Source organism: Miscanthus floridulus, chromosome 4, assembly GCF_019320115.1.
Source record: "Miscanthus floridulus cultivar M001 chromosome 4, ASM1932011v1, whole genome shotgun sequence".
Classification (NCBI taxonomy): Eukaryota; Viridiplantae; Streptophyta; class Magnoliopsida; order Poales; family Poaceae; genus Miscanthus; species Miscanthus floridulus.
Genome location: NC_089583.1, coordinates 27,259,623 through 27,331,349, shown reverse-complemented (window position 1 = coordinate 27,331,349; position 71,727 = coordinate 27,259,623). Strand labels below are relative to the sequence as shown.

Below are 71,727 nucleotides of genomic sequence, written 5' to 3'. Positions count from 1 at the left end.
ACCAAGCAAGCAAGCTCTCACAACTAGCTACACTAAAGAGCTTGTTAACTAGTTTGCGGTAAAGTAAAGAGAGTGATTAGGATAGTTATACCGCCGTGTAGATGAAGAACCAATCAATCACAAAGATGAATAACAATGAAAACCAATCACCTCGGAATCAATGATGAACACAATGATTTTTACCGAGGTTCACTTGCTTGCCGGCAAGCTAGTCCTCGTTGTGGCGATTCACTCACTTGGAGGTTCACACGCTAATTGGCTTCACACGCCAAACCCTCAATAGGGTGCCACACAACCAACACAAGATGAGGATCACACAAGCCACGAGCAATCCACTAGAGTACCTTTTGGCGCTCCACCGGGGAAAGGTCAAGAACCCCTCACAATCACCACGATCGGAGCCGGAGACAATCACCACCTCCGCTCGACGATCCTCGCTGCTCCAAGCCGTCTAGGTGGTGGCAACCACCAAGAGTAACAAGAGAAATCCGCAGCGAAACATGAACACCAAGTGCCTCTAGATGCAATCACTCAAGCAATGCACTTGGATCACTCCCAATCTCACTATGATGATGAATCAATGATGTAGATGAGTGGGAGTCCTTTGGCTAGGCTCACAAGGTTGCTATGTCAATGAAAATGTGCAAGAGAGCTCCCTTGAGCCGGCCATGGGGCTATAAATAGAGCCCCCATCAAATAGAGCCGTTATACCCCTTCACTGGGCAAAACGCGCTCTGACCGGACGCTCCGGTCATACTGACCGGACGCTGGCCCTCAGCGTCCGGTCCACAGATGGACGCCACGTGTCATCGCCTTCAAACGCTGTTCGTCAGATTCCAACGGCTACAAAGCTGACCGGATGCTCTGGTTAAAACTGACCGGACGCTGAAGCCCCAGCGTCCGGTCGTTTCCAGTAAGCTCCCCGAGGCATGTTTTTCTGACCGGACGCGTCCGGTCCACCTTGACCGGACGTAGCCAGCGTCCGGTGCTCAACCCTAGCCTACTGTGCCGTCTGACAGCTCGACCGGATGCAGCCTTTTAGCGTCCGGTCGCTGAGTGACCCAGCGTCCGGTTAGTAGACCGACGCCAGCATCATTTCGACCAACTCCATTTCAACTCTAACTTCTTCACCCTTGCTCAAATGTGCCAAACACCAAGAATTTTGCATCCAGCGCAATAGAAAATAGACACTTCATTTTCCCGAGAGAGGGACCCAAACCCATCTCAACCCTACAACCACCTTGTGCACATGTGTTAGCATATTTTCACAAATATTATCAAGGGTGTTAGCACTCCACTAGATCCTAAATGCATATGCAATAAGTTAGAGCATCTAGTGGCACTTTGATAACCGCATTCTGACACGAGTTTCACCCCTCTTAATAGTACGGCTATCAAACCTAAATGTGATCACACTCTCTAAGTGTCTTGATCACCAAAACAAAATAGCTCCTATGGTTTATACCTTTGCCTTGAGCTTTTTGTTTTTCTCTTTCTTCATTTCAAGTTTAAGCCCATGATCATCGCCATGCCATCATCATTGTCATGCTATGATCTTCATTAGCTTCTCTACTTGAAGTGTGCTACCTATGTCATGATCACTTGATAAACTAGGTTAGCACTTAGGGTTTCATCAATTCACCAAAACCAAACTAGAGCTTTCAGGAGGTTATCCAACGTAGATGAGATGGTGTGTGCTGCCCTTGCTGAGGAGTCGCTGCTGCCAAAGGAGAAGAGGCGCCGGTGGGCGTCGTACGTCGTCGACTGCGCCATCGTCCGCTATGCTCCTCCTTTGGCGGGAGGCGTTTCCTGCCCATACACCGTTGTCAGGGTTATGGCTGGGGATGATGGCGTAGTCCCCAAACGCCCTGGCAGTGGCATCACTGTCGAGGTTGCGGCTGACAACGATGGCGTAGTCCCCGGACGCTCCGGCGGAGGCGTCGCAGATGGTGGCACCTTCGAGGATCTAGTGAAGCGGTGGGATATCGGGATGTCGCTGATGGAGAGCGTGGCACGGCAACCACAGTAGACGAGCTAGCCCGTGTACATGCCCCGGGCGTCGCCGATGGAGAGCATGGCGCGGCGACCACAGTAGATGAGCTGGCCCATGTATATGCCCCGGGCATCACCGATGGAGAGCGTGGCGCGGCGACCGCAGCAGATGAGCTGGCCCATGCACATGCCTCGGGCATCGCCGATGGAGAGTGTGGCGCGGCGACCGCAGTAGTACTTGTAGTAGAGCTAAGCAGAGACTGTAATGAAATACCTTTGTGGGGAAGCCCTCGAGTAAACAGTCCTCTGAATTTATAAGTATATTGTTCCTTTTTGTAATGAAATAGCTTTGTAAGTGACGAATTTGTGCAAAAAATGAACAAAATTACATCCTTTGCTTATGGCAAGTAATTTTTTATCTTTCTCCTTTCTGTAGGAATGATTTTAGTGCTTTTCGACCCTTCTCATGGTCTAAGTCATAAGAAGCTAGGAACATGGGTGAACTAATTCTGATTGAACTAGTGAGCAAAGAGGTTGCAGCCGCTGGGGCGTGGGTGTCTCGCAGTCCTACCAGTTGTATTCAGAATTGGTTCCCAAAATCTTAGCCCTTGGGACTTGTTTATGAGGCGAATGGAAAACTTAGAGAATGTTTGTAAATATAACATAGGAGGTTTTTTTTGCAAGCGTAATACTTGTATTACATATGTCATATGTTATGATCACATGCCAGCCCCCGAGTGAGGTCTAACCCCTCACGATTTGCAGGGGTCAGAAGTCACTAAGGATCGGGGTTTTGTTATGACAAAATCTGATAAGGAAGAAGTGTAAGCTTATTTTAAGGATAGAAACGACGTAGCTGCTCAATGTTCCAGGCGTTGGTGAAGACCTCACCGTTGATGGTTTTCAACCGGTAGGCGCCTGGGTGAAGTACTTTCGTGACGACGTAGGGCCCTTCCCAGGGTGGGGAGAGTTTGTGGCGGTCCTTGTTGCTCTGCACAAGACGGAGGACGAGGTCTCCGACATTGAAGGCTCGACCCCACACCCGTCGGCTATGGTACCGTCGCAACGCTTGTTGGTACTTAGCCGAACGGAGGAGGGCGATGTCGTGGGCTTCATCTAGCTGATCCATGGAATCTTGGTGAGATGCTTTGGCCCCCTGTTCATCGTATGCTCTGACTCTTGGTGCTCCGTAGTCGAGGTCCGTGGGGAGAACGGCCTTGGAACCATAGACCATGAAGAAAGGTGTGTAGCCAGTGGCCCGGCTAGGAGTTGTCCTTAGGCTCCAGATCCTCCCGGGCTCCAAGCCAGTGAAACAACGCCTGCGCCGCTTCGACGAGGAGAAACGTAGGGCCATCGGTGAGGAGATAGCCAAACTACTGGCCACAGGATTCATTAAGGAAGTATACCACCCAGAGTGGTTAGCAAATCCTGTTCTTGTCCGAAAAAGAACGGGAAATGGAGAACCTTAACAAAGTGTGTCCAAAGGATCCGTTTCCTTTGCCACGAATAGACCAAATAGTCGATTCCACCTCGGGGTGTGAAACCCTCTACTTCCTTGATGCATACTCTGGCAATCATCAAATCGCGATGAAAGAGTCCGACCAGCTCGCGACATCTTTTATCACCAGATCTAGAGAGTATGCTCGGCGACCTCCCTCGGGATGCCCGGCATATCCGAGGGTTTCCATGCAAAGATGTCTTTGTTGGCGCGGAGGAAGTCGACGAGCGCGCTTTCCTATTCGAAGGAGAGCATGGTCCTGATACAGACTTTTTTGCCCTTGGAGCTGCTGGGATCCAAGAGGACCTCCCTGGAGCCTTCTGCTGATTCGAACGACCCAATTGATTTCTTTGCGTCGGGTGCCTCTTCGACGACCTTCTCCCTGAGGGTGGCGAGCTCTTTGGAGGCGATGACTATGGATGCGTGTCCGCAGCATTCGACCTCGCACTCGTAAGCGCGCTAGAAGGAGGTGCCGATGGTGATGACCCCATGGGGGCCCGGTATCTTCAGCTTTAGGTACGTATAATTGGGAACGGCCATGAACTTCACGTAACATGGTCGCCCTAGGATGGTGTGGAAAGTCCCCGGGAACCCCACTACATTGAAGGTGAGGGTCTCAGTTCGGTAATTGGACCAATCCCCAAAAGTGACGGGCAGGTCGATCTGCCCTAGTGGTACGGCTTGCCTACCAGGCACGATGCCATGGAAAGGTGCTCGGATGGGATGGAGGTTCGTTCGGTCAACGCCCATCTCATCGAGCGTTTTGGCGTACATGATGTTGAGGCCTCTACCCCCATCCTTCAGTACTTTGGTGAGCCACTTTGGACCGACGATCGGATCGACGACAAGCGGATACCTTCCCAGGTGTGGGACGGCATCCAGATGGTTGGTCCGATCGAAGGTTATGGTGGATTCCAACCACCGAAGGAAGGCTGGCGTGGCTGGTCCGGCGGTATAGACCTCGCGACGCATGACCTTCTGGCAGTGTCTGGAGTCGTAGGCCATTGATCCTCCGAAGATCATGAGGGCGCTGGTCGGTGTTGGGAAGGCGTCGTCCTTCTCCTCTGCGTCATCTGTGACGGGAATAGGCTCCTTCCCCTGCTCCCCTTTGTTGAGGCCCCCGGCCAAGTATTTGCGCATGAGGCCGCAATCCTTGTATAGATGCTTGGCCGGGAAGGCGTGGTTTGGGCATGGCCCCTTGAGCATTTTCTTGAAGTGGTTCGGAGTGCCTTCCGTGGGCTTCCGACCACCTTTGCGGTCGGCAGCGGCCACGAGCGAGTTGTCGCGCCGTTGCTTCTTATTTTTCTTTTTGGCAGGACGGTTGGAGGCGCCTTTGCCGGCGTCCTCGTCCCGCCTCATCTTTCCGTCGGAGCGATCAAAGATAGCTCCGACCACCTCCTCTCCAGAGGCGTGACTGGTGGCGATGTCCAGGAGTTCCTTGGTAGTTTGTGGGCCCCTGCGTCCTAACTTGTGGACTAGGGATTCGTAGGTTGTTCCGGACAGAAAGGCTCCTGTCACGTCGGCATTGGCGACGTTAGGGAGCTCGTTGCACTATCGAGAGAAGTGCCGAATGTACCCGCGAAGGGTTTCATCGGCCTTCTGGCGGTAGTTTTTGAGGTCCCATGGGTTTCCAGGGCGTTTGTACGTGCCCTAGAAGTTGCCCACGAAGATCTCCATCAGATCCGCCCAACTCTGAATAGCATTGGATGGTAGGTGCTCTAGCCATGCTCGCGCCGAGTCGGCCAAGAACAGTGGGAGATTGCGAATAATGAAATTGTCATCACTCGCACCACCGGCCTGACATGCAAGCCGATAGTCTTCGAGCCAAAGCCCAGGATTTGTTTCGCTAGAATATTTAGGGATGTTGGTAGGCGGTCGATACCTTAGGGGGAACGTAGTGTTGAGGATGTGTCGGCCGAAGGCCTGAGGGCCTGGCAGGCCAAGGCTCGGGCTTCGGTCCTCATTGCTATCGTAGCGTCCACCACGTTGGGGATGATAGCCATGGCGTGCTGCTTCTCCATCGTCATCGTGGGCACATCTCTAAGCGTCGATGATGCTGCGTATGTCGTGGCCATGGCCGAGGCATTGATGTACTGGGACGACAGAGGGCTGCTCGCCGGCTGGCGGTGTTTGGTGAATGGACGCGTCCTTGGTGGGACGCACTGAGGGTGTGTGCTGGCTAGTGTTGGGTTCGCGTCGTCGAGATAACAAACTTTCTACCTGCTACACCACTGCATGCTCGAGAAACGTGCGAATTTCTTGGCGAGCGCGGCGATCCTCGGACGTCGCGGCCTCCGAAAGGCCATGCAGCAAGGCGGTTGCTGCGGTGATATTCTAGCTAGCTCAGGCAAAGTGAGGAAGGGCCCCATCGTCGGTGAGGATCCTTTGATGTATGGTGCGGGCCGTGGCACGCGCGCGCCCCCCGTCTTTGCGGCGTTCAATCTCACGATTGATGTCCGCGTATTCCCGAATGAGCCCTTACCCGGCCTCATCGATCTCTTGCTGATGGGCCCTCAGCTGCTCTATCCTTAGGCGAGATGGGGCTGTCATCTCTTCCCCGGATCTACTGTCAGGGTTGTTTGCAGGGGTGACCTCTTCCCTAGAGGCGCTTTCGACATGACCTTCGGGGGTCTGCATCATGAAGCATTCCCGAGAAGGGTGGTGGCTCCCCCTACTAGAATCCGAGCTAGAGAACGATCTTGGCTCCTTGTTGAGGAGCTCGTAGAGGGTCTCCATATCATGCTCAATCGCCCCCATGAACTCGATGTCCGTGGGTGACTGAACCATATGTAGCACCTGAAGGCGGCCAGCGGTCGCCGCAGCGTTACGGAGACCGAATGGAAACACCGTCGGGACGCTCCGTATGGACCCTTTCGGACATAGGGTGGCGTTGTGAGAGGCCTCCCATGGTGTCTAGACTCCCAGGGAGTTGCCTGGCAGGCCCTCAAGCCTAAGACGGCTGAGGTTGATGGAAGGGAGAGATGGGGCGGCTGAGTGAGTCAGCGCCAGCTCTCCTCCTAGTGTGATGATGAAATCTAGGTCGCCGAAATGCACGTGTGTGCCCGGGGCCCAGGTGATTGCATGGGTGGCCATCCGAGGCTTGATTTGGAACGTGCAAGCTCCCCTACTTGGCGCACCAACTGTCGGTGTTTCATACAAGCACCGGCAAGTAAATTTATAGTAATGCGCGTTAGGCTCGGATGGTGCGCTAAAGGACACAAGATTTATACTGGCTCGGGCCAAAAGTCCCTACATCCAGTTTGTTGCTGCTCGTGTTATTAGCACCATGAACGGTTTGTAGTAAGGGGTACAAACGATTGAGAGAGGGACTGGTCCCAAGTCTCTGATGGAAGGGTTGAAGGGAGGTCAAGAGGTTCGAGACAACTTGACTATGTGTATCTGTGTGTTGTGTTGTTCGGTCTCAAGAGTCCGTCCTCCTGATGGAGGAAGCACATCCCCTTTTATAGAGGAAGGGAGTGGCTTTTACAAGGGCGAGGGTTTAGGATGTATACTCTACTTAGTCTTATGGCTCACGTCTACCTGGCTTCGTTCTTCATTTTGATGAGTACGAAGGAAGATAGGGGCCTACAATACTGTTGATGTCTCTGTAGAATGTCAGGTTGATTACAGAATGCTGTCCTGCGTAGGGTGTGGGCTGTAGTACAGTGGTTTTGACTTATTGGCCTCTCCTAGCCTTGCTCCACACGCCTTCTGGTTCCTGTGAGTCTTTGTTGGAGGGATGAGGGGTCGGGGTCTGGAGCGATGACGTGGTCAAGGCCTTCTGACTTAGCGGACCTGAGAGGTCGGGAAGCGGGTGCCGCTCCCTTGGGTCCATAGCGTGGTGATTGAATGTTCGTCGTGTGTGGAGATATTAAGTCCTTTTCTGGAGCGTAGCGGTTGTCGTATATCTTTGTTGGGTTGCATGTCCTAGGGCTGAAGGTGGCACCTACAACTCTACAGGGCGAGGAGCACGCACCTGTACAACCTTTCGAGCTCTTCGGCGCTCGGAAGGGTCTAAAGCACCTATCCTATCATCCCCTAGCAGTACTTTTCCTGCCAGGGCGTAGGGTATGGTCCTTGGAGCCATGGTTGACCCGAACATCTTGTCTTGCCCTGTACTTATCATCTTGAGGGAATGGGGAGAAGTTGTCAGGGAGGATGAATCCAATCTTTAGATATGGAGCAGGGTGAGACTCGTTCCTTGCCGTCGGGCGAAACAGAGACCAATTCCTATCTCTCGGGTGAGACCGACCTCGCCCCTCTGGGGTCGGGTGAGGCGGAATCTATCCCTCAGCCCTCGGGCGAGACCGAGCCCGCCCTCAAGGCGTCGGGCGAGATGGAGTTTATCCCTTGGCCCTCGGGCAAGACCGAGCTTGTCCCAATGGCATCGGGCGAGACGGAGATTAACCTTGAGCCCTCAGGCGAGGCAGAGTTATCTCCCAAAGGCGTCGAGTGAGGCGGAACCAAACTCCTATCACTCGAACAAGGGATGAAATGGCACCCTTATGCGTCCAGAAGTTTTTCACGTTCGGTGGTTATTGGTTCCACCTTCTGGGGTACCCCGGTATTAGGTCCCCGACACTTAGCGAGTGTGATCACATTTAGGATCAATAGCCATACTATTAAGAGGGGTGAAACTCGTATCGAAATGCGGTTGTCAAAGTACCACTAGATGCTCTAACTCATTGCATATGCATTTAGGATCTAGTGAAGTGCTAACATCCTTGAAAATGTTTGTGAAAGTATGCTAACACATGTGCACAAGGTGATACACTTGGTGGTTGGCACATTTGACCAAGGGTGAAGAAGTAAGAGTAGAAATCGAGTTAGTTGCGCTGGTCACAGAGTGATCGAACGCGTCTAGTATGGAGATCGGACATGTCCGGTATGTGACTCAGGACTGAACTGCACAGTGCGACCAGACATGTCCGGTCGCCACATCGGACGCATCTGGTATGAATCTGCATGGTCGGTGTTCGGTAGTGCAGTTGATCGGACGCGTCCGGTCGAGCGTGGATGCTTACTGTACTTGACCTGACGCTGAGGCTCAGCGTCCGGTCAATTTCTAATAGACACGTCCGATCAGCCCTGGTGGCTTACTAGACTTGACCAAACTCGGTGGCTCAGCGTCCGGTCATTTGTAGTTCTGCGTCCGATCTGAGCGTCCGATCGCATGAAAGTGTGGGCTGCAACGGCTACCTTGTCTTGAACTGGACACATGGCGGTCTAGGAGAGACCGGACATGTCCGGTTGACCTATCGGACACGTCCTATATTCACGAATGGAGCGTCCGGTGCTGCGTCCGGTCGATTGGACCGGAGTGTCCGATCACCCCGTGCTGTACCCAGTGAAGGGGTACCACGACTCTATTTTGTGGGGGCTTCTATTTAAGCCCCATAGCCGGTTTAAGCTCGTACCTTTGGCCATTTTCATTGACATAGCAACCTTGTGAGCTTAGCCAAAGCCCTCCCACCCATCTCCATCATTGATTCATCATCTTTGTGAGATTGGGAGAGAATTCAAGTGCATTGCTTGAGTGTTTGCATCTAGAGGCACTTGGTGTTCGTGTTTCGCTGCGGGATTTGCTTGTTACTCTTGGTGGTTGCCACCACCTAGATGGCTTCGAGCAGCGAGGATCGTCGAGCGGAGGGTGGTGATTGTCTTCGGCTCCGATCGTGGTGATTGTGAGGGGTTCTTGACCTTTCCCCGGCGGAGAGCCAAAAGGTACTCTAGTGGATTACTCATGCCTTGTGTGATCCTCATCTTGTGTTGGTTGTGTGGCACCCTATTAAGGGTTTGGCGTGTGAAGCCAATTAGCGCGTGAACCTCCAAGTGAGTGAATCGCCACAACGAGGACTAGCTTGCCGACAAGCAAGTGAACCTCGGTAAAAAATCATTATGTTCATCATTGATTCTGAGGTGATTGGTCTTCATTGTTATTCATCCTTGTGATTGATTGGTTTCTTCATCTACACGGCGGTATAATCTTCTTAACCACTCTCTTTATTTTACCGCAAACTAGTTGACAAGCTCTTTAGTGTAGCTAGTTGTGAGAGCTTGCTTGCTTGGTTGGTGTGGCTCTTTAGTTAGCCTTTGAGAGCACACTAACATAGGGTAGTGTCATAGTTATTGTGTGAATAGACACTATCTAAACTAGAATTGTGGTAGGTGGCTTGCATTTTGAGTAGGCTAGCGCAACACTTGCTTTACCTCATAATTGTCTAACCATTTTGTTAAGTGTTGTTGTAGAAATTTTTATTAGGCTATTCACCCCCTCCCCTCTAGCCATTAGGACCTTTCAGTGAGGTCTATGCGACTGAACCGACCTCACCTACCTTCCTCCAGTGGTTAGAATCCGCCATAACCTTTGACCGAACCGACCACCAGGAGAGCGTCCCGTAACCGAGGAGATATCCGCTCATGGTCGACCCGATCATTGGTACGAAGCACCTCACCAAGGTACTGATGGATGGAGACAGTGGCCTCAACATCCTATACGTCGCTCGATGCCATGGGCATCAACCAAGAGCGCATCTGGCCGACCAGAGTGCCTTTCCAGGGTGTCGTGCCTAGAAAGTAGGCCTTGCCACTTGGATAGCTCGATCTACCCATCACCTTTAAAGGTCCGTCCAACTATAGGACGGAGACCCTCACCTTTGAAGTGGTTGAGTTCCAAGGAACCTACCACGCCATCCTAGGGTGACCATGCTATGCGAAGTTCATGGTCGTCCCCAACTACACCTACCTCAAACTAAAGATGCTGGGCCTAGGCAAGATCATCACCGTCGGCACCTCCTTTTAGCGTGCCTACGATTACGAGGTTGAGTGCTGCGATCACGCTGTAGCAATCGTCGCCTCTATAGAGCTCGCAGCTCTCAGGAAGGAGGTCACCAAAGAAGCACCCGACCCCAAGCAGTCGACCAGGTCCTTTGAGCCAGTGGAGGGCTCCAAGGAGGTCCTTGTAGACCCTAGGAGCATCGAGGGCAAAATGGTGCGCATTGATACCATGCTTTTCTCTAAATAGGAAAGCGTGCTCATCGACTTCCACCGCGCCAAAAGAGACATCTTTGTGTGGAAATGCTTGAATATGCCAAGCATTCCGAGGGAAGTCACCAAGCATGCCTTGAAGATCTGCCTAAGCTCCAAGCCAGCGAAACAAAGCCTGCGTCGCTTTGATGAGGGAAAATGCAGGACCATCGGCGAGGAGATCACAAAGCTTCTAGCGGACGAATTCATCAAGGAAGTGTACCACCCAGAGTGGTTAGCCAATCCTATTCTTGTACAAAAGAAGAGTGAGAAATGGAGGATGTGTGTTGACTACACAGGTCTCAACAAAAGCATGCCCAAAGGATCCGTTTCCTTTGTTGTGCATAGACCAAATAGTTGACTCCACCTCGGGGTGCGAAACCCTCTGCTTCCTTGATGCATACTCTGGGTACCATCAAATCGTGATGAAAGAGTCCGACCAACTCATAACATCTTTCATCACCCCCTTCGGATCATTCTGCTATATCACAATGCCGTTTAGTTTGAAGAACACTAGGGCCACATACCAGCGTTGTATGCTCAAGTGTTTTGGGGACCTCATCGGGTGGACCGTTGAGGCCTACGTTGTTGACATCGTGGTCAAGTCCAAATGGGCTGACCATCTCGTAGCCAATCTTGAGCAAACCTTTGCAAAACTCTGAGCAAACGTCATCAAACTCAATCCCGAGAAGTGCGTCTTCGGGGTTTCGAGGGGCATGCTGCTTGGTTTCATCATCTCTGAGCGTGGCATCAAGGCCAACCTAGAGAAAATCTCAACCATCACTAGGATGGGCCCAATTCAGTACATAAAGGGAGTACAGCGAGTTATAGGGTGCCTTGCCGTACTCAGCTGCTTCATCTCACACCTCAGTGAATGAGGTCTCCCCCTTTTGTCTAATTCTGAAGAAGGTTGACCACTTCGAATGGACATCTGAGGCCCAGGAAGCACTTGACATGGTCAAGCGACTTCTGACGAAGGCCCTAATCCTGGTTCCTCCTACCAATGGAGAACCCCTCCTACTCTACATTGTGGCTACCACGCAAGTGGTCAGCGCTGCCCTAGTAGTGGAGCAGGAAGAAGAGGGGCATGCCCTCAAAGTACAGCATCCTGTGTACTTCATCATCGAGGTCCTATCTGACTCAAAGACCCGCTACCCCCAAATCTAGAAGCTTCTATACACCGTCCTCATCACTAAGAGGGAGTTACGCCCCTACTTCAAGTCACATCCGGTGACGGTCGTGACGTCCTTCCCCCTCGGTGAGGTTGTCTAAAACCAGGATGCCATGGGAAGGACCACGAAATGGGCACTCGAGCTGATGGGTCAGGTGTAACATCCCAGATGTTTAGCACTTAATAAAACTTTAATCATGGTCATTATCATGCATAATCATCAAGCATCATGGCATATAAGCATCTCATGATTCAAATTGTACCATGTATATGTTACATAGGAGTGGTGATATCATTTCTTGGAATGTTACCAAAAGACATCCATTTAAGTGTTTTGTTATTTTATGGAGCAAGAAATTCTTCAACAGTTAAAAGTTTGGTGTATGCAAATTGTCGAGTGCAAAGTATATACTTCACCATAGTACCAAAGTTGGATTGTGAAATTTAGTTAAATATGTTAAATTGTGAGTTTCAAATTTGAATCTAATATCAAGTTCTACAAATTTGATTCTATGAATTGGTACAAAACTTGTATTTTGAAATGGTGAAGTTGGTTGGATAGTTTGGAATAGGATTAATTACTAGATAATTCCTCAAAAATAGCTAAACAACTAATTTGAATTCTCAATTAAATGAATGAATAGTGCACATTTGTTTGAGTTTCAATCCATAATTTCCAAACTGTTTTGAATTTCAATTTGATCCTTAAACCAAAGTTGAAGATCTTTTTATGTTCAACAACTTTGCTTAAAGGAGCTCACCACTTTACTTAACAAATTTAAGAGAAATTTGAAAGGGGAAGCTTCTGCCTGTCTGCTATAGTAGCCCGGCAACACCAGAGCGCCACCTAGCCGTTGCCGTGCTCAAAGTCGCCACCGCCAAGCCGTTTCCAGACCCTGGGCACATCCTTGAGCGCGTTGCTGACCTCGCACAGTCGCTGGCATGCCTCAACTGGTCACCCTGCCCGTATAAAGGCCTCAGCAACGCTGTCGTCCCTTTCCTTCTCTCTGTTAGCCATCATCGTCGCCCGCTCTTGCTGGCAAAATTCGCTGCCTCTTCTCAATCCCAACTCGATTGCATGCTCTGACAGCTCCTCCATCACCTTGCGAAGCCCCTTAACTAGCTCTGTCCGCTTGAGTTCATCGGAGTCGGCCGAACGCCGTCGTCTCCTTCACTGCCGGCCGCAGCTCCGCCGAGCCTCGCTTCACCATGGCCAGCACGCTCCAGTAGCTCTCTTGCCCTTCCAAGACTGGTTCTATGTTCCTTGTACCTTGTTGATGCTTAGAAGCTTACCGGTTAAACCTTTCATGCTCATGGCATATAAGCATCTCATGATTCAAATTGTACCATGTATATGTTGCATAGGAGTGGTGATATCATTTCTTGGAATGTTACCAAAAGACATTCATTTAAGTGTTTTGTTATTTTATGGAGCAAGAAATTCTTCAATAGTTAAAAGTTTGGTGTATGCAAATTGTCGAGTGCAAAGTATATACTTCACCATAGTACCAAAGTTGGATTGTGAAATTTAGTTAAATATTTTAAATTGTGAGTTTCAAATTTGAATCTAATATCAAGTTCTACAAATTTGATTCTATGAATTAGTACAAAACTTGTATTTTGAAATGGTGAAGTTGGTTGGATAGTTTGGAATAGGATTAATTACTAGATAATTCCTCAAAAATAGCTAAACAACTAATTTGAATTCTCAATTAAATGAATGAACAGTGCACATTTGTTTGAGTTTCAATCCATAATTTCCAAACTGTTTTGAATTTCAATTTGATCCTTAAACCAAAGTTGAAGATCTTTTTATGTTCAACAACTTTGCTTAAAGGAGCTCACCACTTTACTTAACAAATTTAAGAGAAATTTGAAAGGGGAAGCTTCTGCCTGTCTGCTATAGTAGCCCGGCAACACCAGAGCACCACCTAGCCGTTGCCGTGCTCAAAGTCACCACCGCCAAGCCATTTCTAGACCCTGGGCACGTCCTTGAGTGCATTGCCGACCTCGCACAGTCGCTGGCATGCCTCAATTGGTCGCCCTACCCGTATAAAGTCCTTAGCAACGCTGCCGTCCCTTTCCTTCTCTCTGTTAGCCGTCGTCGTCGCCCGCTCTTGCCGGCAAAATTCGCTGCCTCTTCTCAATCCCAACTCGATTGCATGCTCTAACAGCTCCTCCATCACCTTGCGAAGCCCCTTGACTAGCTCTGTCCGCTTGAGTTCATTGGAGTCGGCCAAACACCGTCGTCTCCTTCACTGCCGGCTGCAGCTCCACCGAGCCTCGCTTCACCATGGCTAGCACGCTCTAGTAGCTCTCTTCCCCTTCCAAGACTAGTTCTATGTTCCTTGTACCTTGTTGATGCTTAGAAGCTTACCGGTTAAACCTTTCATGCTCTGCAGCCACCGGAATGGCCGCACCCGTCGTTCACGCCGTGACCAGCCGCCATGGCTGTCGTGCCAGTTTCCGCGGCTGCCACTAGCTCCCGTGTCTTCGCGCCTCCTTGTGCCTAGAAACCACCGTCACCAGCCTCCCTGGACCAGGCCGTACCTCTGCAACCCCACTCCGACCTCGCTTCGCCATTGAGGCGCCCTGCCGCCATGCCACTCTGCCACCGAGCCGTGGGCTCGCGTGGCCAGACCATCACGGGCCGCGACCGGCCGAGCTGCGACCACCCTCAGGCTCGCCTCGCCACCCCGTCGCTCGACCACCCCTCCAATTGCCACCGGCGAGTCTTCACCGGCCGAAATCGAGCCACCCAACTCTTGCTCTGTTCTGATTCGCAACCAGGGACTTCCGCGCAGCAATAAGAACAAAGGCAAGGGCCTAACTATGAATCTTGTGACTCAGATAAATAGTGCGCTACAGGGTTTTTCTTTTTCTTTTTATGTTTTCAACTAAAACTTGTGAATTTGATTACTATTTATTGGTGCACGCTAAAATCAAGAAACTTTTTGTGTAGCATCTTCATGATGTCCTCTATGTAGGAAAAATATGAAACCATGAAAATCAATAGTTTTTGGATGCTTAAAAATTTGCTCTTTTAATTAAGAAATGCTTGTTGTGTGATTTTTATAGGCCAAAATAAATATCCAGTGACCATGAAACTTTTATTGTATCTGTTTATTGTTAAAGCCTACCTCCACAAAAATTTGGGATTAATTTGATGATGTTTAATTATACTCTTATTTGTATGCCTTAATTATTAGTTAATAATTGTCAAAATGATAAACATAAATCATGAGATGTCCTGAATGGTTTTTGGAGTTGATTATAGATCATGAAACACCCCACCCCTGTTGTGTCATGGCCAAGTGATTACCTTCTTGATATGCTTATGTTCACCCTTTAGTTAATAATTCTAAATGACTTAATTAAGAATTTCATTAGTAAATGCATGTTAATAAACTTGATTGCTTCTTAGATGCAACCTCTTGGGTAAAAAGTAAAAGTTATACATTTCCTTGTATATTGTTTATACATGTCTTTTCATGATGAAGCTTTAGTTGGTAAGCATGTATGATAAGTGAACCTTTGACTTGTTAGAAGAACAACTAAAAATGCTTTATGATAATTACTTGTAATTATACCGTGAAGGAAAGTTGTATTCAAGTTATTAATTTTTGCATCCATCGTCAAGCATCATGTTTTATATCTCGCATCATATTAAACATGGCATTGCTACTACGTGTAGTGAACGAAAGCGAGAACGTGGTAGTCAATCAAGTTGTTGAGGAAGTTAATCCATCTGTTGAGGTCGGATTTGTTACCTGTGGAACGTCTTCGGAACCTGATTATTCCAACAACCAAGGCAAGCTCCGGATGCATTTAAACCTACCTTGTGTTTTACAAATTTATATCACTTTTGCTTTTCAATACTTCATTAAGTGATTAGGAGTTGAGTGAAAACCTAATTGGTGCATTACCAACCTTGTTTTTCAATATCAACCTTGTTACCCGTTTCGATTCGAGAATGCTTATTTATGCTTAGCCATGCTTAGAACGGTACAAGTCGGGTGATCACCGATCACCTGCAAGATATAAATGGTTTCTTGGATACGACTAGTTATTTATGTGATCATAAGATATGAGCATGTGGAGTAATAAATCTAGACCGGACGGACTCGGTGTATGGGAGCCACAAGACATGGAGGTCTTATGAGCGGGTTCTTTCCACCTGTGTCGATTAAGACACATCCGTTGTTGAATTGCATGAGGTGAGACTTTGTAGTACCGATCACATACTCCAGTAAGCCTTAACTTGGCTATTCTATTACGAGAATGGCTACTCGTGCACTAGGAGTGGAGAGATGACGAGAGTAGCGTGTATCCACGTGGCAATGGGCTGAAATGGTGGAGTACTGTATTCTCGGGTGGCGCGGACCCATTCTAGTTTTAGAGGATCTGAGGGTGGGTTGGTATATGTAGGTCAGGGACCTACATATGTCGTGTGGTTGGAAATCCCCAGCTAGGTTATAATCGGTTTGAATCGTCGTTGCTCCTCGGTTATGGAGACTCAACTCACTGTTCATCATCGTAGTTAATAACTGAAACTTGAGGAAGTTTTGAGAAAGATTTTAATACGAGGTTTGATGATCTCAGTACGTATCATGTCAGCTTTATATATGATTGATATGGAGATACAAATGTTGAAAGAAAGAATCTTGTTAGAAATCTTTTACGCAAAAGAAAGCCCGAACAGTGTTGTAGGCGCCGACATTTGTCTTACAGTATTGTGGACGCCGCCATTTACCCTTGGACGTGGATCCTAACGGAAGCATACGACAACCACTACGGTCCAGGAGAAAAACTCACATCATCTATAGTAACGGACGTGCGGTCACTGCGCCTTCTGCTCCCCGTAGGGTCACGGATCAGCACCCTGGTCCGTCACGTCGACCACCGGAGTGGGATGGGACGTGATCACTTGCTAACAAAGCCAGAACATGGCATTATCAGTGGACAGACGCCCAGTGCGGCCCTATTAGGATCAACGGACATGCACCCAGCATAGAGCTATCCCTGGCACCGTCTACCGTGTCAGCGGGGGTCGCTCAGAGGAAAAGGAAGACCCGGCATCTTTAAAGGACCTCCTTTGCCTCTGGTTTTTCTTCTTTCTCCCATCTGTAATCCCTGCTTCTCCGTGGTCAATAAAAGGGGAAGGCAGGACACTCCACTAAAGGGACCGATCGATTCAACACACCATGCATCACATGACACATATCTAAGCAGCGACCAAGCTCTCAGCACCAATTCGACCTTTCCATCGGAGACTTGGGATACTTTCTCTCTCTCGTCCGTTTGTAACCCTTACTACAAACTTTTTTTTGTACTAATAACACGAGCAGCAGTCACGAACTGGACGTAGAGACATTCTGCCTGAACCAGTATAAACCTTGTGTTTATTTAGCACAATAACACAAATTTACTCACAATAACACAAATTTACTCATTGGTGTTTACTCGAAACACCGACAATTCTCCAGGTCAGACGCACAATAACACAAATTTACTCATTAGTGTTTACTCGAAACACCGACAATTCTGATTTTGATTTTTGTTTGCCTCATATTCCAATTCGTGTTCTATTCAAAAAAAATATTGTGTCTTATTTATTTGTGTAATACTTCTTGAAAGGAAAAAAAGAGCATTTTTTTTGTCTTTGGAGAAATATTGGCCATTGTTTGCGCTCTTCTGATTTTGATTTTTGTTTGCCCCATATTCCAATTCGTGTTCGATTCCACAAAAGAAGTTTTGGATACAAATCAGATCTAGCTCCCCGTGGACCGTACCAAACCGGTTCCGTCCGCCCGTGCTCCCGTGTAGGTGGAGACACGTTGTATACGCGGATCACCAATCACCGTCCTCCTCGCCCCGCCTCCAGAGAACGCGATTTGTTCCCCAATCTCCGCACCCGCTCCACCACCCTCCGCTCCGGCCGCCGAGCCCGCCCGCACGCCCCGATCCAGATCAGGTAACCCCGCGCCGACATCCCTTCGTTTCTTCTCTCCTTCTCGCGGATCGCTCGACGCGGTGCCGGGATCCCTTCTGTCCGCGCGGATCGCTGGTCCCGTCCCGTGCGTGGTCGGTTCGCTGACGTGATCCCTGGATCCCAAATCTTTCTCGGCGGGCAGGCTACTGAGATGCGTGCTCTTGTAAATTTTAATACGTCGCGGCGGATTTGTTGGTCCCTCTGCCTGCATGCCGCAATATATCTGGATAAAATGGCATGGAAGTAGACATCTGGCATAATGTGGCGATTTAGGTTTACGCGCCTTTGTTTGATCTGAAACAGTTGAGGTCCGTCTCTGATTCTGAATTACGGTACGTTTGTTCTGCCCAGGAGCTGAGAGATGGACGCGAACAGGCGCCAGAGTGGGATTCAGCAGCTACTGGCTGTGGAGCAGGAGGCTCAGCAAATTGTGAACGCGGCTAGAGCTGGTACTGTTTCCTCATCTTTTTTTGGTACAAGTCATTGCAAATCTAGCATAGCATTAGACAGCAACAGCCTTGTGAATAAATTCGTTCCATTCACTTAGATATCATTCTCTGATCCTCAATTAATGCTTGTAGAGTGAGAGTGAAGGTAATGTATTGTTTTGTTTGTGAACTGTAAAAAAAATGGCATGATATTACTATAGAATTCCCACCAAATATACAGCACCTGTTCTGATTGTTAGGCCATGCCCTCTCAGGCCGAACTTACAATGTATAAATTTGCATATAGCTACCTGAGTTGAGATCATGATACATTTAATGTCCAACTCTGCACAAAGCAATCTTTAGTCTAAAGGGGAAAAAAGAAGTTTTAATTTTCTTTTTCCAATATGCAAAAGCATGTTTAACTATGAACTGTTTTCTGGTGAAATGTAACAGCAAAGCTAAAAGGTAATAAGGACTATGTTCTCACTGCAGTATAAACTTTAATGTTTTTGTGTGTTCTACAGCTAAGTCGCGATAAAGAAAAGTTGAAATCTTGCTTTTGTCAGTCCCATTAGCAAAAATATATTCCATTGTGAATCATGTGCTGTACAAATGTCTTTTAAACTTCTTTGCAAATTGTCAGCTAATAGGAAGATAAAAAGCCAACCCATTTTAACCCCCCTCCCTTCCTCTTAATATTCTGTCATATGAACATGAATGTTTCCTGTGTTCAATAGCTAAGTCAGCGAGGCTTAAGCAAGCGAAAGAGGAGGCTGAGCGGGAAATAGCCGAATACCGTGCCCAGATGGAGGCTGAGTTCCAGAAGAAGGTCGCAGAGGTATGCACACCTGCACACCCCCTGTTCCTTTTTCCCCCAGGATTACAGGACCTCACTTCTGTGTCTTTTTTTTACTACAGAGCAGTGGTGACTCTGGTGCGAACGTCAAGCGTCTCGAGGAAGAGACGGCGGCGAAAATCGAACAGCTCAACCAGCAGGCTGCAAGCATCTCCCCAGATGTCATTCAGATGCTTCTGAGGCATGTCACCACCGTGAAGAACTGAGGAATGCTGTGCCCAAGTTATGCTCGCAAGCTTGTATCATGGACCTATTTATTTTTGTCAGGGTGGTGAGGAATAATATGTCTCTTGTATCTGTAATTCCTTTTCTTAACTACGGAATAAGCCGCAGCAGCTTTATAGCGGTAACTGGGACTGGTACTATCAGAACTTGCCATTATTTTGGTATAAAATTGGTAAATAATATTGTTTTATTTAAATTGGATTTTCGAACAAACTATTTTGTTGATTACCTGGTGCTGCTGTTTTCCTTTCTTGTATGAGATCTGCAAATTCATCATGGAGTGAAAGCTGCTCGACATGGAAATTCATGGTGTTGCTTTCTTTTTTATCTGCAAATTCCCTCCCCAAACCACTGTTGACACTGAGTGGTTTTGGAAAAGAAAGCGAGACAAATGGTATTGTTCTTAACGAACTAGAAACTCCGAAGGAAGTTCCAGTTTTGCTGCTCAACCAGTGAAAGCTTTCGCTGGAGCTAAATCCAACGCATGGATATCATCAGACTGCAACTCGTTCCAAAAGGTAACTCCAATTATGTCCATAGCACAAGCATGCCAATATGCCACGATCTACGAGACTACGATCACACCTGTTTGGCAAGCTACACTACCATTGTGTTTCCTGTAGCACACATCCATTATCATTCAGATTTCAGAACATGACCAATGACCATTATCCCGACTGTGTGCACTGAATCAAAGTTCAGCTAGGCGCTAGGCGGAATCTAGGCGCTGACCCATCACCTAGCGCCTAGTCGGGAGTACTCGGTCCTAGGCGCTCCTAGGCGTTTTCCTAGGCGTTTTGGCAATATAGCCATAAATTATATATATATTATGTATATATATATATATATATATATATATATATATATATATATATATATATATATATATATATATGTATATAACTACTATATATCATATGAGTCACAGTAATGAGTAAGTAGAAAAAGAGGGCCAGTAGACATATCTGATTCCTAGCTGGCTTACTCTTGCTTTCTTGCATGTTCCTAGCTCCTGCCTCCTGCAACACATTTTGACAGCTAGTAGTTAGTAAATTAGTCAATAGACAGCTAGCTGGTCATAAAAAAATAGAAAACACTAAGTTGTGACTTATCTGGATGATTTCAGTAGCCTCCCATCCATGAGCACACCATATCAGCAGCTGGTAATTACAATACAAGTGGATAGGACAGTAATACAAGTGCACAACACAATTTATAAATAAAGGACAGCACAAGCACATAGTTCCCTCACTCACTGTAGTTCAATACAAGCTGCACAACACAATTTATAACTAAAGGACAGTACAATACAAGCTGCAGTTCAAATTTCTTCTTCACTGTAGTTCACATCCTCATCGTCATACTCTTCTTCTTCAGACTCAAATTCTTCTCCTTCATAGAGCTCCCTCACTCTTACACTTCTACGCAGCTCAAGTTGTTTATCTGCTCCCACTACCTCTCCAATGACAGACCAAGGTATCTCGGTACCTTCCATCTCATCTTCCTCCCCATCTCTAAAGTCAGCTAATGCACAATCATCCCCACCCTCTTGGAGAAAACCTTGAGCTTCAGTTGTATCACTAGACTGAAGTATCTCAGTGATTTTGTTTGACTTGATCTTTTCTCTCTTACTAAGCAGCTTGGAGTTGAATTGGATATACACCAGCTTGTTGAGGCGGGTTGTAGTAAGCCTATTCCTCTTCTTAGTGTGTATCTACAATTTAAAAAGAGCATTCTCAGTTCTACAATTAAATTGTAATGCTGCTGAAAGCCTGAAATAGAAATGTTCATAATAGATAGGTAGTTAGGTACTAACCCCTTCAAACCCACTCCAATTTCTTTCACAACCAGAAGAGCTTGATGTCAAAGATAGGATCCTTGTAGCCATCTTCTGTAAAGCCGGTGTTTCATATCCATACAGTCTACACCATGATGTTGAAATAAAAAAACACCTCTATTAGTTTAGAAAACAGCAAACAACAAACAGCCATGATCCATGCAAGCTTATAGGAAGTACCTCTACCTGGGTTGTAATCAAAGTTTTCAAAATTCTTAGCAAGCTTCTTGCTAAAGGGTCCTTCTCTATTCTGAAACTTCTTTAGTTCAATGTTGGCAGCATGATGCTGCATGTCCTCATCATGATAATAAAATTTCTCAACACAAGCTATAAACCCTTCTGATATTTTGGGCTAATCAAAGATTGATGGGTCACTATAGCTATAGTGAGGATTCAGCAAATAGGCTGTCAAATGCAATGGAGAATCAAGTCTTCCATTCATCTTCTTGTCAATAACAGCTATTACATCCTTGAACCGAGCCTCAACATTTTCAAAGGCCTCTTTGATCTGTCTCTTTGCCTTTAGTAGTTCTCCATAAAGGAAACCCATGGATGTCCTCACATCCCCATCAACCAAACGGAGGACTTTGACCAATGGCTCAAAAACAGTCAATGTTAGCTTCACATCCTTCCAAAAGCTTGGACTCAATATAGTTGATGTTGCCTCTTTTCCTTTCTTTGATTTCACATCCTTCAATGAGTCTCACCTACTATGAACCACCATCTTCCTTAACTGGTCCTTCTTCTCTTGCATGCTACTCAAAGTGAGAAAGTTTGAAGCAAACCTAGTCACTCCTGGCCTCACTACCTCTTTCCCCTCTATGAAGTATCTCAAGCACTCCAATGTCCTTGTGTGGCCATAGACAAATATGGTAAATGCCTTTGCTTGGTCAACCACTTTCTTGAACCGAGTCATGTTGCCAATTCCTTGGAGCATAAGGTTGATTGTGTGAGCTGCACAAGAGGTCCAAAATATGTGTGGTCTCTTCTCTTCCAATAGCCTCTTTGCTCCTATGTTGTTAGAGGCATTGTCAGTCACTACTTGCACCACATTGTCTGGACCAATCTCTTCAATTGCTTTGTCCACAAGATCAAAGATGACCTCACTGGTATGTGAGACATGTGACATCTCCTTAGAGCTGATGAAGGAGGTTCCATCAGCACAATTGGTGCACAGATTCATTATGCTTCTCCTCTTCCTATCTGACCAAGCATCAGTCATAATAGAACATCCATTTTTCATCTTCTCGGCTTCACGCTCCTGCAGCAAACTCTTGGTTCTTTCATATCCTTCTTCGAGCAACTTCCCTCGCAGTGCATCCTGAGTTGGAGGTACAAGTCCTGGACCAAACTGTCCAATTGCTTCGTACATTCGCTTGAACTCATCATTATCACATGCATTGAAAGCAATTCCTGCCAACACAACATTGAAAGAAGCATAATTAGTGTTCAGTATAGGAAAACAACATCTAATGAACTTTAAAATGTAAAAACAGCATAGTATACTAGCAATTTACCATGTGTATAGGCCCATCTTGCAATGTACTTATGCACCTCATTGCTTCTTTCTTTCCAAAGTTTCTTGTTCCGCTGTTGTTGCTTTAAAGAATCAAACTTGGTAGCTTTAGGATCAATAGCACGTGTCCATTTGTCAATGGGTCCTAATTTGTGGGGCTCTCAACTTCCAACACATGTAACTTCATCTGAATCTGTTCCAACCCTAGATACATGAACTTCCTCTCTAATTTCTAGCTCACGAACAGTCTTCTCCTCCCTCTTCCTTTTTGCATCAGCTAGTGCCTTCTTGCACTTCTCTTTAGCCTCCATAGCCTGTGGTGTTCTTGCTGTGCATTTCTTCACATTCTTTCCTTCATGAGCCAAATGCTCCTTCAACCTATGAATCCCTCCTCTCATCTCCTTGTCACAGAGCTTGCACTTCACCTTGTCCTTGTTGCTAGCATCAACAAGAACACCATAGTCCCATCCAACATCATCTGAGTTCCTTTTCAGGAGATTAGTTGCCTCAGTGCATGTTGCATCTGGTGTAGAAACACCTTGTTCTGTCGACATCCTACATTCAAATTCAAGAGTTGAATCAAGCTCAAAGAGACAGGTAAGGACTAGTATCGCTCAAATTTTAAGTTTTTAACGATAAATCATTGTAATAGAAGCTTTAATGTTAACATGTTTACAATCAACTGTGAAGAAAATGACAGAGCAGTCATCAGATGGAATACCAGGGGCAGAGCCAATTGCCTCACTTACAAAGAGCATTGATCACAATAATCTGTCAAGTTTTGCTCTCCAGGTCGGTTTTCAGTGTTGTCTGATTACTTAATGGTTACTATTACTTGTAAGTTGTAACAAGGCTGCACAAGCTGTTTAATGGTTACTATTACTTATGATTTTATGAAGCATGTGCCTCTTACCATGCCAACTTCAATCATACAGTGGAACAGCAGCATCACTATAGCAGTAGAGTTATGAAGGAACTTTGTCATTCACCAACTCACAATTGCAGCATGTTTTGTAGAATGAACACATCCTTACAAAGGTACAAGTCTTAATAGAAGCTTTTGCTTAATGACTTCAGGTGAGTAACAGTTTTTACAGTAACCTTTTGTTGATTATTCACCTTTCGCAATTACAGTAAACTTCTGTAAAGAAAGAGAGCATGCAGGGGAGATGAGCAGGGGAGGAGCTGCCGGCATGGGAGGGGAGAGGAGCATGGGAGGGAAGGGAGCTCACCTTGGGGACTTGGGGTGGTCGGCGGGGAGGGGTTCTAGTCGAGGACGAGCAGGGGAGGAGCAGGACCGGCGGGAGCAGAGGAGGAGCAGGGGAGGAGCAGAGGAGGAGCAGGGGAGGAGCAGGACCGGCGGGAGCAGAGGAGGAGCAGGGGAGGAGCAGAGGACGAGTAGGGGGACGAGCTTGGACGAGCAGAGGAGGAGCAGGACCGGCGGGAGGAGCAGGCCGCGCTCCCTTCTAATCCTCGCGCGCCTGGGTCTCGTGGCCGCGCGCGGGCCTGGCCGCGCGAGAATTCCTCCCGCGCTCCGATTTGGCGCGCCAAACTCGAGCTCGCCCTCGCCTAGCGCGCCTCCGCGCCGCGTCCGCGCCGCCTAGCGCCGCGATGCGCGCCTATGCCCCTAGTCGCGGCGACGGGCTTCGCCCAGCGACTAGGCGCCGCCTAGCCGAACTTTGCACTGAATGATGCATGTAAGGTGAACAATCTCGCATGGCCTCCCATAATTCAGGGCCCATCTTGTCCTACAGAGCTTCTGATTCTGAACATGCGATCAGTGGATTACGGTGGGTCTAATGACATGTGCAGCCCATGCGGCCATGCCTCAAAGAGGCACTAAGATCAGATCATTTTTCTAGCTCCTCCTATTTACGCCGTTGCACACATAAGAAGCTAAGAAAAGGATTCTAGAGCTGGATCAAGTTCAGGAGCCGAAGAAAGAAGACACTAAACAATTGCAGCCGAATAATAAAGAAATTACTTGCTACAATTTCTCTCCTCGGTTGGCCAACAATTGAACCAGTGGCCACTATCTTTTGTTTTATTTACTTACATAGGGTTCCACACTTAGAGTTGGAGCAAGATCAACCATCGCATCAGTGTTATCTAAGTTTATTTCTGTTTTAGGTGGCGGTAAGAGAAAATGTTAACCCCTCACTGACTGTACATGCCCTAAATTCTGTACCAAAAGCTACATGATCTCAGTATCAGAAACCATTCATTTCATACTGACTTGCTCAGCATGGTCTATAGTACCAGTACCAGCTTGCTGGACCAAATATGTTGATCACCGCCCACCAGAAGCAGCTGTTGGATCTTGGATGCAAAATCCTCTAGTGGTGGTTGAATGTCACGAAAATATCAACTGCGCCAATCTTTCAGTTATCACATCCTTCAATTCAAATACCACAAATCATAAGTTACCTGCCAGGCTGCCAACCTCCACCATACATGATCTAGTAAAATCATACACCATGATTAACTTCTATGCTATGGTACATATGGGTGAAGGTGGCATCAACCAGTTACAAATAGGCATAGGCAGTTCTGATATGTACTGCAAGACAACATATAACCTGTGGTCCAACAACATGTTATTCGTTACTTATTATTCCAGCCTACACGAAACACAATACGATATCCAGATTATACCATCGAGCAGGCTCTGCAGTTTTACAATATCTTCAGGGACAGGTAGCCTCGGAGCATTCGCACTGCAGAAAATGACGCAAGATTCATAACATGATCCTGATAGTACAACTCCTAACTTGCATAAATCAACTAAGGATTATATATAACAAATTGTACAGAACATAAGGTCATTACCTTAATAGCAATCCTGGCTTATGATTCTCTGAGTCTCTGGGCTGATATTTACTGAGCATGATATGAGCCCCTGTAACAGCAGGAGTGTTAAGAGGTTTGACCCACATGAGAATTGCATCAAAAACATATAACGCAAACATACAAAGTGAGATGCTGCATTAAGAAACCAACACTACTATTTTAACAACTAAATGGTAAACATGAATACTCTGAAATGGCAAGACGCAGAGTTTTTCATTAAGAAACATGCTAATGCATTTTGCTCTGGACTCTGGAGTACAGCTTAATATTTAGATTTTCATTAAGAAATGGGAAGCGTGAGAGATTGAAATAAAAAAAGGATGAGCAAACTAATGCTCCCTTATAAGGTACAAACATCATCTAACAATAGCTTCTATGGTACAAACTTTAAGAGTATAGTACATTTGATACTTCAGGAGCTATATATTTACTGTTCTGCTTTTTAACGACTCAACACATTCCAATTCTTTTGAATATATTCTAAGCATTCTAGCAATCCTCGCAATTTTTCAAATGACTCTGTTTCAGGGAACTCAAATCTTGCATCAGTTAGCTATCCAATCTAGAATGTCTTTCCCACGTTGGCACATGTACAATCATCACCACAAATGTGACATCAAATTTATGCTAAATTTCAAAATTGAAATCACCATCTCATCTTCTAGCTACTGTAATAGTGCAAGCCTCTAACAAATCTGGAGGCACCTTTTCATGGAAAAACCTACATGGCCGAGTACTTCTGCATTATCCTAATCAAATGGTTTAGCAAAATATTTATAAAATCAGAAAAAAGACAACATTTGATGATAAATCTACTAGTATCTTTCCATATGGCATACAGATACTTGTTTGTTAGTAATCGAAGTTTGAAGTGTCGACAGCAAGCATTCTAGGGCAATATCGATTCTGAGATAGTAGTTCGATCCTTTGGTGACTCTTATTTGTCCACCATCCTGTTTCCTTCACCCTTTTGGCACCAGCTCAATCATATGATTGACTACTTTATGTTAATAATTCTTCAATGGCAGTTTATGGTACTGTTCCTTGCAATTAACATCTGTGTAATTAGTTCCCATATTTATATTGTCATTAAAAAAACACTCTTTGTAATGAGCCTGATTGTTATGTTAGAACAAACTTGCCTAAGGCCACATTCATAAATAGACTAAACCACATTCAACGCAAATACTCTGAGATATACCTACCCTTCAGGACTAAAACTGTGTTGTTAGCACAAATGTACAATGGAGGTAGACAGACTAACAAAGGCATCCAACAAATCCATAATTGTACAAATGGACTCACCCGAATTTGTTGGATCCATATTTGCACTAATAAATAAATAACTATTTATGACAGTTCCCTTACAACCTCCAATACATTTACGTGCAAACTAACAGATTTATCTGAATAGAGGAACAGCATAAAAACACAGATGCATTATTGGTCATATAAAAATTAGATTATTCTCACAAATATAGAAAGAAGAAGGTTGAAATAAATAAGTTCCTTACTTTTGTTAACATGGAAATGCCAAGCCAAAACTATGACAAGAAAGGAGATGCCACTGAACCCTATTCCATATTCGCTTACCACCAAGTATGATGGTGCTGTCCATACAGATGCTAGGGACATATCATATGGAACGAAAGAACTATTTTCCAGTTGTCCATCCCACATCCGAGCTATCACTGCCTATACTTTGAATAAAGTATCCATACCACTAATCTTTCCAATTCTTTTCAATCCAGATTCAATTCTTTTCAATCAAAATTCAATCACAAGCTCACAACCAATATCATCATCGAAAGCTAGGAACCATTAAAAAAATGAAGCAATATCACTATTAACATCTCAGGTGAACGTAGAAGTCCTTATGATCATGCAAAATTGCAAATCCCGTTCAGCAATTCAGATGATTCAATCCACGATAACTATACCCAGAAAAGTTGAATCCGGCCCCTGATTAACCTAATGCAAATCCTTCAGTTTTACCACAAATTTAAGTTAAAAAAATACTACAAATTCAGTAATACTTATAAACAGATCCAGCAGCTAAAAATGTTGAAGTTATAGCATTCCATGTCCTTAAGTGTTAGGAAATTCTCTAACCCAATTCCAAAGCCCCAGTCTTTGAAGGCATCAGTCTTAACTGCTGAGCAAACTATTGGTAACGGGATAACAAAGTCCGTAAACAATCTATCGCGAGAACACGCAATTACCTTCACAGGGATGTGGAAACGGAACACCTCGATCGAGCCGACAACCTCAGAGACGATCTCCAGCGGCACTGACCCCGCGGCCACGTCCCCGATGAGCTCGATCACATCATCCAGCACCCTCCCTGCGTCCACCCACACCTGGGCATCCGCATAGACCTCATGCCTGGCCGCAAGCTCGCCGGACCAGGGCCACGCCTTGGCGGACCCGAGCAGGTGCCCGCGGTAGGAGACGGCGGCGGAGACGGAGCGGTAGCGGAGCGGGAGGACGAATCCGGGGTTGCGGACGCGGAGCCGCAGCGCGAGGCCGAGGTCGAGGACCGGCGGCTGCACGCGGAAGCTGTCGACCCGGAAGTCGGCGACGCGGGCGGCGGGCGCGGACGGGTAGAGGAGGAAGGCGGCGCCCGCGAGGAGCGCGAGGAATAGGAGGAGCGGGAGCGTCCGCGTGCAGAGGCGGCGGAGGCAGGGCGCGCGGCGCGGGCGCAGGCGGCGGAGGCGGACGAGCACCGGGGAGCAGGGCGCCGGGACCGGGACGAAGACGAGCGTCGGGGCCGGCGGCGGCGGGGAGGGATGCGCGTAGGAGGCGGCCGGGTAGGCGTAGTAGGGCTGCTGAGCGGGATGCGGCGGCGCTAGGAGGGGCTGGCCTAGGTGCGCGTGCGGCTTCTCGCCGTCGCCGGTCGCCGCCGCGGAGGATGCCCATCGCCGCCGCGGTTGCGGGGGGAAGCGGGGGATCTGTTGGGGTCCTTGGGGAAAGGGAATGGAAATTTCGCAGCGGGTTGGGACCCGTCTCCAATAGAAATTAGACACGTGGACGCTGAAAGAGTGATGGGAAAGGATTCTCAATTTCTCAGAGGCCACAGCCCACAGGCCAGGATGACTTGTTGAGAAGATGGGCCCCGGTGGGCTGATTCTCTCAGAAGCCCTCGCCCGTTGCTGAAAAAACCAGATATTGCTGGGAAGCTGCCGTGTAGAGTGTAGACCTGTGTTCGGCCCATGTTGGTCACCTTGGGGTCCGTTTGATTTGTGTATGCTGTTCTTTTTTTCTAAAAGTTTTTCGCGACCGTGCCGAGGCAGCTTTTACATTAAGCAGAAGTATATACCGTGTAATTCTCAAAAAAAAATACAAAGTTTAGATGGTAATCGCTTGATTACCGGGCCAAACGCACCCTGAGCTCACGCGATTGTTGATTACAAACAAGCTACTTCACGACAACAAAACCTACTAGCACGGCGGCAAAACTCAAAGTAGTATCAGCTAGCGACGCAACGTCCCCACTCTCAACCCTGCGGCTACAAAGCATCATTGTCTTGCAATTGTTGTTTAGCATAGCAGTACGTGTATGCCCTAGTGCCCTAGTGATGTGCCCAATCATGGATGGCTGCCGTAGAAGGTCGCCATCACTTTGCTGCTCGTAGTAGAGGCATCTGATTCTGAAGCTGAGCAAGTGCCAAGGTGTTAATCACTCAATAGCGTGATTTGGACGGCCAGAAGCTCTGGTCGCTTTCCTGCAAACTATTCCCATCGTCTACAGTGCCTTCCAGAGCTACCTAGTGGTTCATAACTCTCATTGATCGTGAGACCATGACGTTTAGAACTTGCTAATAGGATAGCAAGCACAAAGATGGTTATTTTCGGCGTATTTATGCCTAACAATGGTTAGTTTTGTCGTCCATTGCAAATTGGGAAGATAAACCTAATCTCTGACAAGCAGGTCCCACGACTGTTATAATGCTAACAAGTTTTTAGCAAGTTCAAAAATTTTAACAGCTACTAAATTCTCTCTGAAGAGGACTAGTGGCTGAAGTTAGAAGTTGCAACATTCAAGCTACAATGCTGACATGCCCTCAAGTTGTTCAATGTAGCAGCAGCCTAGAATAAAATAAAATGCAATAAATTTTCTATGCAACATATATTCTTCTTCCAAATAAAAAAACTATGGATTAACAGAGAGACGATTCCTCAGCAGACAGAGGCCATCCCCTGCCACGTCGCCATGGGCCAGGGTCTCCTAGAGAAGAACACCCTAACTGGAAAGGACAACGGCACCTTCAGACTTCAGACTTCAGTGCACCAGCACAACCAAGCACCTCTTCAAGGGGACGACATCACTTCTTTCCAAAAAAAAATGAAAATAAAACCCTCAAGGTAGAACACCAAATGGCTTGCTAAAGACGCATCCAGATATACTCCTATGTATATGAGACATTCCTTCACTTGCAAGTTGCAGGTAGCAGCACTGCAAGCCTGCAGCAGCATTGTACTTTGATGCTCCAAGATCCAACATCCAGCGATACATGGCGCATAATCAGGGTACTAATTACCGAATATATACAGAGAATCAAACGCTACTGACCAGAAATTTTTTGGGTTTTAGAGGCTCGGCTCGGCTTCCAATGCAAGCAGGCGACCAACCGCAGCCATTCAGCAGATAAACAGATTGATCACTCAGCTGTTCTTGGCCTCTTGCAGCATCTCCACCACCTTCTTCATCCTGGGCCGCTTCGCCGGGGCGCGCTCAAGAAAGGAGTGAATTGCCTAGGGTTTGTCGGCGTGCTTGCTGCAGTTTCTCTTGGTAAGACATCAAACCTTTATCCCCTTGTTTGGACTAAGTTCCATGGATCAAATCATTTTTTTAAGTGGAGTTTAGATGGAGTAATTCCCGAAGTTAATCTCGCCCACGTTCGGAAAACCCATCAGATTAGGCAGTTTCTGTTCATCGCTGTTTTAGGTCATTTTATTGGCCTCAATAATTTTTGCCACTATGGACAAAGTTGTAGAGGAATTCGTTATCTTTCTTTTGACGCCAAGATCACCCCCATAGCCTCCGTATTCTTGGAGATATGATCGTGTGAAATAGGCTGTTTTCCAGTGACGAGTTTCTGGACAGTTTTAGATCTAATCCATTTTTGGCCTTTTTACTAGAAGAATTTGAACTTGGTATCTAAATGAAAGTTGTAGAGTTTTTCTTTATATTTCCATATTGTTAGATAACACGTTGTTTGGACGAGTATGTCTCCAGTTATGATTTTTATAACTTTGCTGTCCTGTTTTGACTGACAGAAAAGTTCAGTTAACTTAAGTCAATGTTTATGCTATCTTGGAGACCTCTAATGCCAAATATTATAATACCAAAGTTGTACATAAATGAGTTTTCTATCATCTGGTAGATTTAAGTAATTTATTAATGTATGGTTGTTTGTCTATGAAAAAGAGAAGGGACAGTGCTGCTGTCACAATCGGTAGCGAGATGGTAGATGTTTTAAACGGGGGTTTGGGATGCTTTAATTGTATAATTTGTTATTTGTTTCGATTGTATGATGGTGTTAGTACTGAGATGTTCTTATGAGCAGGTGGTGCACCTTCGATCGTGCTTAGCTCTCACTTTTGATCTTCGGTGAAGGCAAGTAAACGTGACGATGTGGTTCCCATGCTTTAGCTTGGTTGTTTGAATTGCCTCCACTTAATTTTTAGTATCTCGCACTAGACATTTAATCTAAATTTGAAGTTACCTTGAAGTATATGGACTTATATCTTTTGGCTTTGTTATTGAATTATGAAGTACATGAATTACTCACAATGCAATATTTGCATTTGCACTCTTCCCGTTGATATGCATTTGAGGAAACTGTAGCCAAATTGGTGCGGTAAGTACCGGTACAACAACGCGCATTGATGAGCTTTGTGGTTGCAGCCCTCACTCCCTCTTGTTGGGACGTGTGGGTAGAAGTGAAGTCATGCATTGCACTGCATCATTCACATATGCATTGCATGGCATCATTCGCATCTGCATTGCACTGCATCATTCACATATGTATTGCATGGCATCATTCACATTTGCATTGCATTGCATCATTCACCTTTGTACTTTTAATATATTTACATTACAGTTCTATGAAACAATGGATGTATCTACTATCATGTTTTAAATTTGATATTTAATCAACTATGATTTGAATAACTCAGTTAAGGCAGTTTGCTTGCTGAGGTTTTCCATAAACCTCACACGTTGTTTTCCCCTCAGGTGTTTGAGCCTGGAAGATGCATGCTTGGGAGGGAGTAGCAACACGTGTGCATGTCACCTTGGAGTCAAATAATCTGTGGGACACATGTGTTGTAATAATAATAATATGTAACCATGGTTTAGTTGGTTCAAACTATATGCTTTATGTTGGATCTGGTTTTTGGTTGGATGAGTTATGACAATTTAGTGATCAGTAAAGATATTTTATAGTTGATCTTTATGATTATTGTTGCTTCCGCATACTCTAATGTTGGGTTGTTTTCTTTGTGCTGAACTGTGGTAATTCTCCAGAAGATTTTTGTTGTTTTTTTTCTTCTAGGGTGTTACACGCAGGGTGCCCGCCGTCATGGAGAGGTCCATTATGGTGTCCTGACCAGTGCAACCACCGCCCATCATCTCGCGTTGACCCCTAGGTGAGCGTCGACCTCGTAGATAGGTCAGCGTGGGTCTCATGTGGTCAGCGTAAGCACTAGTGCCACCGCTCGCCGCGCTAGAGCGCGTAGGGATGGCCGAGGACCTTGCCATTGTAAAGAGGAGAAGATCTAAGGGTTCCATTGCAAAGTCACTGTCTATAGAAATAGTAACGTGGACTGCGGGTTGTATTGCTCATAGTGCAGGGGCGTTTTTGCAAGAGTGACATCGCACGCGGGCTTCCTCGCCGTGGGCCGCCACGCGCTCGCGCGCACATTGTGCCTCGTGGGCCACGTTGGGCCGAAATGAGTTTTTTTTGTGGAGAATAGAAATAGCTTTTCATTTTAATTCTGAGTTGAACTTTGGTGAATCATATAAAATCATGTAGGTATCCAAAAATTGTGAAACCAATTTTGTTAGGTTCCTAAAATTGTGTTCTATCTGTTAGTGTATTTAGTTCATATATATATTTGTTGATACCAGCGGCTATTAAATCATTTGCAAGTGTTTAGTATTATTTAGATTAGTATTTGTAGGAATTTTCGTGGCAAATTGGTAATAGCTTTGACCATGAAGTTTTTATAGTTCATTCATTGTATTATTATGTGCTCACAGTAAATTTTGTAGCCTAGCCTTAGAATAGGATGATAAATATGGTAGCTAAGAACTCCTTGTTTTAGTATATGTGAAATCGTAAATAAAGTAAGAAATACATTTTTGGTTGCTAAGATAATTCTTGAATGTTTCATTCCTGTTTAGTGGAGAGGATGGGTAGCTTAGCATCTTAGTCATTAGAGTTAGCTTAGTAGCTTGGTAGATGTATTGTTATTTTAAGAGCTGCTGTTGCTAAAATGCTAAGTATTGCATCATCATTGCATGCATGTAGAGAACGCATTGGTGGAGTTCGTGACTGAGGGCGAGCAGTAGTATGAAGAGGTGATTGAAGAGTACGAGGAGGAGATCCTCATGTAGGAGGATATCCCAGAGCCACCACTGACTGACTGAGCTGACACCACGCCTACCCAAGGCAAGCCGCGGTGCATAACCCTTATTTTGAATAATCACTTGATATATATATCTGTGTGTGTGTGTGATGTGCATTTATGTTACAGGCAGTTTATGGAAACTACATGCATAGATAACCTACCTATGAGTCCTACTAGCATTGGTGGGTGTAAGAGGTTGTGTTCCACGGCCAATGGTGCATAGCTTGGTTACACTGTTTTCCCTGTCTGTGTCGGTTAAGGACCGGCCGTTGCATTAGATTCTAGTTAGGTCACAGACTTATTATCCTGATCAAAGGTCCATATGTGGTTTTGGTAATTGAGTGACAACCTAGGAGGACTAATTGTGTTTATGTGAGATACATAGGTGATTAGTCCATAGGTACATATGTGTGAGCAACATATGCCATGAAGGTGAAAATGGCTTGGAGATGTTGCAAAGCTCACACATGTGATGATGAAGGAGCTTAATGCACATGAGATATGACATTGAGTCATGTGATCAAGGTGGAGAAGATCAAGACAAGACTTGGCTTGATGGACTGGTTGCAAGCGTGAAGGGCAAGTCGGAGGCTTTAGAGCGATGGACCTCATGGCGGTGAAGCTTGAGCTAGACTTGGCTTCGATGGACGAAGACAACAGTGAAAAGCAAGTGAAGTCAAGATCGATGAACCAATATGATCACATGATGATATGAAGTGGATCATATCATTGTTGATCATGTTGGTGCATATGTTGCATCGACATTGGAGGAGATGGAATGGAATGCGCAAGGCAAAGGTATAACCTAGGGCATTTCATTTCACTGGTCATAGGTGTGTAGAGAAGTTGATGACCAGGTTTAGGATAGATGGTCGTACTATCAAGAGGGGCAAACTTATTTGCATATCGGTCATTTAGTGCCACTCGAGTGATCCAACTTTGCATCATCACTAGGATCGAGTGGTGTGGCAAGTTGAGTGACTAATCCTTTGGAAAATGTTTGTGAAAAGCTAACACACATACACATGGTGGTGCACACTTGGTGGTGTTGGCACATTTGCAAAGGAGAAGAAGTTAGAGTTGTCGTGAATCAACTTAGAGAAGAGAAAAAAGTTTTTCGGTGTACTCCGAACTATATGATGGTCCTTGGATTTGAATACTGTTTTGATCCACTGTGATTTGGATCAAGTATGCATGTGGGATGTGTAGCCCTCTGAGTAAGCTTTCCAAAATGTCCAAGATCATTGAAATCGGAGTTCGGAGCTAAGAGTTATAGCCATTTTAGCGCTGAAAGGTCTATGACCGAACGCTGGCGCGATAAACGACTGGACGCTCAGGGTCTGCGTCCGGTCAGCACCAGCGAGTCCGGTCATAGCATTTGGTCAGTGTTTTTAGCGTGTCCAGAAGGGACCGGATGCTGGGAGAGTCCGGTCAATGATGACCGGACGCGTCCGGTCGCTAAAAATGTCTCTAGAACCTCTCTGTAAGTGACCGAACGCTGGGGTCCAGCGTCCGGTCAGTACACGCTTTGTCTAGTGAAGGGGTAATGGCTATTTTAGCCCTTGGGGCTATAAAGGAGTGTGTGGCCGACTGTGGGCTGGTTGCTGAGCACCCTCACGCTTATGTGGCTTGTGTAGGAGTGCTTGGATGCCCTCTAACTCACTTGTGCTTGCAAGAGTGCGAATCGATTGCGAGTGAGTGTGATTCTAGTGCGTTGCATTGTGAGATTGCATCGAGTTGCAAGCCAGTGGTGCTTGTTACTCTTGGAGGTTGCCACCTCCAAGACGGCTTGGTGGTGGTCTCCGTCGAAGCCCGCAAGAAGCTTGTGCGGTGCTCCAGAGAAGAGCTTTGTGAGGGGCATTGTTCTCGCCCCGTAGGAGCCACAAAGAGCAACTCTAGTTGAGCGTGTCATTGAGCTACCCTCACTTTCGGGGTAGATTCTTGCGGTGCCCGACGTGCGGGCTTGGCGGGTGATGCCAATTAGCCGCCGAACCACCAAGTGAGCGGTCGACACAACGGGGACGTAGCGTGTTGGCAAGCACGTGAACCTCGGGAGAAAATCACCGTGTCAACCTTGTTCTTCCCGTTGGTTTACAATCCCCTTACACAAGCTTGTGATTACTTTTATATACATTGTGCTTGTGTAGTTGCTCTTGTAATTAGTTAGCTTGTGTAGCTCACTAGTTACCTTCTTGCTTGTGTAGCATAGAAGTAGCTCCTTTGCGTGGCTAATTTGGTTTGTGTAACCTTGTTAGTCACTTTGCTTAGTTTGTGTAGCTAAGTATTTGTACTCTCTAATTTGGTATTGGTTGCCTTGTTATTGAGCATTGCTAGTGAGCTTAGTTGGCTTTATGCTTTTGCTTACTAGCATGTGTAGGAGCTCCCTCATTGCTTGAAATGCTAGTGGCATAGGTTTGTGTAACCTTGCTCCTAGAATTGGTTAGGTGAGCTCTAGTTAGCCCAGGCACCTTTGTTGCTTAATTAGGATCGTTGCAAGGTGCTAGAGAACATAGATAGAGGGATGCAGTCTTGGCTAGACCGATAGTTTTAATTTTACACTTATTTCGGTTAGCCGACGCGATTAAGTTTTAGGAATGACTATTCACCCCCCTCTAGTCGCCATCTTGACCCTACAAGTGGTATCGGAGCTAGGTCTCTCATTTGTGGTCTTTACTGACCCAAGAGGATGGCATCTAGTAGGCTAGATGTTGAGTGTGACTCACACATTTTTTATGGCACAAACTTTGCACAATGGAAAAATCACATGCTTGATCATTTTCGTGCAAAGGGACCTAAGTTTTGTTGGATTTCACTAGTGGTCTCACTCATGTATTGGACCATAGAAATCTCACCAATGCTCAAAGAGTTCTCTATAAACTTGATGCACATGCTTGTTGTTTTCAAATAGATGCATTGAGTTTTGATTTGATGAAACAAGTAAACTACATGGGAACCGCTCGTGAGATATGGGAGTCCATCAAGCGCACCTTCGGTGATTCCTCCACATGGGATGATGGCAAGTTCAAGAAGGAGGAGGTGCATGAGGATGTTGAGCATGACCACAACTCCAGTGATTGTGGAAGATTGCTCCACCTCATGGTCAAGTGATGATGATGATCAATCCACTACAAGTTCACTTGGCAAGATTGATGATGCCACAAGTGTTGCAAATGATGATGCTACCCCATGCACACTTGATGGTTATGGTGATGGATCATGCCCGGATAACATTGCTACTACAAGCTCTCCTACTTCACCACATTGCTTCATGTCACAAGGTGACACCAAGGTATCAAATAATAATGTGGTTGATCATGTTGATTCATATGATGAGCTTGTTAGTAGACTTGCTAGAATGACCATGTCTTTAGAAAATGAGAAAGCAAAAATATTGAAATTAGAAAATGAAAACTCATTTCTAAAGAACTCTTGTGAAGAACATAAGAAATTACTTGATGCTTTTAAATCTTCACATGATGAGCTAAAATTGAATCATGAGACACTTCTTGCATCTCATGATGAATTATTAGAACAACATGCTTCTCTCATTAACATGTTTACAAATAAACTTAAAAATAATGAGAGCTCATCACATGGATCAAATGATAAATCACAAATTGTTGCTAACCCTTGTGATGTAGGCAAGAAGCATGTATCCACCTCTTGTGATGATTTATTAGATATGCCATGCTCTTCACATATAGATGCTTGTTCTACTTCTATGTCTTGTGAAACTAACCTTTTGAAGGAGAACAATGAGCTCAATGAACAAGTGAAAAAATTGAGCAACAAGCTAGAGAGGTGCTACAACTCAAAAGTCACCTTTGAGCACATGTTGAAGACTCAAAGAAACTATGGATGACAAGTGTGGCCTTGGCTTCAAGAAGAAGATGACAAAGGGCAAAATAAAGAGAGAAAGAAAGATGAAGAAGATACAACAAAGAAAGCTCTCTCATACCATGTGCTACCGGTGTCATGAAGCGGGACACATTGCAAATGGTTGCCCTAATATTGGGAAGCTCAAGAAGATAAAAGAAGAAGAGAGGCCCAAGCATGTGAAGTGCTTAAAGTGCCACACTTGGGGTCACCTTACCTCAATGTGCCCAACCAAGCAATTGGTGAAGCAACTAGAAGAGCCTCAACCAAAGCCACAAGTTGAGAAAGAGAAGACACCCCAAGAGCAAATCAAGATCAACTATGAAGATGGTGGTGATTTGATGATAAAGAAGAAGAAAACTAGAAGGGGTGGAAAAGCAAGAGAAAGAGCATTGTGTCTAAGGATGAATCAAGATACAAAGAAAATGAGCAAGAACGAAGAAGAGAAAATGGAGAAGATTGCTCACATGAGATGCTATAGTTGTGACACATTGGGTCACCTAGCTTCAGGTTGTCCAAACAAGCTTGAGAAGAAGGCTCAAGCAAATAAGGAGAAGCAAGGCAATGAGAAGCACAACATGAGAAAGGAAGAAAAGGCTCAAGCAAAGAAAAAGTGCTACTCATGCCAGGAAAGGAGACACATGGCACATTCATGTCCCCAAGGTAACACTCCTAAGCCTATTTCAATTCATGATGATTCTATGCTTAGGAAAGATGGTAATGGTACCTCTATGGTTGCTATTGCAAAATATCCCGCTACTCATACTAAGGCATTGCCTAAGTATGTTGCTCCTAACTTGATATGACCCAAAATTATTTGGGTGCCATCAAAAAATGGATGAATGTGTGTAGGTACCATGGCATTAGAGACTTGATTCAATTGTTTTCATATTAATCACCATATGTTGAATCAAGCATTGAAGCTTAATGCAATTCTATCCCAATGCCAAGCCAAGAATTAGTGAAGTCCAAATGTGCTTCAACATACAAGTGTCATGATCAAGTTGTGGTGGTTTATTGGATTATTTGATGGCTTGCTAAAATACTTGAGTTAAAGCTTACAAATTGGATGATCATGAGCTAACCAAGGTATATATCTTGTTGATCATTTCATTTGGGTGCATATGAGTTGATTGAATTGGATAAATATGCAATGTTGCTTGCTATAAGATGTTTAAATGGATAAATTGATTTAGTAATTAAGTTTGGATTGATTTGTGTTGGATAAGTTCATATGATGACATATAGTAAATGGATTGAATGGATTTATATCTTGTGAAAGTATTCAAACAAGTTGATTTCAAGTTTGATTCACATTTGAAGTATAGCTCAAGTGATTGAAATCTATCCTATATTGCAAAATCTGAGCTAGCTATGATCTTAGCCATATTTGAGTGACAAAACTTATTGGGTTGGCATAAAACTTGGTTTACATGCTCTAGACTTATGGTATAAGATGCTGTATAAATTTCATGAGAATTGGATAAGAGATGCTTCAGTTTTGGAGTGAATCTTGTCAGCTATAGTGCAGCAGTTTTTAGCATGTAGCAGTGATGGAAGAATTGAAATCTGGTAGCAATCTAGAAGTCAAATGAAGCTCAAAATTTACAGCTGCTATATAACTTAGTGAAGCACATCTCCATCAAATTTTGTGGAATTTGGATTTGTACTTTGGGACACATGCATTTTTCTTTGAAGAGTATAAAATCTGCTAGAAAAGTGACAAATATTGAATCGATCTAGAGTCACTTTGATTGAAAGGTCCTCAAGTTAGAAACATGTTTATAAGTAATTGAGGCACCTAAGTTTGGTATTAATATGATCTTTAAGCATGACAATCAAAGAGTACAAGGCCATTTGATTGTGTAGTGTACTTTGCACCCATTCGGTACTCAAATTGAAAGATCAAGATCAAACTTAAGATGAAGATGAAGTTTAAGTTCTAGTGACTATTGGAAATCATTTGGTAGAAAGAAAAGGACTTAAACAAGTAGAAAGAAAAGGACTTAAAGAAGGAATCAAGGTTACTCATCAAGTTAAGTTCATCACTTGGATCAATCAATCAAGTTTTTTTCAAGTGAGTATCAAGAATGGTTCTTGGAGAGAGGTCACTTCTCCCTATTGTAGGGGCTTGCCGCCTATGAGTTGGTAAACTAAGTGTGGTACTTAGAAGGCTAACATGGAAGTGGTGATCCAAGAAATATTTGAGATTCTTAGTTGAAGCAATTGAAAGGGTTGACCGAGAAAAGCAAGCAACACCCAAAAGAGAGCTAATCATAATATTTTAAGTGGTATTCTCACATTGATGCTCTCATGCAAGCATTGATCAAAAGATGAAGCAAGTCAACCACAACAAAAAAGTGTACTTGATCATAAGTGGTATTCATTTCATATGGGTGAAGAATGGAATTCAAAATGGTATCTATTGGTCTTTACCAAGCTTATAATTAGACTTCACATTGTTATTGGAGTAATGAATTGAAATCTATGTGACTATCCTCTACTCCAACATAGCAAAGGTATCATTGTAATGTGCATAATCATTTCATCCCTTACTAGTATGCGGTTAGTGCATATAGTACATACCTCATAGGATCATGCATAACAAACAAAAGTTTTACATTCATAGCCTACCACTATTGCTTGAATGATTACTTGATCTAGTGGTTAGTATATGAATTTGTTCATGAGCTAAGTAAACCCAAGTACTTGATTTAATTTGGATTGCTAATAAGTGACAAGTACAACATTGGCAAGATAACCCTTGTAAAAGGTGTGTAGAAGCTTGTCATTGGTTTCAAACCGGACTTGGAAGTTTAGGCAAATCAATTTAGTTCAAGTCAACTTAGAAGCTCATGATAAGTAACAAGAGTATAAGCACAAGACAACAATGCAAATGGGTATCTAGATTGTTTATTTCAAGTGGTATCTAGACCCAAGTATTTCATCAAGAATTCATAAGTGATGTCTAGATCAACTCACAAGTGATATCCTATTAGTGGTACTCATAAAGATAACAAAGGTTCAAGAAATAGTTTCTATTGATAAATCCAACAAGTGGGTCCATACTAGAAGATTCTTTCAAGTGGTATCACATCTACACATGGTATCAATCATGCAAGACAATGGTTCCACAAGTGATCCTCAACTTTTAAGTGATCATCAAATGAAGAATGCATCCCTCACCTACAAGAGCTCAAGTGTATCAAATGGATGACCCATGCTATCACATAGGGGGAGGTGTCCCACAAATTGATATCAAGATCAAAGATCCTATGTGTGGTATCTCAAGAAGCAATACACAAGATACAAGTGGTACAAGTTACAAGTGGTATCTACAAGTGGTGTCATTCCAACAATCAAGTTGAAGCAAAACATATGCAAAAGATAAACTATCTAAATGTGCAACTACGGTTTTGCTAGTGTTTTGCTATCTCTACCGCAAAAGGAGTAATGTAAACAATGTAAATGCGGAAGCTTAAAGAGCAAGGTAGAGATATGCAAACTCCCATCGACGACTCCAGTATTTTTACCGAGGTTTCAAGAAGCACGCAAGCTTCCCCTGGTCCTTGAGTAGGGACTGCTCCTCGAGGTAGTCCAGGTCGCAGGTGGTGGCCACCACCCGCTTGGCGATGCTCTCGTTCCTTGCGTGCAGTGGAACCCCCTCCAGACAGAGGCGGACGTGGTACCTGAGGTTGCTGTTGTCGCCATGTGTGGGGAGCTGCCACTGCCGGATGCGGATGTCCAGGTTGCCGTAGGGGAAGTTTCGTTGATCGACGGCCGCATCCCGGTGGTGGCGATGCTTGAAGTCGATGAAGTAGTCTTCCGGGAAGTGCTTCGCAGCGGTGATGTCGTCTGGTCGCACAGCGAAGTAGGAGCAGAAGGTCCGCTTGATGACATCAAGGCCCAATGTCGGCCGGTCCTTGCCAAGCTAGGCCAGCACCGCGTGGGAGGACAGGCGCGCCAGTTCGCGCTCCATGTCCCCCGTGGATGACGCCACCGCAAATGCATCCATGGGGCGCGCCGCCGGGTCGCCGTGCCGAACCATGGCTGGGGGCGAGAGGGGTGGGAAGTTGGTGTCGTCGAGGCGTGGCGGCGGGGGCGGGGAACAGGGAAGAACAGCAGCGGCACTGTTTCTCTTGAGCGACCACAACAGGCACACTTCACTGGATCCCTGCAATCCGCTGCAAAATGTCCAACGGCCAAGCAACGAAAGCATTTACCAGGATTTTGCCGTTGCTCTGGATGTACTGCGAAGGATGCCCGGTGGTTGGACGACTTGAAGATGGCGTATTGACTCCCTGTCTGCGTCGCCAGGCCCTCGGCCTCACCTCCGTCCACCCTTCCAGCTTGTCTGAGGGTACCTCACTACCTCTTGCTTGGAGCAGTGCGCTTTTGAAGCGGCAGAGGGATGGGCAGCTTCGGCCGCGGAGGGGGGAATTGAATGTCCCCCTGATGTCTTGACAGGATGGGAGCCGGTCGCAGCGGGGGAAGCCGCAGTCAATGCAGATCTGAGGCAGGATTTGCTGGCTCGCGGATCTCCAGCGCTTGACGAGGAAGGACGCCCGGTGGTTGGAGAAGCAGCTAAATTGAACAGAACCTTCTTGATTGGCCCAGACTTGCAAGGGAGGACGATCGATCTGTGCGGGGGCGAGTGATCTGTGCATGGCGACGGTGCCACCACGATGGATTTGAGGCGGGGCTTGGTGGGGCGCAATGGCTGCTGGGGTGGGGATTGGAGCTGGATCTCGGAGGTGGGGGCCAGGTTTTGGGTCGGGAGACCGGGCATGGATCTGCATAATCTGGGGGCTTGGATGGGAAGCACGCCGGCAAGGAGTGGGGGGATTCAGCGGTGGCGACGGTCTTGGGCTCCGCCGCAGTGGGGGCGACGCGCGAGAGACGGGGGAAGACGAGAGGCCATTACAACCAATACCAAGTTAAACCGACTTTACGTCCCTCCATTGGCTACTCTCAGAAGATGTCATCGTGATGAACATTCACATGAACACATTTGAGTTTATCTTCCTGTAATCTCTATCTCTTCTCTACATTAAAAAATCATTATTGTCATCGTCGTGTGCTAATCATCGCCTCGCTCCCGCTGCCTATCGCCCGCAACAGAAGGCACGACTTCGACACCGTGTCGGACACCACGTGCTCCCGTCGTGTGCTAATCCGGGTCGGTTCCGACAGAATTGGCGTTGAGGGCGAAGGAGTATTTTCTTCAACGTGCTTGCCTTCTTACTCACCGATGCGGCTGCAGCGCTCTCGCATGCGCACGACGCTGCGTGGTCACAGTCCAGCGCGAGCGCAAGCTGCCGCGTGATCGCCGTCGCACGGATACAAGAGCTCGCGCTCGCCGTCGCGCAGTCGCATGCGCCCGCGCTCGCCGATGTGCTGCTGCGCTCAACGCCGGCGCGCCGCGCCACCACGCGCCTGTCCACGAGCACCCCTGCCACGCCGCGCACCCACCCTCCGCCCGCGTCATGCACGCCTTGCCTGAGCCGTCGCATCTCGCGCAGAGAAGAAAGAGGATGGGGACGAGACTCACGAGATGGCGAGAGGAAAGGATAAGGGGAGAGAAAAGACAGGTGGTTGAGGAGAAATTTGTTAGCGCCGTGGATTGAATGAGTTGGTTTCGTTCAAAAAAAAAAGGGAGAGAGAAAATGAGTAGGTTTCTATTGAGAGTTTCTTGTTAACGTGGAGCCTACCAGTATTTTCAGGTAATGGGAGTGTTTGGTTTCTTGTTAACGTGGAGCCTACCAGTATTTTCAGGTAATGGGAGTGTTCGGCTAGCCTAATAAGACAGCTTATTTGCTGGCTTATAAGCCACGGTACAGTATTTTTCTCTCTAAAAAAACCAGCCATACAAATCAGCACCAGCGGCTTTTCGACCCGCCGAACACTCCCAATATATACATGAATGTATACAAAAATAAAAATGCTTGGAAAACGTCTTAAAACACCTAGGCTCTAGGCCATGGGTCATCGCCTACCGCCTAGCGCCTCCTTGAACATTGTTAAATATGATTAAAAGGAAAGATGAATGAAAGAATTAATTCGCTCTTTAACATTAGTTATATATATAGATAAACAGATTCTTGTCGGGGATCAATATTAGGGTACTCGAAGAGGAGGAGATAATGACCGTCAACGTTGATTCATCCATGCGATCAAGAGCGTGGCTACACCACTTGTCGGGGTCACTCCTCGTCCGTCCACCGAGACCATGGGCCCCGCCTCAAGCTGACTCCCGAGGACTGACTCCACCTCGCCCGATGTCTAAGGGCAGACTCCATCTCGCCCAACCCCCGAGGGCTGGCTCTGCCTCGCCCGATGTCTGGGGGAAGGCTCCGCCTCGACCGACGTCCGAGGGCTGGCTCTGCCTCACCCGACATCTGGGGGCTGGCTCTATCTCGCCTGACGTTCGGGGGCTGGCTCCGCCTCGCCCGACGTTTGCGCGCCGCTCCTTCATAACTATGGGCATAGATAAGGCAGGACACTCAAGTCAATCACAATACCAAGTACCATACCTTGCACGTCTGCAGGAAAGTATCAGTCAGGATATAACAAGACGGGAGCTTTAAGCCCTTATAGGCATGTCAGAGCCCGAACAGTGTTGTAGGCGCCGACATTTGTGTTACAGTGTTGTGGGCGCCGCCATTTGCCCTCGGGCGCGGATCCTAACGGAAGCATACGACAACCACTACGGTCCAGGAGGGAAACTCGCATCATCTACAGTAACGAGCGTGCGGTCACTACGCCATCTGCTCCCCGTAGGGTCACGGATCAGCACCATGGTCCGTCGCGCCGACCACTGGAGCGGGATGGGACGTGACCACTTGCTGACAAAGCCAGAACATGGCATCATCAGCGGATAGACGCCCAGTGCGGCCCTATCAGGATCAGCGGAACATGCACCCAGCATGGAGCTATCCCTGGCACCGTCTGCCATGTCAGCGGGGCTCGCTCAGAGGAAAAAGAAGACCCAACATCTTTGAAGGACCTTCTTTACCTCTGGTTTTTCTTCTTTCTCCCATCAGTAATCCCTACTTTCCCTTGGCCTATAAAAGGGGAAGACAGGACACCCCACTAAAGGGACCGATTGATTCAACACACCACGCATCACATCACACATAGCTGAGCAGCGACCAAGCTCTCAACACCCATTCGACCTTTCCATCAGAGATTTGGGACATTTTCCCTCTCTCGCCCATGTTTGTAACCCCTACTATGAACTTTTTAGTGCTAATAATATGAGCAACATCCATGAACTGGACGTAGGGATATTATATCCGAACCAATATAAACCTTGTATCCATTTAGCAAACCATCTGGGTCAGACACGTAATAACACAAATTTACTCATTGGTGTTTACTCGAAACACCGATAGTTGGCGCGTCAGGTAGGGGACCTTTGCACAGTTCTGACATTAACATTAGGCCACCGATGGCTAGCCATGATATCAGCTGGGTCCTCGGGCGCACATATGCGCTTCAGGGGACCTAGACTTCATCATCACAGTGGGAGAAGAGTTGGCATTGGCTCACGCCGCCATCCTAACCTCTCCCCTCCATCGGCCTCGACTACGGGAGGCTTGAACACCAGCTCGGCGTCTCCCTAGGACCCCAACCATCTAGGGAGGACCCGTGCCGCCTCGCCTTCTCTGATGCCAACATCATGGCATGGCTCACCTAGAGGGGAACCCCTCTCTCCGGAACACCTCATACAGAGTGCCTCGATAGTGCTTCCTGTTCAGTCTACGCAACTGCCATGGCGACCGTTAGCCACCTTGTGGCACATTGCATGGTCCCACCTCCCATGAACGATGAATTTGTGGGGGTGATCGAAACACGTCATGGAATCTTTCCATGACCTCCTAGCAGAGGAGCTAGAGTTGCCCTCTGGCTCGAACTCTAGCAGGGGAAGCCATCACCCTCTCTCATGAATACTTCATGATGGGTACCCCTTAGGGGCATGTCGAAAGCGTCCACGAGGGGGAGGCTACCCCAACAAACAACCTTGACAAAGAGGCTGAGAGGGAGACAGTGGCCCCGCCACGCATGCCAATGGAGCAGCTAAAAGCCTGACATTGAGAGATCGAGGAAGCATGACTCCAGCTCAAGTAGGAATACACAGAGCTCGATCAAGAGATAGAGCATCGCGGAGACGGTGAGCACGCCCGCGCCATGGCCTGCGATGTGAACTAGAGGATCATCGCCAATGATGAAGCCCTCCCTCGCTTTGCCTGGGTGAGCCAGAACATCATCAGCCATGGTGGCCTTGCTCCATGGCCTTCTAGAGGCCGCAATGCCCGAGGATCATCGGGCCCACCATAAGATTTGCACACCGCTTGAGCGTGCGGCGGCACAGCAGGCCAAAAGCTCATTGTCTCAACGACATGAGCTCGACGCTAGCCAGCACATGCCCTTAGAGCATCCTAGAAGGGACACGTCGGTCCACTAGGAACAACAAGGAAGTAGGCAGCACACCATGGTCTCGGTGCGTCAGCGTCTCAGCCACAACCGTGACACGCGCAACACCCTCGATGCCCACAGACGCACCTACGATGACTCGAGAGAGGGAGCCAGACACGGCTATCACCCTCATCATGGCAGACACTACGACAGCCACAAGGACCGAAGCCCGAGCCCTGGCCTACCGGGGCCTCATGCCTTCAGCCGACACATCCTCAACGCTGCCTTCCCGCCAAAGTACCGACCACCAACCAATATCCTGAAGTACTCTAGGAAAAAAACCCTGAACTATGGCTCGAAGACTATCGGCTTGCCTGCCAAGCCGGTAGTGCGGATAATGACAACTTCATTATTCACAACCTTTCTTTGTTCTTGGCCGATTCAGCAAGAACCTGGTTGGAACACCTTTTGTCTAACAGAATCCAAAGTTGAGTGGGCCTAAAGGAGATCTTCGTGGGAAACTTCTAGGGCACATACAAGCACCCTAGAAACCCATGGGACCTCAAGAACTATTGGCAGAAGGCCGGAGAAACCCTCTGTGGGTACATCCAGCGCTTCTCTTAGCAATGCAACGAGCTCCCTAACGTCATCGACACCGATGTTATAGGAGCTTTCCTATCTGGGACCACCTGTGAGTCTCTGGTTCACAAGCTGGGACGTAAGGGCTCATGAACCACCAAGGAACTCCTGGACATCACCACCTAGCCACACCTTAGGCAAAGAAGCTGGTCAGAGCCATCTTCGATCACCTCAATGGCAAGGTGAGGCGAGACGAGGACACCTAGCAAAGCCACCTCCAATCGTCCCTGCCAAAAAGAAGAACAAGAAGCAATGGCATGAGGGCTCGCTCAAGGCCGTCATTGACCAGAGGGGTGGTCGAAAGCCCACGGAGGGCACTCCGAACCATTTCGAAAAACTACTCGAGGTGCCATGCTCGAACCATGCTTTCTCGGTCAAACATCTGTACAAGGACTACTAGCCTCATGCAGCGGTTCTTGTTCGGAGGCTCCAACAAAGGGGGCATGGAAAGGATCCTGACCCCACCGCAAATGACGCCGAGGAGAAGGACGATGGCTTTCCAACACCGGATGGCTGCCTCATGAGCTTCAAAGGATCGGAGGCCTATGACTTCCAAGCGCCGCCAGAAGATCGCATGCCACGAGTGAAAGCTCTAGTTTGGTTTTGGTGAATTGATGAAACCCTAAGTGCTAACCTAGTTTATCAAGTAATCATGAGATAGGTAGCACATTCCAAGTGGTGAAGCAAATGAAGATCATGACATGAAGATGGCGATGCCATGGTAATGATCAAGTGCTTGGAATGGAAAAGAAGAAAGAGAAAAACAAAATGCTCAAGGCAAAGGTATAAATTGTAGGAGCCATTTTGTTTTAAGTGATCGAGACACTTAGCGAGTGTGATCACATTTAGGATCGATAGCTGTACTATTAAGAGGGGTGAAACTCGTATCGAAATGCGGTTGTCAAAGTGCCACTAGATGCTCTAACTCATTACATATGTATTTAGGATCTAGTGAAGTGCTAACATCCTTGAAAATGTTTGTGAAAATATGCTAACACATATGCACAAGGTGATCCACTTGGTGGTTGGCACATTTGAGAAAGGGTGAAGAAGTTAGAGTTGAAATCGAGTTAGTCGCGATGGTCACAGAGTGACCGGACGCGTCCGGTATGGAGATCGGACACGTCCGGTATGTGACTCAGGACTGAACTACACAGTGCGACCGGACGCGTCCGGTATGAATCTGCATGGTCGGTGTTCGGCAGTGTAGTTGATCAAACGTGTCCGATCGAGCATGGATGCTTACTGTACTCGACCTGATGCTGAGGCTCAGCGTCCAATCAGTTTCTAACAGACGCGTCCGATCGGCCCTAGTGGCTTACTAGACTCGACCGGACTCGGTGGCCCAGCGTCCGGTCATTTGTAGTTCTGCGTCCGGTCTGAGCGTCCGATCGCATGAAAGTGTGGGCTGCAACGTCTACCTTGTCTTGAACTGGACACGTGGTGGTCTGGGAGAGATCGGATGCATCCGATCGACCTACCAGACACGTCCGATATTCACAAACGGAGCGTCTAGTCACCCCGCGCTGTACCCAGTGAAGGGGTACAACGGCTCTATTTCATGGGGGCTTCTATTTAGGCCCCATGGCCGGTTGAAGCTCATACCTTTGGCCATTTTCATTGACATGGCAATCTTGTGAGCTTAGCCAAAGCCCTCCCACTCATCTCCATCATTGATTCATCATCTTTGTGAGATTGGGAGAGAATCCAAGTGCATTGCTTGAGTGTTTGCATCTAGAGGCACTTAGTGTTCGTGTTTCGCTGTGGGATTTGCTTGTTACTCTTGGTGGTTGCCGCCACCTAGATGGCTTAGAGCAGCGAGGATCATCGAGCGGAGGGTGGTGATTGTCTCTGGCTCCGATCGTGGTGATTGTGAGGGGTTCTTGACCTTTCTCTGGTGGAGAGCCAAAAGGTACTCTAGTGGATTGCTCGTGGCTTGTGTGATCCTCATCTTGTGTTGGTTGTGCGACACCCTATTGAGGGTTTGGCATGTGAAGCCAATTAGCGTGTGAACCTCCAAGTGAGTGAATCGCCACAATGAGGACTAGCTTGCCGGCAAGCAAGTGAACCTCAGTAAAAAATCATTATGTTCATCATTGATTCTGAGGTGATTGGTCTTCATTGTTATTCATCCTTGTGATTGATTGGTTTCTTCATCTACATGGTGGTATAATCTTCTTGATCACTCTATTTATTTTACCGCAAACTAGTTGACAAGCTCTTTAGTGTAGCTAGTTGTGAGAGCTTGCTTGCTTGGTTGGTGTGGCTCTTTAGTTAGCCTTTGAGAGCACACTAATATAGGGTAGTGTCATAGCTATTATATGAATAGACACTATCTAAACTAGAATTGTGGTAGGTGGCTTGCATTTTGAGTATGCTAGCGCAACACTTGCTTTGCCTCATAATTGTCTAACCATTTTGTTAAGTGTTGTTGTAGAAATTTTTATTAGGCTATTCACCCCCCCCTCTAGCCATTAGGACCTTTCAGCGAGGTCTATGCGACTGAACCGGCCTCACCTGCCTTCCTTCGGTGGTCAGAATCCGCCATAACCTTTGACCGAACTGACCACCGGGAGAGTGTCCCGTAACCGAGGAGATATCCGCTCGTGGTCGACCTGATCATCGGTACGAAGCGCCTCACCAAGGTACTGATGGATGGGGGCAGTGGCCTCAACATCCTGTACGTCACTCGATGCCATGGGCATCAATCGAGCGCGCGTCTGGCCGACCAGAGCTCCTTTCTAGGGTGTCATGCCTAGAAAGTAGGCCTTGCCACTTGGGTAGCTCGATCTACCCATCACCTTCAAAGGTCCATCCAACTATAGGATAGGGACCCTCACCTTTGAAGTGGTTGGGTTCCAAGTAACCTACCACGCCATCCTAGGGTGACCATGCTATGCGAAGTTCTTGGTCGTCCCCAAATACACCTGCCTCAAACTAAAGATGCTGGGCCCAGGCGAGATCGTCACCGTCGGCACCTCCTTTTAGCGTGCCTACGATTGCGAGGTTGAGTGCTGCGATCACGCTGCAGCAATCGTTGCCTCTATAGAGCTCACGGCTCTCAGGAAGGAGGTCACCAAAGAAGCACCCGACCCCAAGCGGTCAACTGGGTCCTTTGAGCCAGTGGAGGGCTCCAAGGAGGTCCTTGTAGACCCTAGGAGCATCGAGGGCAAAATGGTGCGCATTGGTACCATGCTTTTCTCTGAATAGGAAAGCGTGCTCATCGACTTCCTCCGCACCAAAAGAGACATCTTTGCATGGAAATGCTTGAATATGCCAAGCATTCTGAGGGAAGTCACCGAGCATGCCTTAAAGATCTGCCTAGGCTCCAAGCTAGTGAAACAAAGCCTGCGTCGCTTCGATGAGGTAAAATGCAGGACCATCGGCGAGGAGATCACAAAGCTTCTAGCAGCCAGATTCATCAAGGAAGTGTACCACCCAGAGTGGTTAGCCAATCATGTTCTTGTATGAAAGAAGAGTGGGAAATGGAGGATGTGTGTTTACTACATAGGTCTCAACAAAAGCATGTCCAAAGGATCCATTTCCTTTGTCGTGCATAGACCAAATAGTTGACTCCACCTCGGGGTGCGAAACCCTCTGCTTCCTTGATGCATACTCTAAGTTCCATCAAATCGTGATGAAAGAGTCTGACCAACTCATAACATCTTTCATCACCCCCTTCGGATCGTTCTGCTATATCATAATGTTGTTCGGTCTGGAGAACACTAGGGGCGCATACCAGCGTTGTATGCTCAAGTGTTTTGGGGACCTCATCAGGTGGACCGTTGAGGCCTACGTTGTTGACATCGTGGTCAAGTCCAAATGGGTTGACCATCTCGTAGCCAATCTTGAGCAGACCTTTGCAAAACTCCGAGCAAACATCATCAAAGTTAATCCCAAGAAGTGCGTCTTCGGGGTTCCGAGGGGCATGCTGCTTGATTTCATCATCTCCGAGCGTGGCATCGAGGCCAACCCAGAGAAAATCTCAGCCATCACTAGGATGGGCCCGATTCAGTACATAAAGGGAGTACAACGAGTTACAGGTTGCCTTGCCATACTCAGTCGCTTCATCTCACACCTCAGTGAATGAGGTCTCTCCCTTTGTCTAATTCTAAAGAAGGCTGACCACTTCGAATGGACATCTGAGGGCCAGGAGGCACTTGACATGGTCAAGCAGCTTCTAACGAAGGCCCTGATCCTGGTTCCTCCTACCAATGGAGAACCCCTCCTACTCTACATTGCGGGCACCACACAAGTGGTCAGCGCCGCCCTAGTAGTGGAGCGGGAAGAAGAGGGGCATGCCCTCAAAGTACTGCGCCCTGTGTACTTCATCATCGAGGTCCTATCCGACTCAAAGACCCGCTACCCCCAAATCCAGAAGCTTATATACACCGTCCTCATCACTAAGAGGAAGTTACACCCCTACTTCAAGTCACATCCACTGATGATGCCCTCATAGCTATTGTGTGAATAGATACTATCTAAACTAGAATTGTGATTGGTGGCTTGTATTTTGAGTAGGCTAGCGCAACACTTGCTTCGCCTCATAATTGTCTAACCTTTTTGTTAAGTGTTGTTGTATAAATTTTTATTAGGCTATTCACCCCCCCCCTCTTGCCATTAGGACCTTTCAAGAGGTATTAGAGCCGAGGTCACCATTATTTAAGGCTTAACAACCTTTGGTGTTAAAATGGCTCAAATCAACAACACCAAGAAGCCACCCCAATTTGATGGCTCAAATTATTCTTATTGGAAGTCAAAGATGACCACACATATTAAGTCAATCAATAGAAAGGTGTGGAAGGTGGTAGAAACCAAAATTGAGATTGAGGATCTAGAAAATCCCACCACGGCCGAAGAAGTGCTTCTCCAAAATAATGACATTGCTCTAAGTACCATTCATGATGCAATTGATGTAAGAACATTTGAGCAAATCAAGAATATTGAGATGGCTCATGAAGCTTGGAAGAAATTGGAAGAATCATTTGAGGGCACTCAAGCCGTGAAGGGTGCAAAGGCATATATTCCCAAAGAGAAGTTTGCAAGCTTCAAGATGAAGGAAGATAAGAGTGTGCTGGACATGTTCCATTGGATGGAAGTGATTGTCAATGATCTCAAAGCACTTGGTGAGAAGATAGAGGACAAGGACTTCTCCAATAAGTTCTTGAGATGTTTGCCCGCAAGATTTGGCATGTTGGTCACCTTACTAGTGAGGACCGGTTTGAACACAATGACACCAAACCAAATCTTGGGAGATATCATGACTAATGATGCTTATAGAGATGATGATAAGAAGGAAGAAAAGAGGGAGAAGAAAGATGAGAAGAAGGATGACAAGAAGAAGAGTATGGCATTCAAGGCCACATCATCCAAGGGTAAAGCTAAACAAGAAACATCAAGTGAAGAGGATGATTCATGGGATAATGATGATGATGAGAAGATGACTCTCTTTGTCAAAAGATTTGGCAAGTTCATGGTGAAGAAGGGCTACCGTGCAAGAAGAAAGAAATCTTCATCCAAGAACAAAGAAGAGTCAAGAAGGTGCTTCAAGTGTGAAAGCAAAGATCATCTTGTTGCCCAATGCCCATACAATAGCGACAATGATGATGACAATAAGAAGAACAAGAAGAAGGACAAAAAGGAAAAAAAAGAGAAGAAGGATAAGATGGCCTTCAAGAAGAAGAAGGGTGGTTCATATGTAGTCACTTGGGATAGTGATGCTTTATCAAATGATGATGATGATGATGATGATAGTGATGACAACAAGATCACTAAGAAGAAGGTTCTTGCAAGCATTGCTATAAATGAGAAGCCTTCTCTCTTTGAATCTTCATCATGCTTCATGGCTAAGGCCACTAAGGTACAATCTTGTGATGATGAAAGTGATGAAGAATATGATGATGATAATGAACATGAAAATGAAAATGATAGTGATAGTGATAGTGATAATGATGAACCTACTAAGGATGAATTATTTGACATGCTAGAAGATACTAAAGAACACTTTGACATTAAGAGAAGGGAATGCAAGAGCTTGAATAAGGAGGTAAAAGCCCTTAAGCAAGCTCTTGATGAGCTCAAAGCAACTCATGAGAAGCTAGAGGAAGCCCATGAGAAGCTTGGCAAGGCTCACAAAAAGCTTGAAAAGGCCCATTCCACTTTGCTTAATGAACAAGATAAAAAGAAGCATGTTGAAACTTGTGATGTAGGTGTAACTTGTGATTTAATTAATACATCACTATCTATACCTATCATTGTTGCTCCTACTAATCCTTCTTGTAGTACCTCCACTTCCACCTCATCTAGTGGTGATAGTCTCACTTGTGATGCCTCACTAGTGGTTGAGAATGAGAATCTCAAGAAGGAGGTTAACAAGCTCACTCACACTTTGGCTAAGACCTATGGTGGTGAGGACCGCTTGCTTATGTGCTTGGGTAGCCAAAGAGCTTCTCTCTACAAAGAGGGATTGGGATATACCCCCAAGAAAGGCAAAGCGGCCTTTGCTCCTCACAAGACTAGTTTTGTGAAGAATAATGGTCGGTTTTGCATTAGTTGCAAGCAAGTTGGTCATAAAGAGCAAGAGTGCAAATATAAGAGCAAAAATGCTAATGTATCCTCCCTTAAGCTTGATTCATGCTATATGCTTACTAAGGGTACAAATGGTGTGAAGGCTAAGTTCATTGGTAAACCATGGATAGGCTCAAAGAAGAAAGTCATTTGGGTACCAAAGAGCTTAGTGACTAACCTTCAAGGACCCAAGCAAGTTTGGGTACCTAAAAAGAATTGATCTTCTTTTGTAGGTCAATTACAAAGCTGGAGGAAGGCATTGGGTTCTGGATAGTGGGTGCACTCAACACATGACCGGTGATGCAAGAATATTCAACTCAATCAACACCAATGGCAATTATGGTTATGATAGTATCACATTTGGTGATAATGGCAAAGGCAAGGTCAAAGGGCTTGGTAAGATTGCAATATCCAATGACATGTGCATATCCAATGTGTTGCTAGTAGAGAGCTTGAACTTTAATTTGTTATCCGTGGCTCAATTGTGTGATCTTAGATTCAAATGCATATTTGGGGTAGATGATGTAGAGATCATAAGTGTAGATGGCTCTAACTTGATCTTCAAAGGCTTTAGATATGAGAATCTATACTTGGTTGATTTCAATGCTAGTAAAGCTAGATTATCTACATGCTTATTCACTAAGTCTAGTATGGGTTGGTTATGGCATAGAAGGCTTGGTCATGTTGGAATGAAACAATTGAATAGATTGGTTAAGCATGACTTGGTTAGAGGCTTGAAAGATGTTGTGTTTGAAAAGGATAAGCTTTGTAGCTCTTATCAAGCTAGAAAACAAGTTGGAAACACCCATCCTAAGAAAAGCATGATGAGCACTAGTAAATCATTTGAGTTACTGCACATGGATTTATTTAGGCCAACACAATACATTAGCATTGGTGGAAATAAATATGGCTTTGTGATAGTGGATGACTACACTAGATACACATGGGTATTCTTTCTAGTGGACAAAAGTGATGTATTTGCAACATTCAAATCATTTGTCAAGGACATTCACAATGAGTTTGAAACAACCATCAAGAGAGTTAGAAGTGACAATGGTAGTGAGTTCAAGAACACTAGAATTGATGAGCTATGTGATGAATTTGGAATTGGACATCAATTCTCGGCCAAGTACACTCTACAATCAAATGGCCTTGTTGAGAGAAAGAATAGAACACTCATAGATATGGCAAGGTCTATGCTTAGTGAGTATAATGTGAGTCAATCTTTTTAGGCCGAAGCTATCAACACGGCTTGCTATTGTAGCAACCGCCTCTATTGTCACCCATTGAAAGAGAAGACACCATATGAGCTCTTGAATGGTAGAAAGCCCAACATTGCATATTTTCGGGTCTTTGGTTGCAAATGCTATATCTTGAAGAAAGACACTAGATTGGGCAAGTTTGACAAGAAATGTGATGAAGGGTTCCTACTTGGTTACTCCACTACAAGCAAAGCATATAGAGTTTAGAATTTGGATAGTGGTACTCTTGAGGAAGTTCATGATGTTGAATTTGATGAAACCAAGGGTTCACAAGAAGAGAATGAGAACTTGGAAGATGTTAGAGGCATTCAACTTTCAAATGCCATGAAGAACATGGATGTTGGTGAATTGAGGCCTAGGCAAGTGAATGATGATGAAGATGATCAAGAGCAAGTGCTCTCCAACTCAAATGTGCAAGATGATACAAATCAAGCTAGTGCAAGTGGCTCTCATGATAATGAACAAGATCAAGTGGCTAGTACATCATCTCAACCCAATGATCAAGCAAGTGCAAGCAATCAAGTTCCAATACTCCAACCAACCAATATTGCAAGAGATTATCCATTGGACACTATCATTGGTGATATTTCAAGAGGTGTACAAACAAGATCAAGATTGGCATCATTTTGTGAACACTTCTCATTTGTGTCATCCATTGAACCAAAGAAGATAGATGAAGTATTGAAGGATGTTGATTGGGTGAATGCTATGCATAAAGAATTGAATAACTTCACAAGAAATCAAGTATGGGAATTAGTAGAGAAACCAAAGGGACACAATGTGATTGGAACCAAATGGGTCTTTAGAAACAAGCAAGATCAAGATGGGATAGTAGTAAGGAATAAAGTAAGATTGGTAGCACAAGGCTATACACAAGTTGAAGGTCTTGACTTTGAAGAAACATATGCCCCGGTTGCTAGATTGGAAGCAATAAGAATTTTGCTAGCCTATGCTTGTGCCCACAACATCAAGCTCTATCAAATGGATGTTAAGAGTGCATTTCTCAATGGTTACATCAATGAAGAAGTATATGTTGAGCAACCTCCCAGTTTTGAAGATGATAAGAAGCCCGACCATGTGTACAAGTTGAAGAAGGCATTGTATGGATTGAAACAAGCATCTAGAGCATGGTATGAGAGATTGAGGGACTTCCTCCTCTCTAAAGGGTTCATGATGGGCAAGGTTGACACCACTCTTTTCATCAAGAAGATTAGAAAAGATCTATTTGTATTGCAAATCTATGTTGATGACATCATATTTGGATCAACCAATCAAAACTTTTGTGATGAATTTGGAAAGATGATGGCTAATGAGTTTGAGATGTCCATGATTGGAGAGTTGAGTTACTTCCTTGGTCTTCAAATCAAGCAATTGAAGAATGGTACATTTGTAAGTCAAGGCAAGTACATCAAGGATATGATCAAGAAGTTTGACATGAATGATAGCAAAGCCATTAGTACACCAATAGGAACCAATGGCAACTTAGATAGTGATGCAAGTGGCAACATGGTGGATCAAAAATTGTATCGGTCTATGATTGGAAGCCTACTCTATGTGACTGCATCAAGGCCAGATGTCATGTTTAGTGTATGCATGTGTGCAAGATTTCAAGCCTCACCAAGAGAAAGTCATTTCAAGGCTACAAAGAGAATATTGAGGTACTTGAAGCATACACCAAATGTTGGTTTGTGGTATCCCAAAGGAGCAAAGTTTGAGCTAGTTGGTTACTTCGATCTCGGAACTATGCGGGATGCAAGGTTGAAAGGAAGAGCACCTCGGGCACATGTCAATTGTTGGAAAGATCACTTGTTTCATGGTCATCAAAGAAGCAAAATAGTGTTGCATTATCAACCACCGAAGCCGAATACATATCCGCTGGTAGTTGTTGTGCACAAATACTTTGGATGAAGGCCACTTTGAGTGACTTTGGAATTAGTTCAAAAAAGTGCCATTGCTATGTGACAATGAGAGTGCAATCAAGTTAACCAACAATCCGGTTCAACATGCAAGAACAAAGCACATTGATGTCTCCCATCATTTCATAAGAGATCACCAACAAAAAGGAGACATTTGCATTGAGAGTGTAGGCACCGAAGATCAACTTGTCGATATATTCACCAAGCCATTGGATGAGAAAAGGTTTTGCAATCTAAGGAATGAGTTGAACATATTGGATTTCTCAAATATGTATTGACGCACCTCCACTTATATGACATGCCTCTCCTTCGAGCAATCCAAGGTAAAAGTTGATTGGCATGGCATACATCCTTGCTAAGGATATATTTAGTGCATCTAGTCATTTCTCCATTTTATTAGGCTCATTCATGAAAATCAAATGAATTTGATGTTTATATGGTATCACTATTGCTTCTATGCTTATTTTGATCTAGTGGTAGCATATGACATGTTTGTGGGCTTGTAAACATAGTGTTTAATCTAGAAAATAAGCTATAAGTGTTTAACTCAACATGGTACAAGATAACCCTTATTTGGAGGTGTGAAGAAGCTTGTCCTTGGATCAAACCAAGTTAAATATCTTTGGCATATATTCTAGTTTGAACCAAATTTGGAACTTTGATCATCATCCCATTGATTGACATTGATAATCTCGACCCTACAAGTAATACTATCTATATTTTGAACCTTTGTGGTCATTGATGACAAAGGGGGAGAGAAACAAAGATAGTAGTAAAGATAGTGAAAAAGAGGGGAGAAATATCCTAAAGGGTGATATGTGACATAGGGGGAGAGATATGACAAAGGAAAGGGATCAACTAAAATTTTGAGCACGCAAGTAGGGGGAGCAAGCTCATGAACTTGTATGGTGCATTTGAATGTGCATTTCATATGTTTGCTTGCATGGCACAAGTTTTAAAATTCAATATCTATGCTTGTGTGGTGTATGCTAGTTGTCGGTTTGAATGATGAAATGAAAACTAGCATGCATAGGATATCTAGTGATTTCATTTCCAAATATTTCCAAGTGGTATTGAGCTAACCATGGTGCTAAGGATGGTATATTGGTGCACTCCGATTGGTATCATGCTTCAAAGGTCCATCTTTTATACCTTAGCATCATTTGGTAGACATTGTCTCCTATATTTCCTATCTAAGCATATGTGCAAGCTACTATCCAAACTCTTAGCACATATGTAGGGGGAGCAATTGCTACCATTTGGGGTTTATGAAACTTGTCCATATCCTTTTACACATAGTAAATATGCTTGGACAAGCAACATAGATTCAATTGAATTTCAATTCATATCTTTGTGAAAGGGTTGTCATCAATTACCAAAAAGGGGGAGATTGAAAACTCTAGTTTGGTTTTGGTAAATTGATGAAACCCTAAGTGCTAACCTAGTTTATCAAGTGATCATGAGATAGGTAGCACATTCCAAGTGGTGAAGCAAATGAAGATCATGACATGAAGATGGCGATGCCATGGTAATGATCAAGTGCTTGGAATGGCAAAGAAGAAAGAGAAAAACAAAACACTCAAGGCAAAGGTGTAAATTGTAGGAGCCATTTTGTTTTAAGTGATTTAGACACTTAGTGTCAGTGTTTCGTACAAGCACCGGCAAGTAAATTTATAGTAATGCGCGTTAGGCTCGGATGGTGCGCTAAAGGACACAAGATTTATACTGGTTCGGGCTGAAAGTCCCTACGTCCAGTTTGTTGCTGCTCGTGTTATTAGCACCGTGAACGGTTTGTAGTAAGGGGTACAAACTGATCGAGAGAGGGACTGGTCCCAAGTCTCTAATGGAAGGGTTGAAGGGAGGTCAAGAGGTTCGAGACAACTTGACTATGTGTATCTGTGTGTTGTGTTGTTCGATCTCAAGAGTCCGTCCTCCTGATGGAGGAAGCGCATCCCCTTTTATAGAGGAAGGGGGTGGCTTTTACAAGGGCGAGGGTTTAGGATGTATACTCTACTTAGTCTTGTGGCTCATGTCTACCTGGCTTCGTTCTTCATTTTGATGAGTATGAATGAAGATAGGGGCCTACAATACTGTTGATGTCTCTGTAGAATGTCAGGTTGATTACAGAATGTTGTCCTGTGCAGGGTGTGGGTTGTAGTACAGTGGTTTTGACTTATTGGCCTCTCCTAGCCTTGCTCCTCACGCCTTCTGGTTCCTTTGAGTCTTTGTTGGAGGGACAAGGGGTCGGGGTCCAAAGCGATGACATGGTCAAGGCCTTCTGACTTGGCGGACCTGAGGGGTCGGGAAGCGGGTGCCGCTCCCTTGGGTCCATAGCAGTGGTGACTGGAATGTCCTGTCATGCGTAGAGATATTAAGTCCTTTTCTAGAGCGTAGCGGTTGTCGTATATCTTTGTCGGGTTGCATGTCCCAGGGCTGAAGGCGGCACCTACAACTCTACAGGGCGAGGAGCACGCACCTGTACAACCTTTTGAGCTCTTCGGCGCCCGGAAGGGTCTAAAGCACCTGTCCTATCATCCCCTGGCAGTACTTTTCCTGCCAGGGCGTAGGGTATGGTCCTTGGAGCCATGGTTGACCTAAACGTCTTGTCTTGCCCTGTACTTATCATCTTGAGGGAATGGGGAGAAGTTGTCAGGGAGGATGAATCCAATCTTTAGATATGGAGTAGGGTGAGATTCGTTCCTTGCCGTTGGGCGAAATAGAGACCAATTCCTATCTCTTGGGTGAGACCGACCTCGCCCCTCTGGGGTCGGGCGAGGCGGAATCTATCCCTTAGCCCTCGGGCGAGACCGAGCCCGCCCTCAAGGCGTCGGGCGAGGCAGAGTTTATCCCTTGGCCCTCGGGTGAGACCGAGCCTGTCCTAATGGCGTCGGGCGAGACGGAGATTAACCTTGAGCCCTCGAGCGAGGCAGAGTTATCTCCCAAAGGTGTCAGGCGAGGCGGAACCAAACTCCTATCACTCAAACAAGGGATGAAATGACGCCCTTATGCGTCCAGAAGTTTTTCACGTTCGGTGGTTATGGGTTCCACCTTCTGGGGTACCCCGGTATTAGGTCCTCGACAGTAGCCCCCGCGCCTCTAGGTGATTCGAGTAGAACCGCCTGGAGGGTGTTTTTTGACTTCATCGAAGTTACTTTGCCAGAGAATGCGCATGAGCGCACCTGATGGGTGTAGCCCCTGAGCCCCCGAGTGATTCGAGTAGAGTCGCCTAGGGGGTTGTATCGGTCCCTTCGCGGGTAAGGCTGAAGGACTTAGCTGGATGTTTTTTTGAGTGGGTCGTGGCATCCTGTTCACTGGGAACTGATTCAGGGCTGACCTAACTGGTGCTTCTGCCCTTGATTTTGGATCGTTCATGGATCCTTCCTTAGTTGGGCCAGCCGGCGAGCTTCTGGGCCCTCGGTGGGCCAAAGAGAAAAGAACAGGCCTTCGTGGCTTGCGTTTCCCAGGTGGGTAGAGAGTCCGGATTTGCCTAGGGAAGGCGAATCATCTGCCAAGATTTTTGGGGTGAGAGGATAGGGACTGCGGGCGTGTGTCCCACGACGTGATACGGTGGCGCGCGTGGTAGGCCCAGAGATCGAGGCGGATGGTTGCCCTTCTCGCGTCCATCGCCCCCTATAAAACCACAAGGTTTGCCCCCAAGGTTCTGTATTTCGCTCCCCTGCCTTCACGTTCTAAAACATCCGCCGCCAATCGTTCTAGCCTCCTACACCTACATCGCCACCATCGATGGGCTTGCGTTCGTGTTGCAGCCGCCATCAAGCTCGCGCCTGCCCTCCTCCCCTATTACTTTAATGGAGTTGTGGGGCAGATCTAGCATCACCTCCCGGCGTCTAGAGGGCCTCATCCGCCGTGGCCTTCTTCGCCCACTGTCCGCCGTCCAGGAGTGGCTGCTACCTAGCGACGAGGGTGAGCCGGTGCCGCCTGAAGGGTATGTCGTCTCTTTTGCCATCTTCCATGAGCGGGGATTCGGGGTACCCGCACATAGATTCCTTCGGGGGCTGCTGGATTACTATGAGGTAGAGCTACAGCATCTAACTCCCAATGGGATTCAACACATGGCAGTGTTTGTTGCCCTATGCGAGGGTTTCCTGGGGATCGATCCCCATTTTGATCTGTGGCGGTATTTCTTTAACATTAGTTTGTCGAAGAGGAAGATTGGGGGGAAAGATGTGAACGCGCCGATGGGATGTGCCAGCATTCATCTGCACCATACCCGGTCAAGGGGTTACCCATACATGTGTCTGCCGACATCCAACAAGGGATGGCACTCGCAGTGGTTTTTATGTTAGGGATGATGTGAGTGCCACCCTACCGAAGTACACTAGACGTCTTATTGTGGACGTTCCGGAGTCATGGGGCTAGGGCGTCCAGTCCAAAGACAAGAAACACATCTCTGACCTTCTTTCCGCCCTCCAAGCCCTAAAGGATCAGGGTGTAAAGGGAACGGGGATTATCGGTGCCTACCACACGGGAGGGTGGCGCCCCTGATGGTGCGTGTGCTTCCCCTGCATCGGATGATGCCTGGGATATCATTCGAGGGGATGGTGCTCGTTGACGAGGCGCTCCCTTACTCAGAAGTGGCACAGCGCATCAAGGAGGCGATAGAGCCGACGAAGGATTCTGTAGGTAGGGTCCTTGACATTATGTATCCGGTGCCCGGACACCCCCCAATGCGGCCGGAGCCTGGATTCTTTGAATTCGTAAGCCCTCTTTTTCCGTGCTCTTTTCTTTTTCCTAGATTTCCATTTTTTAACACTTGCTTTGTGACATTGGGACCAGCCGAGGGGGCTGGTCTTCAAGGATAGTCTGGTTCTGCTGCCAAAGGACAAGGTCGTGGTGGCGGCGAATCGACTCGCGGCCGAGCGGGACAAGAAAGCAAGGGAGGAGATGAAGAAGGCAAAACGACTGAAACAGGAGGCACGGGATCGGGGAGAGGACGTGAGCAGTGAGGACGATGATGATGACGATGACGATGAGGTAGCCATCGGCGTGGATTGGGGCGTCCTAGAGGATGAGGACACACTGACAAGTGGCCACCCATCCGTGCAGGGGCCCTTCCCTTTCCATGCAGAGGGAAGTGAATCGATGAGGTCGGTGGAGGCCGATGAATCCGTCGCTTCACACGGCGTGCCGGCCAAGGACCGGTGGATGGGGAAGGGCGGGCTTGCTGCCGCCAACCCCGAGGCAACGATGGAGGGGATCAGCTCTAGTGCCACGCCTGACGAGACGATGGAGGGGGTGGCTCCGGTGCCGCGCCCGACGAGACGATGGGGGGGAGCGGCTCCGGTGCCGCGCCCCGTGAGACGATGGAGGGGGGCGGCTCTGGTGCCGCGCCCGACAAGACGATGGAGGGGAGCAGCTCTAGTACCGCACTCGACGAGATGAACCCCCTACCCCGGAGTAGGGGGCAGGCTCAAAACGGTCCCGCCTGGATGAGTCGGGGCAGGGATCTGGGGATCCGTCCCCAAAACGCTTCCGCCAGCCGAGGACGTCAATGTAAGCTGTTGATTCCCCTATTTTCATCCTTTTTCCATTTCTATTTTGACTTAATGGTTATTACCTTTGTGTAGGTTCTTGCGGACGGGTCACCCCCTAGGGCTGGCGCCCAAGAAGAGTCTCGCCATTCAAGCAGGACAGACGGCGTTGCCTGGAGTCACCCCCATTTTGGGCAGGAGTGGTGCCAACGTCGGGGCCACGTTGGCCGACCCGACGGCGCCCGTGGTGGCTCCCATGCTCGTGGAGGTTACTGAGCGAGTGGCCTCCTCCATGGTGGACGTGGAACAGCCGACCGAGGGCCGCATACCGCCGGTGGAGGTGGTCGTGACCACGCCAAGCCAGGATCAGCCGGGCACGGTCGTGGTGGCGCCCGAGGGCGTAGTGCAATCTACGCCACCAGGGGCCCAGGTGGATCCGCCCGTGGCGCTCGAAGAGGCCCAGACGGAGGAGGGTCCATCCGGAGGGTCCTCGAGTGTGGTAGTGGTGCCGCACAGGGTCAGGAGGGAGCCGCCCCCAGCCCCTTTGTCGGGAGGAAGCCACTCCCCTGCGTGGGGGGAGCCACCGCTCTAGTGGATGGCCGCTCAGGACCCGACGTTGGCTCTTTTCTTGCTCGATGATCATTCCGAGAGCATGGAGCGGGAGGGTCTTGACATCGAGATCTCGACCATGCTGAATGCCCTAGACCAGGCCAGAGGAGCCCTCTGTGGGATTGTTATCCCTACTACTCAGGTATTTTCTGGGCTTTCTTCTTTCTTCGCATGTTTTTGTGTTTTCGCATTTCTGATACCAGTCTTCTTCCTCTTCAGATTCTTGTTGCTTGTAGCCAAAAAAAATCCCAATTCCTCCACGAGCAGAAGGCGGAGTGGGATCACCTCTTCGAGGAGGCCCGACTACGAGCAGACATGGCCACCCAGCTTGCTACCACCTAGGAGCGGGAGGCCCAGGCATGTCAGGACACGAAGGAGGCCCATGGGATGTTCGAGGATCTATCGGCGAGGTCTAAGCTGGATGGGGAGGAGATTGCCAGGCTCCAAAAAGAGTGAGATGAGCTGCTGCAGAGGAATGCCACGGCCAATAAGAAGGCCGGCAAAGTCCTGAAGGAGCTGGAGATGAAGCGGGACCTCCGGCGGAAGGCCGAGAGTAGGGCCACGACCCTCTAGCAGAAGGTGGACGAGGACGTTGAGGTGGTCCGCTCTCTCTGGGTGGAGCTCGGTGACGCGGTGAACTGAAGGTTGAGCGCTGAAAATGTCTCCGTCAAGCTGGAAAAAGAGGCTGCCTATGCATGAAGGGCCCTTCAGGTTGAGAGCGATGAGCACGATCTTCTGCAAGCTGCGGTCGGGGTGGTCCTTAATGCCCTGAATGTGATGGAGCCGGTGGAGACCAGCCCACTCGCGGCTCATGTCGTAGGTATCACGGCTCGGGTGGGCCAGCTTAAGGAGAGTGCCTTTCACGCTGGGATTACCCAGGCCTTCACCGTTGCCCACACTCATTACGAGAAGGAAATCAACCTAAAGGTGATGAGCGAAGGCTTCCCGTCCACCTACGAAGATGAAGAGCTGGAGGAAATGGAGGAGATGGTTGCCCCCCTTGTGAAAAACCTGGTAGACAATCTGAAAGAGATGGTTCTCCCTCCGTGGGAGTAATTAGTCGAACAATTTTGAGAACAACCTATATGTAATATGTGGACAAGTGTCAGTATTTTTCGAGTCTGGACGCGGTTTGGTGATTTTGCGTCGTAACTTTGTTTTGTTTGATTTTTTTACGATCTTACCAATCTGTTCCCCTGAATTATTCCGCTGGTCATGATGCGAGGAGATTGTTTCGAAAGAAAGAAAGGAGGTAGCCGTACCTTAACCAGCCCCTAAGTAAGGTCCGACCCCCTACATTTGCTGGGGTCAGGGGTTACTGGAGATCGGAACTGTGGTTTTGGTGACAGGGTCGACGAAGTCCATGAATGACATCGCAATATTCCCCGCCCTATCTTCCAATAGAAATCCCCAACTGGGGATTCTATGGGCTCGGCAAGGTGGGGCCTTTGAACCTGTGTCCCTGTATTGATTGGCTCGAGCCCCCGAGCCTTGTTAGGGTCTGATAAGGGTCGGCCGTTATTTGCGTGTTACCCCGTCCTCGGTTTTCGCAATCAGAGGGGCTAAGTGAATGACACTTACCTCGACGGCTCGAGTATCGTGCTCAATGAGCTCACTAACGGGTACGTTTGTGTGGAATCCAGGTCCATCATTTGCTGATGGGGTCGACAGAGCCCTCAGGTGGCATTCCACAACTTCTTAACCCACCTCCCGATAGATGCCCGAGCCGCTTGATAGGCTCTAGTGGCCCGATGGCCTCTCCTCGATGGAGATTCTGTGGGTTTGGCTCGGGGTTAGAATCGAACAAGAAAAGATCGAGACGTCCCTGTCCGCTTCTGAGTAGGGTCGGGCAGGGCCGCTGGGGCTTGTCTCGGTTATCTCTCCCTGGCTCTGTTCGGCATGAGGCGGCCTCGAGCCCTTCGCGGGCCGACCTTCGAACCTCGGCCTGTGGTCGCCTATATCGAATGAGGCGATGGCCGTTTCGTGATGCGACACGAAGCATTGGGATGCTTTACCAACATATAATATAATTGAAATGAAGGCGGGGTTGGTAACGTTACCTTGGCGGTATGAGTGACGAAAGGCTCCTACCAAATGTGTCCGTGTGGGGTTCGGACCCTGATGTTTGCGATGAGGTTGGAGTAACCTGCATAAGAATCGCTATTCTTTGTTTTTTGTATCTCGGTGGCGGTTCGAGCCGTTTAATTAGCTTGGGCAACCTGATAGCTTCTCCTTTGGGGGAGATTCTGTAGGCGGACCCCTCTGAACCCTTCTTGAGAAGGCAGACATCGAAGCTGGAGACGCAAGGGGCATCGAGCATGATTTTTCTGGTGAACAGAAACACCATAGCTAACGAGGCGTAAGGTCTGCTAGTTCATCCAGTTTTACTCAAAGTTCTATGCCCGTGTTTCGCATCCTTAGTTTCAAGCGTACGGAGGGGGTCGGGTGAGGAGGATGTCTAGATTGGTAGACATCCTCGGCAGCCCCCGAGAGATGTTCGTGTTCCCGCTTTTTGACGGGGTCGGAAGCTCGAGAATGAATTTTAACGCGTAAAGTAAGAAAGCGGAGATGCTTATCTTTCTTTGGACGTTCGTTCGTCGTGTCTTCTAGGCCGAATGGCCGGCCTAGGAGATCCAAAAGGTCCTGTCGTCGGATCATCCGTGGTCCTGCATGGGGAGGTGAAGGGCTGTCTGCCTATGTGGGCACCTTAATTGCCATGTTCGGAGTGGGTCAGTGGCGGGCCATACCCAGACAGTGCTTAGTTTGACCAAAGAGGGACGCCTCGTCGACTGGGGTGCGTCCCATCAGTTCCGGCGTGTCCCCTCAGATATCAATCAGCATTGATTTCGTATTTAAAGAGGGGAAGGGAGAGGGTTTTTCGTCCAACCTTTCACCTTTCCTTAGCTACAGCACCTCCTCTTTAAATAGGGAGGGGGAGAGGACTTCTCATCCCACCTCCTCTTCTGCCTCCGAGCCACTATCTCTCCTTCTTCTTCCTTTCCGCCGAATGCGTCCGTGCATCGCGGTAGTTCCTGAGTGAGGAAGAGTAATGCTAGAGAGGGAGAGAGAACTCACAAATTTGCTCGTGAGTCTGGTGCATGATGTCGAGCCGGAGGTTATCCAACGTAGATGAGATGGTGCATGCTGCCCTTGCTGAGGAGTCGCTGCTGCCAAAGGAGAAGAGGCGCCGGTGGGCGTCGTATGTCGTCGACTGCGCCATCGTTCGCTATGCTCCTCCTTTGACGGGAGGCATTTCCTTCCCATACGCCATTGTCAGGGTTATGGCTGGGGATGATGGCGTAGTCCCCAGACACCCTGGCAGTGGCGTCGCTGTCGAGGTTGTGGCTGACGACGATGGCGTAGTCCCCAGATGCTCTGGCAGAGGCGTCGTAGATGGTGGCACCTTCGAGGATCTAGTGAAGCGGTGGGATATCAGGATGTCACCGATGGAGAGCATGGCACGGCGACCGCAGTAGATGAGCTGGCCCGTGTACACGCCCTGGGCGTCGCCGATGGAGAGCGTGGCACGGCGACCACAGTAGACGAGCTGGCCCGTGTATATGCCCCGGGCATCGCCGATGGAGAGCATGGCGCGGCGACCACAGCAGATGAGCTGGCCCATGCACATGCCCCGGGCATCGCCGATGGAGAGTGTGGCGCGGCGACCACAGTAGTACTTGTAGTAGAGCTAAGCAGAGACTGTAATGAAATACCTTTGTGGGGAAGCCCTCGAGTAAACAGTCCTCTGAATTTATAAGTATATTGTTCCTTTTTGTAATGAAATCGCTTTGTAAGTGACGAATTTGTGCAAAAAATGAACAAAATTACATCCTTTGCTTATGGCAAGTAATTTTTTATCTTTCTCCTTTCTGTAGGAATGATTTTAGTGCTTTTTGACCCTTCTCATGGTCTAAGTCATAAGAAGCTAGGAACATGGGTGAACTAATTCTAATTGAACTAGTGAGCAAAGAGGTTGCAGCCACTAGGGCGTGGGTGTCTCGTAGTCCTACCAGTTGTATTCAAAATTGGTTCCCAAAATCTTAGCCCTTGGGACTTGTTTATGAGGCGAATGGAAAACTTAGAGAATGTTTGTAAATATAACATAGGAGGTTTTTTTTGCAAGCGTAATACTTGTATTACATATGTCATATGTTACGATCACATGCGAGCCCCCGAGTGAGGTCTGACGCCTCACGATTTGCAGGGGTCAGAAGTCACTAAGGATCGGGGTTTTGTTATGACAAAATATGATAAGGAAGAAGTGTAAGCTTATTTTAAGGATAGAAACGACGTAGCTGCTCGATGTTCTAGGCGTTGGTGAAGACCTTGCCGTTGATGGTTTTCAACCGGTAGGCGCCTGGGCGAAGTACTTCCGCGATGACGTAGGGCCCTTCCCAGGGTGGGGAGAGTTTGTGGCGGTCCTTGTTGCTCTGCACAAGACGGAGGACGAGGTCTTCGACATTGAAGGCTCGACCCCACACCCGTCGGCTGTGGTACCGTCGCAACGTTTGTTGGTACTTAGCCAAACGGAGGAGGGCGATGTCGCGGGCTTCATCTAGCTGGTCCATGGCATCTTGGTGAGATGCTTTGGCCCCCTGTTCGTCGTATGCTCTGACTCTTGGTGCTCCATAGTCGAGGTCCATGGGGAGAATGGCCTTGGAACCATAGACCATGAAGAAAGGTGTGTAGCCGGTGGCCCGGCTAGGATTTGTCCTTAGGCTCCAGATCCTCCTGGGCTCCAAGCCAGTGAAACAATGCCTGCGCCGCTTCGACGAGGAGAAACGTAGGGACATCGGTGAGGAGATAGCCAAACTACTGGCCATAGGATTCATTAAGGAAGTATACCACCCAGAGTGGTTAGCAAATCCTATTCTTGTCCGAAAAAAGAACAGAAAATGGAGAATGTGTGTTGATTATACTGGCCTCAACAAAGTGTGTCCAAAGGATCCGTTTCCTTTGCCATGAATAGACCAAATAGTCAATTCCACCTTGGGGTGCGAAACCCTCTGCTTCCTTAACGCATACTCTGGCAATCATCAAATCACGATGAAAGAGTCCGACCAGCTCGCGACATCTTTTATCACCAGATCTGGAGAGTATGCTCAGTGACCTCCCTTGAGATGCCTGGCATATCCAAGGGTTTCCATGCAAAGATGTATTTATTGGTGCGGAGGAAGTCAACGAGCGCGCTTTCCTATTCGGAGGAGAACACGGTCCTGATACGGACTTTTTTGCCCTTGGAGCTGCTGGGATCCAAGAGGACCTCCCTAGAGCCTTCTGCTGATTCGAATGACCCGATTGATTTCTTTGCATTGGGTGCCTCTTCGATGACCTTCTCCCTGAGGGTGGCGAGCTCTTCGGAGGCAATGACTACGGATGCGTGTCCGCAGCATTCGACCTCGCACTCGTAAGCGTGCTGGAAGGAGGTGCCGATGGTGATGACCCCACAGGGGCCCGGCATCTTCAGCTTCAGGTACGTATAATTGGGAACGGCCATGAACTTCACGTAACATGGTCGCCCCAGGATGGTGTGGAAAGTCCCCGGGAACCCCACTACATCGAAGGTGAGGGTCTTAGTCTGGTAATTGGACCGATCCCCAAAAGTGATGGGCAGGTCGATCTGCCCTAGTGGTATGGCTTGCCTACCAGGCACGATGCCATGGAAAGGTGCTCGGATGGGACGGAGGTTCGTTCAGTCAACGCCCATCTCGTCAAGCATTTTGGCGTACATGATGTTGAGGCCGATGCCCCCATCCATCAGTACTTTGGTGAGCCGCTTTGGACCGACGATTGGATCGATGACAAGCGGATACCTTCCCGGGTGTGGGACGCCATTCGGATGGTTGGTCCGATCGAAGGTTATGGCGGATTCTGACCACCAAAGGAAGGCTGGCGTGGCTGGTCCGGCGGTATAGACCTCACGACGCGCGACCTTCTAGCGGCGTCTAGAGTCGTAGGCCATTGATCCTCCGAAGATCATGAGGGCGCTGGTCGGTGTTGGGAAGGCGTTGTCCTTCTCCTCTACGTCGTTTGTGATGGGAACAGGCTCCTTCCCCTGCTCCCCTTTGTTGAGGCCCCCGGCCAAGTATTTGCGCATGAGGCCGCAATCCTTGTATAGATGCTTGGCCGGGAAGGCGTGGTTTGGGCATGGCCCCTCGAGCATTTTCTCAAAGTGGTTCGGAGTGCCTTCCGTGGGCTTCTGACCACCTTTGCGGTCGGCAGCGGCCACGAGCAAGTTGTCGCGCCGTTGCTTCTTATTTTTCTTTTTGGCGGGACGGTTGGAGGCGCCTTCGCCGGCGTCCTTGTTCCACCTCATCTTTCCGTCAGAGCGATCAAAGATAGCTTCGACCACCTCCTCTCTAGAGGCGTGACTGGTGGCGATGTCTAGGAGTTCCTTGGTAGTTTGCGGGCCCCTACATCCTAACTTGTGGACTAGGGATTCACAGGTTGTTCTGGACAGAAAGGCTCCTATCACGTCGGCATTGGTGACATTAGGGAGCTCGTTGCACTATCGAGAGAAGTGCCGAATGTACCCGCAAAGGGTTTCATCAGCCTTCTGGCGGCAGTTTTTGAGGTCCCATGGGTTTCCAGGGCGTTTGTACGTGCCCTAGAAGTTGCCCACGAAGATCTCCGTCAGATCCGCCCAACTATGAATAGCATTGGACGGTAGGTGCTCTAGCCATGCTCGCACCGAGTCGGCCAAGAACAGCGGGAGATTGCGAATAATGAAATTGTCATCACTCGCACCACCGGCCTGACATGCAAGCCGATAGTCTTCGAGCCAAAGCCTGGGATTTGTTTCGCTAGAATATTTAGGGATGTTGGTAGGCGGTCGATACCTTAGGGGGGACGCAGTGTTGAGGATGTGTCGGCCGAAGGCCTGAGGGCCTGGCAGGCCGAGGCTCAGGCTTCGGTCCTCGTTGCTGTTGTAGCGTCCACCACGTCGGGGATGATAGCCGTGGTGTGCTGCTTCTCCATCGTCGCCGTGGGCACATCTCTGAGCGTCGATGATGCTGTGTACGTTGTGGCCATGGCCGAGGCGTTGATGTACTAGGACGACGGAGGGCTACCCGCAGGCTGGCGGTGTTTGGTGAATGGACACGTCCTTGGTGGGACGCACTGAGGGTGTGCACTGGCTGGTGTTAGGTTCGTGTTGTCGAGATAACGAACTTTCCGCCTGCTACGCCGCTGCATGCTCAAGAAACGTGCGAATTTCTTGGCGAGCGCGGTGATCCTCGGACGTCGCGGCCTCTGGAAGGCCATGCAGCAAGGCGGTTGCTGCGGCGATGTTCTGGCTAGCTCGGGCAAAGTGAGGAAGGACCCCATCGTCGGTGAGGATCCTTTGATGTACGGTGCAGGCCGTGGCGCGCGCACGCCCCCCGTCTTTGCGGCGTTCAATCTCACGATTGATGTCCGCGTATTCCCAAACGAGCCCTTGCCCGGCCTCATCGATCTCTTGCTGACGGGCCCTCAGCTGCTCTATCCTTAGGCGAGATGGGGCTATCATCTCTTCCCCGGATCTGCTGTCAGGGTTGTTTGCAGGGGTGACCTCTTCCCTAGAGGCGCTTTCGACATGACCTTCGGGGGTCTGCATCATGAAGCATTCCCGAGAAGGGTGGTGGCTCCCCCTACTGGAATCCGAGCTAGAGAACGATCTTGGCTCCTCGTTGAGGAGCTCGTAGAGGGTCTCTGTATCATGCTCAATCGCCCCCACAAACTCGATGTCCGTGGGTGACTGAACCAAACGTAGCGCCTGAAGGCGGCCAGCGGTCACCGCAGCGTTGCGGAGACCGAACGGAAATGCCATCAGGACGCTCCATATGGACCCTTCCGGACACAGGGTGGCATTGTGAGAGGCCTCCCATGGTGTCTGGACTCCCAGGGAGTTGCCTGGTGGGCCCTCAAGCCTAAGATGGCTGAGGTTGATGGAAGGGAGAGATGGGGCGGCTGAGTGAGTCAGCGCCAGCTCTCCTCCTAGTGTGATGATGAAATCTAGGTCGCTGAAATGCATGTGTGTGCCCGGAGCCTAGGTGATTGCGTGGGTGGCCATCCGAGGCCTGATTTGGAATGCGCAAGCTCCCCTACTTGGCGCACCAACTATCGGTGTTTCATACAAGCACCGGCAAGTAAATTTATAGTAATGCGTGTTAGGCTCGGATGGTGCGCTAAAGGACACAAGATTTATACTAGTTTGGGCCAAAAGTCCCTATGTCCAGTTTGTTGCTGCTCGTGTTATTAGCACCGTGAACGGTTTGTAGTAAGGGGTACAAACAATCAAGAGAGGGACTGGTCCCAAGTCTCTGATGGAAGGGTTGAAGGGAGGTCAAGAGGTTCGAGACAACTTGACTATGTGTATCTGTGTGTTGTGTTGTTCGGTCTCAAGAGTCCGTCCTCCTGATGGAGGAAGCGCATCCCCTTTTATAGAGGAAGGGAGTGGCTTTTACAAGGGCAAGGGTTTAGGATGTATACTCTACTTAGTCTTGTGGCTCACGTCTACCTGGCTTCGTTCTTCATTTTGATGAGTACGAAGGAAGATAGGGGCCTATAATACTGTTGATGTCTCTATAGAATGTCAGGTTGATTACAGAATGTTGTCCTACGCAGGGTGTGGGCTGTAGTACAGTGGTTTTGACTTATTGGCCTCTCCCACCCTTGCTCCACATGCCTTCTGGTTCCTGTGAGTCTTCGTTGGAGGGACGAGGGGTCAGGGTCCAGAGCGACGACGTGGTTAAGGCCTTCTGACTTGGCGGACCTGAGGGGTCGGGAAGCGGGTGCCGCTCCCTTGGGTCCATAGCGTGGTGATGGAATGTTCGTCGTGCGTGGAGATATTAAGTCCTTTTCTGGAGCATAGTGGTTGTTGTATATCTTCGTTGGGTTGCGTGTCCTAGGGCTGAAGGCGGCACCTACAACTCTACAGGGCGAGGAGCACGCACCTATACAACCTTTCGAGCTCTTCGGCGCCCGGAAGGGTCTAAAGCACCTGTCCTGTCATCCCCTGGCAGTACTTTTCCTGCCAGGGCACAGGGTATGGTCCTTGGAGCCATAGTTGACCCGAACATCTTGTCTTGCCCTATACTTATCATCTTGAGGGAATAGGGAGAAGTTGTCAGGGAGGATGAATCCAATCTTTAGATATGGAGCAGGGTCAGACTCGTTCCTTGTCGTCGGGCAAAACGGAGACCAATTCCTATCTCTCGGGTGAGACCGACCTCGCCCCTCTGGCGTCGGGCGAGGTGGAATCTATCCCTCAGCCCTCGGGCGAGACCAAGCCTGCCCTCAAGGCATCGGGCGAGACAGAGTTTATCCCTTGGCCCTCGGGCGAGACCGAGCCTGTCCCAATAGCGTCGGGCGAGACGGAGATTAACCTTGAGCCCTCAGGCGAGGCAGAGTTATCTCCCAAAGGCGTCGGGTGAGGCGGAACCAAACTCCTATCACTCGAACAAGGGATGAAACGGCACCCTTATGCGTCCAGAAGTTTTTCACGTTCGGTGGTTATTGGTTCCACCTTCTGGGGTACCCCGGTATTAGGTCCCCGACACTTAGCGAGTGTGATCACATTTAGGATCGATAGCCATACTATTAAGAGGGGTGAAACTCATATCAAAATGCGGTTGTCAAAGTACCACTAGATGCTCTAACTCATTGCATATGCATTTAGGATCTAGTGAAGTGCTAACATCCTTGAAAATATTTGTGAAAGTATGCTAACACATGTGCACAAGGTGATACACTTGGTGGTTGGCACATTTGAGCAAGGGTGAAGAAGTAAGAGTAGAAATCGAGTTAGTCGCGCTGGTCACAGAGTGATCGGACGCGTCTAGTATGGAGATCAGACATGTTCGGTATGTGACTCAGGACTGAACTGCACAGTGCGACCGGACACGTCCGGTCGCCACATCGGACGCGTCTGGTATGA

At 47.5% G+C, this 71,727-nt stretch overlaps 2 protein-coding genes across 2 annotated transcripts; one reads left to right on the top strand and one right to left on the bottom strand.

Annotated features, from left to right (window-relative positions):
* The first annotated feature begins 17,491 nt into the window (after positions 1-17,491).
* Positions 17,492-19,404, top strand: LOC136551215 (V-type proton ATPase subunit G1-like). The gene is made up of 4 exons (XM_066542794.1): positions 17,492-17,661; positions 18,031-18,128; positions 18,848-18,948; positions 19,029-19,404. Exons 2-4 carry the CDS (start codon positions 18,041-18,043, stop codon positions 19,170-19,172), a joined length of 333 nt encoding a protein of 110 aa, XP_066398891.1. The 5' UTR covers positions 17,492-17,661; positions 18,031-18,040; the 3' UTR covers positions 19,173-19,404.
* Positions 19,405-24,923: 5,519 nt separating this feature from the next.
* LOC136548307 (uncharacterized) lies at positions 24,924-42,421 on the bottom strand. Its single transcript, XM_066539884.1, has 6 exons — positions 42,158-42,421; positions 40,852-41,082; positions 40,442-40,797; positions 27,617-28,427; positions 25,374-25,443; positions 24,924-25,261 (listed from the first exon to the last, which is right to left on the bottom strand). The coding sequence occupies exons 1-5, from the start codon at positions 42,419-42,421 to the stop codon at positions 25,375-25,377; spliced, it is 1,731 nt and encodes a 576-aa protein (XP_066395981.1). The 3' UTR covers positions 24,924-25,261; position 25,374.
* Between the last annotated feature and the right edge of the window lie 29,306 nt (positions 42,422-71,727).

Excerpts from the sequence above, each read along its gene's own strand:
- LOC136551215 (XM_066542794.1), top strand. The coding sequence starts at position 18,041 with ATGGACGCGAACAGGCGCCAGAGTGGGATTCAGCAGCTACTGGCTGTG. Across the intron at positions 18,129-18,847 it reads TGTGAACGCGGCTAGAGCTG|CTAAGTCAGCGAGGCTTAAG; the intron begins GTACTGTTTCCT and ends TGTGTTCAATAG. Across the intron at positions 18,949-19,028 it reads TCCAGAAGAAGGTCGCAGAG|AGCAGTGGTGACTCTGGTGC; the intron begins GTATGCACACCT and ends TTTTTACTACAG.
- LOC136548307 (XM_066539884.1), bottom strand. The coding sequence starts at position 42,421 with ATGCGACGGCTCAGGCAAGGCGTGCATGACGCGGGCGGAGGGTGGGTG. Across the intron at positions 28,428-40,441 it reads GCGTGCTTCTTGAAACCTCG|CGTCCACGTGTCTAATTTCT; the intron begins GTAAAAATACTG and ends TCACTCTTTCAG. Across the intron at positions 25,444-27,616 it reads GTTTCCACATCCCTGTGAAG|GGGCTCATATCATGCTCAGT; the intron begins GTAATTGCGTGT and ends CTGCTGTTACAG.